General features: G+C 45.3%; 2 protein-coding genes across 4 annotated transcripts in view; one reads left to right on the top strand and one right to left on the bottom strand.

Moving 5' to 3' along the window:
* Positions 1-16,078: 16,078 nt before the first annotated feature.
* LOC117415023 (tumor necrosis factor alpha-induced protein 2-like) lies at positions 16,079-51,292 on the bottom strand. 3 transcript variants are annotated; one of them, XM_059026733.1, is made up of 13 exons: positions 51,154-51,292; positions 33,750-34,205; positions 32,478-32,719; positions 29,070-29,718; positions 28,229-28,343; positions 27,721-27,831; positions 25,140-25,240; positions 24,287-24,397; positions 24,018-24,153; positions 23,613-23,735; positions 22,930-23,085; positions 20,997-21,118; positions 16,079-19,179 (listed from the first exon to the last, which is right to left on the bottom strand). In XM_059026733.1, the coding sequence occupies exons 2-13, from the start codon at positions 34,175-34,177 to the stop codon at positions 18,738-18,740; spliced, it is 2,736 nt and encodes a 911-aa protein (XP_058882716.1). In that variant the 5' UTR covers positions 34,178-34,205; positions 51,154-51,292; the 3' UTR covers positions 16,079-18,737. The 3 variants fall into 3 exon arrangements, with proteins under 3 accessions (XP_058882716.1, XP_058882715.1, XP_058882717.1); XM_059026732.1 differs by lacking the exon at positions 51,154-51,292 and adding an exon at positions 43,701-44,280; XM_059026734.1 differs by lacking the exon at positions 51,154-51,292 and adding an exon at positions 43,701-44,280 and having other exon boundaries at positions 27,721-27,828.
* Positions 51,293-68,635: 17,343 nt separating this feature from the next.
* LOC117969223 (NACHT, LRR and PYD domains-containing protein 12-like) overlaps positions 68,636-72,089 on the top strand; it is a 243,786-nt gene continuing 240,332 nt past the window's right edge. Inside the window, exon 1 of the mRNA XM_059026730.1 lies at positions 68,636-68,812. The gene's annotated coding sequence lies outside the window, so the exon portion shown is untranslated. The remainder of the gene's footprint in view (positions 68,813-72,089) is intronic.

Below are 72,089 nucleotides of genomic sequence, written 5' to 3'. Positions count from 1 at the left end.
GCTCTGTTACTGAAGCACAAACCCCATTCACACTGGCAGGGACCGCTGGTAGTCTAGTGGAGTGAGTGTCGGGAGCAGGGCTCTGTTACTGAAGCACAAACCCCATTCACACTGGCAGGGACCGCTGGTAGTCTAGTGGAGTGAGTGTCAGGAGCAGGGCTCTGTTACTGAAGCACAAACCCCATTCACACTGGCAGGGACCGCTGGTAGTCTAGTGGAGTGAGTGTCGGGAGCAGGGCTCTGTTACTGGAGAACTGAGAGAGACACACAGTGTGAGAATTCACAGAAATGCAGGGGGAAGCACAGGCAAGCATTGTAGAGCACAGTGAGGTGTGATAAAGCATATTCAAAAACAAACCATGGTAAACTAACCCTTAGAAAAGTATCTCATATGAAAAGCACAGCAAAGTGTAATAAAGCACAGTGAAAGAATGGTAAAGCACAGGGAAGCATTGTAAGCATAGAGAGATATTGTAAAGCACATTAAAAAACAGACCATGGTAAACTAACCCTTATTAGTTTCCCGCAGTAAAAGCACAGCACAGTGTAATAAAGCACAGCGAAAGCATGGTAAACTGTGGTAAATGCACAGTATAACCATGGGAAAAACGTGTGTGAAAGCTGCAAACATTCAGTGCAAATTTACTGTGGTGAACTTCTCTGTGGGAACGTATGTCTAGTTTGCTGTTTTGTTCCCATATGTCAATCACTTTTGTAACTCTGTTTCGAACAGGACTCCTTGGCTGAAGCCCCAGACATAACAGGAGCTGATAAACTCCCCTGTAAGATAAACAGAGCCTGCTATCAGCAAGGAGACCTGCTGAGGTACCCTGTCCGGAGCAGCGAGCCAGCCAGCTATCCCCTCCCAGTGCAGCCATCCGCCCAGTGCAGCCCCCTCCCAGTACAGCTACCCCCTCCAAGTGAAGCCACCCCCCTCCCAGTGCAGCCCCCCTCCCAGTACAGCTACCCCCTCCAAGTGAAGCTACCCCACCTCCCAGTGCAGCCCCCTCCCAGTACAGCTACCCCTCTCCCAGTCCAGGCAGCCAGCCCCACTGCCTGCTCCCTGAATCACTGTGTTTTTTTTTCTCACTATTATTTCAATGTCAAAACAGTTTACAGAAAGGAAGACAGATATCAATCTTGCTGCTGGATGTTTACAGCCTGGTGACAGGGTGACATTCCCAGTGTTTATATGAGAATATATACAACCTGATGACATCCCCCCTGGCCGACACCCACAGTGTTTCTATTAATATTTACAGCCCAGTCCAGCTACCCCAGCAGCACTGACCCTGCTGCTGCTGTTGGAGGAGACGCCATATCGGGAAACCTGTGGAGGTCACCACTGCACCCTGCGTGTGTGTGTGCGTGTGTGTGTGCGCGTGTGTGTGTGTCAGTACCTGTGTGTGTGTGTGTGCGCGTGTGTGTGAGTGTGTGTGTGTGTGTGCGTGCGTGTGTGCGTGTGTGTGTGTGTGTGTGTGTGTGTGTGTGTGCGTGTGTGCGTGTGTGTGCGTGTGTGTGAGTGTGTGTGTGTGTGTGTGTGTGTGCTCGTGTGCGTGTGCGTGTGTGTGTGTGTGTGTGCGTGTGTCTCTCTTATTAGCTTTATTAACATTATCACTGGCCCCTCCCTTTAAAGGAGTGCTGATCATCTTTTAAAATCCATTCTCTTACCCCTTATTTGGAGTGTGCTGTTTAACTTTGCTGCTCTTTAACTATGGGATACTGAAGCAGGTGACGTTTAGATTGTTTCTTCACTCATTTAAATAAAGCAGGCCAGGTTTGTGCTGCTCTAGCCACAGATAGGTGGTTGATTCAGGCTACGTGGACTCGACAGTGCTGTAAAATGCTCTAAAAGTATCCCATGGTGAAAGCACAGCAAAGTTAATGAATGGAGTTAAATGCTGATCGAATCAGACCTTAGGGTCAATTCCAATTCCAATTCCAATTCCAATTCCAATTCCAATTCCAATTCCAACTCCAATTCCAATTCCAATTCCAATTCCAACTCCAATTCTAATTCCAATTCCAATTCCAATTCCAATTCCAATTCCAATTCCAATTCCAATTCCAATTCCAATTCCAATTCCAATTCCAATTCCAATTTCAATTTCAATTCCAACTCCAATTCCAATTCCAATTCCAATTCCAATTCCAATTCCAACTCCAATTCCAATTCCAATTCCAATTCCAACTCCAATTCCAATTCCAATTCCAATTCCAACTCCAATTCCAACTCCAATTCCAATTCTAATTCCAATTCCAACTCCAATTCCAGTTGCAGCAGCATTGTCTGCTGAAATCCAAATTCCAATTCCAATGCTATTGTTCAGTTACAATTCCAGTTGCAATTATGCAGCAGTAATTACATTTATAATTACAATTATACTAAAAAGTAACATAAACAACTACCCATATTACAATGTGATTCAATCTAGTCTAAATAACCAGCAATAATCACAGGTACAAATACAGTAACGTATTATAGAACTTTTTTTCAAACAGAGTCACCAAAAGTGCTTGAAAGTACAAGAATTACACTTGCTCAGTGTGAAACTCAACATGGAACTGCTTGTGATTAAACTGGTAAAGGTGTGTCATTAAACTGTAATTGATCAATTACTGTATATGTTAGAATTAGAATTATGCAGGTGTGCCAAGGTTCAACTGTAATTACAATTATAATTACATTGTAATTGCAATTAATTATGAATTACACAATTACAACTGTAATTGACCCCATGCGTGGATCACATCAACCCCTGAATGAAGCAGATGAAAATAAGATACAATCTGCATTTGGTATGATATTCCACACCATGTATCTACTCTCTCTTCAGCATGAGGCCACAGATTTTCATCCACATCACATCTGAGGTCCTCATTAGCCAGGCACAGTGGAGAATATCTCTTGGAGTGCCTTATCCACCCCGGCACTGCTGTGCTGTGATGTCACCACACGCCTCATCCATGGCCTGGACGAGGGGGGCTTGCTCATAAGGGTGGCAGTCATACACCTTTCATCTCTGGGCTGAAAATGATCCTCTATAGGGTTGAGAAATGGGGAATATGGTGGCAGGAACATCATGCTGAAGTCAGCATGCACTGCAAACCACACTCGTACTATCAAGGCATGATGGAAATTGATGTTATCCCAGACTACGACAAGTGTAACTCCAGCAATTGGATGTACAAGGCGATTATGCAGAACGTCCAAAAAATTGAGCAGATGTGTTGAATTTTATGGCCCAAGCACAGGATTTTGTGATATGGCCGCGCACATTATTATATTCCTGCCCCGCTGCCCCAGCACATGGACTGTGGCACACAGACCTACAGACTTAAAGACAACCAGGCATACAGACAGACCCCATATTCCTCACATGTGGATAAGCTGTTCTCTAGATATACAGATAGACTGTCTGACAGACCTGGTTATAATACATGCATAGCTAAAGGTCTTCAGCTAGATTAATAACAATCTGAATGGTGGAATAGTGGAAACTTTCAAGACTATCGGACAAGAGGTTCTGTTGAAGGATATCAGTGGTACTCAATAAATAGGCAAGCTAAGTCACATGACTCACACAACTTTCTGATTCAGTCACTACAGTGCTCTTGATGCAATGAAAAGAGTATTAGGAACTTTCTATTAGAAACTACTTTAAGAAGGCTAAGAATGCTGATGAAGACGACAGCAACAGTGCATGGACTACGACTGCGGCTCAGTGTACAAATAAAATTTGAATTTGTATATAATTCTTCTTTAAGAAGATCAGTATTTCTGTGGCATTCTGGTTCCTTCACATTTCATGCTACACCTCTGAAGGATAAATGAGAAGCAGCATGAGACTGAGTACCAGGCCTCTCCAGAACGTCACTTTGTTTATTTCTCGTTCAGTGATTTTACTGGGCTTGTTTTTCAAGTGGAGTTCCTCGGATTCTCAGAAGAGCTTTCCGCCACTTTCGTGAAATAAGAAAACACAAAACAACAAAACAAAAGTCTTTGATATGAAAACACAAACAAGCCAGTGCTGTTGTAACCCCAGGGAGGCCGGTTGGGGATTCCATCAACACAAACCAGACCGCGACACTGCTAATCAACTGCTACCAAAAGAGACCCCAGCACACAGAGGAAACAGAGAGCTCTCAGCACTGTGATCAACCACTTCCAAAAGAGACCACAGCACACAGAGGAAACAGAGAGCTCTCAGCACTGTGATCAACCACTTCCAAAAGAGACCCCAACACACAGAGGAAACAGAGAGCTCTCAGCACTGTGATCAACCACTTCCAAAAGAGACCCCAGCACACAGAGGAAACAGAGAGCTCTCAGCACTGTGATCAACCACTTCCAAAAGAGACCCCAGCACACAGAGGAAACAGAGAGCTCTCAGCACTGTGATCAACCACTTCCAAAAGAGACCCCAGCACACAGAGGAAACAGAGAGCCTCAGCACTGTGATCAACCACTTCCAAAAGAGACCCCAGCACACAGAGGAAACAGAGAGCCTCAGCACTGTGATCAACCACTTCCAAAAGAGACCACAGCACACAGAGGAAACAGAGAGCTCTCAGCACTGTGATCAACCACTTCCAAAAGAGACCCCAGCACACAGAGGAAACAGAGAGCCTCAGCACTGTGATCAACCACTTCCAAAAGAGACCACAGCACACAGAGGAAACAGAGAGCTCTCAGCTCTGTGATCAACCACTTCCAAAAGAGACCCCAGCACACAGAGGAAACAGAGAGCTCTCAGCACTGTGATCAACCACTTCCAAAAGAGACCCCAGCACACAGAGGAAACAGAGAGCCTCAGCACTGTGATCAACCACTTCCAAAAGAGACCCCAGCACACAGAGGAAACAGAGAGCCTCAGCACTGTGATCAACCACTTCCAAAAGAGACCCCAGCACACAGAGGAAACAGAGAGCTCTCAGCACTGTGATCAACCACTTCCAAAAGAGACCCCAGCACACAGAGGAAACAGAGAGCTCTCAGCACTGTGATCAACCACTTCCAAAAGAGACCCCAGCACACAGAGGAAACAGAGAGCTCTCAGCACTGTGATCAACCACTTCCAAAAGAGACCCCAGCACACAGAGGAAACAGAGAGCTCTCAGCACTGTGATCAACCACTTCCAAAAGAGACCCCAGCACACAGAGGAAACAGAGAGCCTCAGCACTGTGATCAACCACTTCCAAAAGAGACCCCAGCACACAGAGGAAACAGAGAGCCTCAGCACTGTGATCAACCACTTCCAAAAGAGACCCCAGCACACAGAGGAAACAGAGAGCCTCAGCACTGTGATCAACCACTTCCAAAAGAGACCACAGCACACAGAGGAAACAGAGAGCTCTCAGCTCTGTGATCAACCACTTCCAAAAGAGACCCCAGCACACAGAGGAAACAGAGAGCTCTCAGCACTGTGATCAACCACTTCCAAAAGAGACCACAGCACACAGAGGAAACAGAGAGCTCTCAGCTCTGTGATCAACCACTTCCAAAAGAGACCCCAGCACACAGAGGAAACAGAGAGCTCTCAGCTCTGTGATCAACCACTTCCAAAAGAGACCCCAGCACACAGAGGAAACAAAGGGCCTCAGCACTGTGATCAACCACTTCCAAAAGAGACCCCAGCACACAGAGGAAACAGAGAGCCTCAGCACTGTGATCAACCACTTCCAAAAGAGACCCCAGCACACAGAGGAAACAGAGAGCTCTCAGCACTGTGATCAACCACTTCCAAAAGAGACCCCAGCACACAGAGGAAACAGAGAGCTCTCAGCACTGTGATCAACCACTTCCAAAAGAGACCCCAGCACACAGAGGAAACAGAGAGCTCTCAGCACTGTGATCAACCACTTCCAAAAGAGACCACAGCACACAGAGGAAACAGAGAGCTCTCAGCACTGTGATCAACCACTTCCAAAAGAGACCACAGCACACAGAGGAAACAGAGAGCTCTCAGCACTGTGATCAACCACTTCCAAAAGAGACCCCAGCAGACAGAGGGAACAGAGAGCTCTCAGCTCTGTGATCAACCACTTCCAAAAGAGACCCCAGCACACAGAGGAAACAAAGGGCCTCAGCACTGTGATCAACCACTTCCAAAAGAGACCCCAGCACACAGAGGAAACAGAGAGCCTCAGCACTGTGATCAACCACTTCCAAAAGAGACCCCAGCACACAGAGGAAACAGAGAGTCTCAGCACTGTGATCAACCACTTCCAAAAGAGACCCCAGCACACAGAGGAAACAGAGAGCTCTCAGCACTGTGATCAACCACTTCCAAAAGAGACCACAGCACACAGAGGAAACAGAGAGCTCTCAGCACTGTGATCAACCACTTCCAAAAGAGACCCCAGCACACAGAGGAAACAGAGAGCTCTCAGCTCTGTGATCAACCACTTCCAAAAGAGACCCCAGCAGACAGAGGGAACAGAGAACCTCAGCACTGTGATCAACCACTTCCAAAAGAGACCACAGCACACAGAGGAAACAGAGAGCTCTCAGCACTGTGATCAACCACTTCCAAAAGAGACCCCAGCACACAGAGGAAACAAAGGGCCTCAGCACTGTGATCAACCACTTCCAAAAGAGACCCCAACACACAGAGGAAACAGAGAGCTCTCAGCACTGTGATCAACCACTTCCAAAAGAGACCCCAGCACACAGAGGAAACAGAGAGCCTCAGCACTGTGATCAACCACTTCCAAAAGAGACCCCAGCACACAGAGGAAACAGAGAGCTCTCAGCACTGTGATCAACCACTTCCAAAAGAGACCACAGCACACAGAGGAAACAGAGAGCTCTCAGCACTGTGATCAACCACTTCCAAAAGAGACCACAGCACACAGAGGAAACAGAGAGCTCTCAGCACTGTGATCAACCACTTCCAAAAGAGACCACAGCACACAGAGGAAACAGAGAGCTCTCAGCACTGTGATCAACCACTTCCAAAAGAGACCCCAGCACACAGAGGAAACAAAGGGCCTCAGCACTGTGATCAACCACTTCCAAAAGAGACCCCAGCACACAGAGGAAACAGAGAGCCTCAGCACTGTGATCAACCACTTCCAAAAGAGACCACAGCACACAGAGGAAACAGAGAGCTCTCAGCTCTGTGATCAACCACTTCCAAAAGAGACCCCAGCACACAGAGGAAACAGAGAGCTCTCAGCACTGTGATCAACCACTTCCAAAAGAGACCACAGCACACAGAGGAAACAGAGAGCTCTCAGCACTGTGATCAACCACTTCCAAAAGAGACCACAGCACACAGAGGAAATAGAGAGCTCTCAGCACTGTGATCAACCACTTCCAAAAGAGACCCCAGCACACAGAGGAAACAGAGAGCTCTCAGCACTGTGATCAACCACTTCCAAAAGAGCCACAGCACACAGAGGAAACAGAGAGCTCTCAGCACTGTGATCAACCACTTCCAAAAGAGACCCCAGCACACAGAGGAAACAGAGAGCTCTCAGCACTGTGATCAACCACTTCCAAAAGAGACCCCAGCACACAGAGGAAACAGAGAGCTCTCAGCACTGTGATCAACCACTTCCAAAAGAGACCCCAGCACACAGAGGAAACAGAGAGCTCTCAGCACTGTGATCAACCACTTCCAAAAGAGACCCCAACACACAGAGGAAACAGAGAGCTCTCAGCACTGTGATCAACCACTTCCAAAAGAGACCCCAGCACACAGAGGAAACAGAGAGCCTCAGCACTGTGATCAACCACTTCCAAAAGAGACCCCAGCACACAGAGGAAACAGAGAGCTTTCAGCACTGTGATCAACCACTTCCAAAAGAGACCCCAGCACACAGAGGAAACAGAGAGCCTCAGCACTGTGATCAACCACTTCCAAAAGAAGTGTGGAGTGCACACTGTGGGAAATTCTGTGGCCACAGCTGGCACGTGGAAGGAAGACATGTACATTTTGTGAAAATATCTTGAGAAATATATTTGAAATATATTGCAATATTAAAAAATGCCCGCCACAATATATTGAAATATATTTTTAAAAATGTATTTGAACATAATTCAGACACATATTCTAATATTTTAAAATAAATGAGAGATATGTTTTGAAATATATTGTAATTTATATTACGCTGATGAAGGCACTAGAACCCAAAAGCTGGTCTGTTTGACTCAGTTTAGTTTCAATAACACTGATGAAGGCACTAGAGCCCCAACGCTGGTCTGCTTGACTCAGTTTAGTTTCAATAACACTGATGAAGGCACTAGAACCCAAAAGCTGGTCTGCTTGACTCAGTGTAGTTTCAATAACACTGATGAAGGCACTAGAGCCCAAACGCTGGTCTGCTTGACTCAGTTTAGTTTCAATAACACTGATGAAGGCACCAGAGCCCCAACGCTGGTCTGCTTGACTCAGTCTCTTCTAGTTTCAATAACACTGATGAAGGCACTGGAGCCCAAACGCTGGTCTTCTTGACTCAGTGTAGTTTCAATAACACTGATGAAGGCACTGGAGCCCAAACGCTGGTCTGCTTGACTCAGTGTTGTTTCAATAACACTGATGAAGGCACCAGAGCCCCAACGCTGGTCTGCTTGACTCAGTCTCTTCTAGTTTCAATAACACTGATGAAGGCACTAGAGCCCCAACGCTGGTCTGCTTGACTCAGTGTAGTTTCAATAACACTGATGAAGGCACCAGAGCCCAAACGCTGGTCTGCTTGACTCAGTGTAGTTTCAATAACACTGATGAAGGCACCAGAGCCCAAACGCTGGTCTGCTTGACTCAGTGTAGTTTCAATAACACACGTTTCTATGGTTTCTGTTGAGTGTTTGAATCCGCTGGCATACAGACTGGATAATTTTAGCAAGCGGCGAGGGGCAGACAGACTGACAGACAGACAGAGAGAGAGACACACAGACAGACTAACAGACACACAGACAGACTAACAGACACACAGACAGACAAACAGACAGGCAGGCAGACATGCAGGCAGACAGACCAACATGCAGACAGAGACATGCAGGCAGGCAGACAGTGCTGTTTGTTGCACCAGTGGTAATTTGCGTCAACATATTTTCCATAGAGAAGAACGGAAACCAGGAAGCCATGCTGCAGAGGAGTGGAGGTGCATGCGGGATTAATCAGCCTGGCAGAGGGGGGGGAGGGGGAGTGACTCACACACCACTCACTGGCAGGACTACACAGGGGTAAGGACTGCACCCTGTCCTGTCTTAGTCACATACACATCTCCTTTCTAAAAATGAGCCCTGGAAAACATGCCAAGTGCATCACAGTGCTGCTTCCCAGTGATGTGTCCTAGTTAGCTTTACCCTCCATCCACTCAGAGCCAGGCTCACAATGGAAGGAAATCCACTTAGAGCATTGGAGAGATATGCCATGTATGTGCTTTGGCAACACAATTCTTTTTATTGTCATGCCAATAAAGCCAATTTGAATATGAATTTGAGTATTGTATGCTATAATAGTATTTTCTACAAGGTGCAAGAAATTTCAATATGATAATGCAGAACCTAATTCTAGAAAAGTCTAGAAAATGTAGGTGAACATTCTTAGAGTATAAAGGGTTAGGCATGGGATGATTGCTTTCCTAATTAACTAATAAGTTAATATGGGAAAAAGTAAAGAGCTATCTGAAGACCTTAGGCAGAAAATGATTTATCATCATAAAGCTGGAGAAGGATTTCCAAGTACAAGAATTGTGAGGAAGGTTAATAAGAATCAGAGATTGACTGCCAAAGATATTCAAAGTGAACTGGCTGCAAGTGGGACTGGGGTTTCCATTGCAACCATAGGTTGAGTATTCCATGATGAAGGTCTCAATGGCCAAGGAAGAAGCCACTCTTGTGAAAATGTCACAAGGACAATCGCTTAAAGTTTGCAAAACAACATTTGAATGATGGATATGAGTTCTGCCAAATCACTTCACGTGCAGACTGTGCCTGGGCCCGACTAATGATTAACAAGCAATGGAGCCCAGGCACAGCTGCAGAAAAGAGGTCAAAATCTCTCCTTCGTGTTCGGGTGGTTCAGAGGAGGAACGACAGGGCGAGACAGTAAGATTCATAAAAACAGAAACAGTTGCTGCCCGTGCCGGTTTTACACCAGCACGTTACTTGTTTAATTATAAATAAAGTTTGTTTGGCCACCATGCTGTTTTGTTTTGGGTTCAGAGTTTTGTTTCTGTTTGTTCAAACCTTTTATTTTTCAATAAATACGGGCAGCAGTGCCATGTACTTCAGAGTACTTGTTGCCTGCATTTCCTGGTCTGATGTCACCCCCAAGCCATCCGGGTGACATAAGCCATTTGAGTTTTTAATGAATTGACTTTACCTTCTTTCTCAGTGTCTGGCCGCGGTTTTCCTATAGCTAACATGTTTTCAACCCTTAGAAAAGGTGACCGTGGTATTTCTGCACAGTATTTTTACAGTTCTGCCCCCATGCTTTTTCCATGAATTTACCAGAGGTTACAATGGTCTGCCATGTTTTCAAAGAAGTTTAAATTATTTGACGTTTTATAAATTCAGGAATCCAGTGTGTGTAGCCAGCCAATGAAAGGATACAATAAATAACTTACTGATAAGAATTCATAAGTGAGCAGGGGTTCAGCAGCAGCATTTTAACAGGTTGATCTCAACAGCAGCCTTGCCAAATAAACACATTAAAATCGTTATTTGGTGGATTTTTTTAAAACAAAAGTGAACAGTGGTGCTGCGTGAACCGATTATTCAATTATCAGGATGAAGGGCTCCGCAGAAACCAGGTGTGACAGTCAGGGGAGGGTCTCTGAACTGATTATTCAATTATCAGGATGAAGGGCTCCACAGAAACCAGGTGTGACAGTCAGGGGAGGGTCTCTGAACTGATTATTCAATTATCAGGATGAAGCACTCTGCAGAAACCAGGTGTGACAGTCAGGGGAGGGTCTCTGAACTGATTATTCAATTATCAGGATGAAAGGCTCCACAGAAACCAAGTGTGACAGTCAGGGGAGGGTCTCTGAACTGATTATTCAATTATCAGGATGGAACGCTCCACAGAAACCAGGTGTGACAGTCAGGGGAGGGTCTCTGAACTGATTATTCAATTATCAGGATGGAACGCTCCACAGAAACCAGGTGTGACAGTCAGGGTAGGGTCTCTGAACTGATTATTCAATTATCAGGACGGAACGCTCCACAGAAACCAGGTGTGACAGTCAGGGGAGGGTCTCTGGTGTCGATCGGGCTGATTTATCATTCAGAGTGAAACAAGTGAAGAAACAGCTGCTTGGGTTTGTGTGGATCGCTGTTCTCTACGGGGGCCGGTTGTACTAACAAGATCAAAAAACAGGATCGGATCCGGGCTCAATGGCGCTGGATCTTGAGAAGGCGTTGTACTAAACAGATCGTGAGCAGGCTCCACTGATCCGACTTTTTGATCCGATTCTGGCGTAAAGATTCTGAATGTCAGAATATCAAGTAGGGGAGACCGGGGCTGGTTGTCACATGGGTTGGTTGTCACAGTGCTCATAACTGTGACACTAGAAGGTGCAGGCAGGTGATACTGAAATGTGTGTTCTATTGTCTAGAACTCAACCATCTTGTAATTTGAGGTCAATTCCATCTAACATAAAGGTGTACATATTTTATTTTTTTTCATACCCAAAGTAAAAAATGTATATCTTGTTATTTATGTTATAACTCTTGGTAGTATTGGAGTTTGTTTGAACTGATGGCCATGTTAATAGAACCAGATACTGGCTATCTTTTGGTGTAAAGACAAAACCAGTAGGTTCTCCCAGTAGTACTGAGAGAATTGGGGCAGGTTGTCACATAGTTTTTGGGGTTGGTTGTCACATGTAAATCCTATAGGAAGAAGTCTTATATTTTTCCTTTCTAATTTATTTACACCAACATGTGGGATATATCACCATATAATGCTTATTTAAGTTATTTACTGTTTGTCCTCCGGTTCTGTGGAGGCTGTGGTATTATTTTGTAGCATGGGTCAACATTTCAAATATATAGAGGTCTATATTTTTTATGTTCACATAAAAAGTAAAAATACAACTTTTTCTGTCATTGTACACAGTAGAGACTTTATGTTATTTAATAAAACAAAAAATGTTGCATTATTGTCTACTGTAAAATCAAGAACATACTTTGTGACAACCAACCCCCTGTGACAACCAACCCCAGTATGGGGCAGGATATCACAGGTGACGGCGCATTTTCAACCGTCTGAATATCATATTTGGAATAAAGTTACTCTGAAATAAAAAAAAAACATCAATTTGTACTTGAAGAGTTATTCTTCAATATAACGAGAACCTCGCAGAATGTCACCAGATGGAGGAAAATAATAAAGAGTAAAAAGTGTGACAACCAACCCCGGTCTCCTCTATTATTATTATTATTATTATTTGTTTATTTAGCAGACGCCTTTATCCAAGGTGACTTACAGAGACTAGGGTGTGTGAACTATGCATCAGCTACAGAGTCACTTATAACTACGTCTCACCCGAAAGACGGAGCACAAGGAGGTGAAGTGACTTGCTCAGGGTCACACAATGAGTCAGTGGCTGAGGTGGGATTTGAGCCGAGGACCTCCTGGTTACAAGCTTGGTTCTTTAACCACTGGACCAGACAGCCTCCCCTACATAAATTCATAAATCAAATTTTATAAACAGATTGAGTACGTTAATATCTGGTGGTGGTTTTTTTAACTTCTAAAAAGTTTATAATAAATGTTACCGTTCACGGTCGTGTGTATTTTCTGACGGATACACTCACAATGCTGTATTCTTTACAGCGGTAAGTTAGTCACCAAACACACAAACAGCTAGCTGCAGCATCGGTTCAGAGCAAATTATCAACACATTCTGAGCAAATTGAATGAAGGGCCAATGATAGCTGCCACTACAAAAATGTCACGGACACGGGAGATCGAGGCTGTCGGAGAAGGTAAACTCATTAAGAAAAAAAGGGAATTGACCAAACATTTAAAAAAAACCTGACAGAGTGTTCAATCTGATTAAACTAATGATTTAATTGTAATCGATAAAATGATAACGGTAGTATGACTTTGCCAACACAAAAAACGTGTGTAATAATACTGAGCCTTCGTCACTCACTCAGGTCTACTGTTAGGCCATGATATATTATAGACCTGACTTGGTGTTTTCTATACAGCGATAGTTTCTTAATATAATTTATGGCTACCTTTAAATGCACCATTACTTAGATAACGTTAATGTTTTCTATTACGTTAAAGTATCTCCATTTTCATATAATAATCTGAGAGAAATATTTTTGTGAAATCCTACAAACATTTGAAAAGTTTATTAAGTTACCGTTATGTCGATCAATTATCTTAATACAGTGTGCTTATTTAAAGATTACTTTAGCAATTGTAAAAAGAGTTTCCTTTATGTATTATGATGGTGTCTGTCAAACATCTCCGTTTAATATATAGTACAGTTTTAAATGGAGGAATTACATGTAATTTCTCCATTTATAAAACGTTCAATGAAGCTCTGATCCCACTCTGAAGCAAGATCGAAATAGGATCAGATTTTGAGCTGAAACTGAGTTCAAGATCAGATCTGATCCTTTTAGTTCAACCACATCATAGGATCAAGATCAGAGCCTGCATCCAGGATCCGTTTAGTACAACCGCCCCCTGAGTCTAAGAAAAGCAGCGATCATCACAAACGCGAGCAGCTGTTTTTCTTCTCTCGTTTCACTCTGACTGCGACACCAGCGACCCTCGCCTGTGGAGAGCTCCATCCCAGTAATGGAACACTGGGTTTGTGCAGCTCTAGGTTTGAATGGTAAAACGTCCTGTACTCTATTGCACGTTGAATTCACACTGTCAGTTTATCCAGGGGGAAGTGGTTTGGAAGGAAAGGTGCACAGCAATTGGGTATCCTTCTCCACTCCCAAACACACCCAATCTGCATGTGTTGTACTAAACTGAACTGCCAGCAAACCTAACCCTAACCCTAACCCTAACCCTTCACTGAACTCCCAGCAACTCCTGTTATTCTTCCACACTTCAGGTAAGTAGGGATGTGCCAAGTAATTTCCTTTAAGAAATGTGGGACTGAGAGGTATTAATGAAATGCAATGAAACGCATTGATCCTCAACACAGCAATGCGCTCCCTCAGTTTCCCTGGTTTGCACAACAGTCTGACAGTGTTATTTAATATAGAACCTGCTGTCATGATGAAACTCACTAAAACTCATTTCTATTTTAACCAATCATTGGTTTTCCCTCTTTCTTCAAAAGGTGTTAGCTCTGCAGTGCATTGTGGGATTGTCGTCCTGGGCAAGGTGTTTTCTCTGATTAAACTCGACAGAGAAATACTATCCCTGTTTCCACAGCGGTAGCTTTCAGGAACGGTCACATCTCCATGATGAATCAGGTGCATTTGCTAGTTTTGAAACATATTTTCATTATCAGTAGTAAGAATGTCAGTGTCACAGATGAGAGGAATGTTATCTGCCAGTTGGCTTTAAAAACACTCAGGGCAGAAGTTAATTGCCATTGATTGGTGCTCAGTTGTAAAGGTGTGGGAAGCAGCTTTTCTTGTGTTGAAATGACACACACACACACTGACACACTCTGACACAAACACACACAGAGCATGCTTCAAACTGTTCAATTACACACAATCTGACTGGAAGATTTCTTTTATTCACAGTATATGCTATTATTATTTACAGATTTTCAAATATATTCAGTATATTCATGCATGGAAACTGCACACTGGCAATAGAGGGTAACACACTGAATTGCAAAGAGAACCCTCAGAAAGGTTTACCACAGGATTTGTGCAGTTTTCCCCCTTTGCTTTTCCTTTGGTTATACTCTGCATTTGCTATAGCTTACCCAGACCTCTCTGTGCTTTACAATGCTTACCCAGGTTTTCCACATTTTTTTAAATGCTTTACCAGACCTCTCTGTGCTTTACAATGATTCCCTATGCTTTACCATTCCTCTCTGTGCTTTACAATGCGTGTCTATGCTTTACCAGACCTCTCTGTGCTTTACAATGCTTCCCTATGCTTTACCAGACCTCTCTGTGCTTTACAATGCTTCCCTATGCTTTACCATTCCTCTCTGTGCTTTACAATGCTCGCCTGTGCTTTACCAGACCTCTCTGTGCTTTACAATACTTCCCTATGCTTTACCAGACCTCTCTGTGCTTTACAATGCTTCCCTATGCTTTCCCATACCTCTGTGCTTTACAATGCTTCCCTATGCTTTACCAGACCTCTCTGTGCTTTACAATGCTTCCCTATGCTTTACCATACCTCTCTGTGCTTTACAATGCTTCCCTATGCTTTACCAGACCTCTGTGCTTTACAATGCTTCCCTATTCTTTACCATACCTCTCTGTGCTTTACAATGCTCCCCTATGCTTTACCAGACCTCTCTCTGCTTTACAATGCTTCCCTATGCTTTACCATACCTCTCTGTGCTTTACAATGCTTCCCTATGCTTTACCAGACCTCTCTGTGCTTTACAATGCTTCCCTATGCTTTACCAGACCTCTCTGTGCTTTACAATGCTTCCCTATGCTTTACCATACCTCTCTGTGCTTTACAATGCTCCCCTATGCTTTACCAGACCTCTCTCTGCTTTACAATGCTTCCCTATGCTTTGCCATACCTCTCTGTGCTTTACAATGCTTCCCTATGCTTTACCAGACCTCTCTGTGCTTTACAATGCTTCCCTGTGCTTTACCAGACCTCTCTGTGCTTTACAATGCTTACCTGTGCTTTACCATACGTCTCTGTGCTTTATAATTAGGGCTTCTGTTTTTCGGGTTTTATTAACTGTATTTTTCGGTGCTTATTTTTAACTATTTTCGAATTTTATGTAAATCGTTTTTTTTCGGGGCTTTCATTTTGTGATATACTGTATGAAATTAGTGTTTTTGGTTACTTTCAAAAATGCTTGAGGTTTTTTTTTTCTGTCAAAACATGTACAGTAGTAACTCGACAGTACTTGCACACTTAAGTTGTACCTTCTTTCCTCTGCTGTCTTCCACAATGAAATGGTCACGGGCACATTCTTCTGGGGTTTTGTGTGTACGCATTTTTGCACATTTGTACAGTCTGTTTGTAACCTTGTTTTAAATCTCGCAAGCGGAGTCTCCAATAGAAATGTAGGAATGTGCTGTCACTCAGTAGTTGGGGCGGGTTTAAAGTATTCAGAACGAATCAATGATAGATACAAGTCAGGAAGGCGGGACATTGCCCAGCAGCACTGGGAAATGTATGTATTATTCTTGTAGTAGGTTTTATTTTTGAATAGAAAAAGGATAAAGTCAGCGTGAATTGATTAACCATTTCCACAGTTTTTCCGGTGTTCATTGGCTATCCACTGATTTCATTTATTTTGTATTGGGGGTGTTTTATCGGCTATTATCAGTTAAAAATGAAAATCAGAAGCCCCATTTATAATGCTTCCACTGTGCTTTATTACACTTTGCTGTGCTTTTACTGTGGTAAACTTTGCTAAGGGTTAGTTTACCATGGTTTGTTTTTGAATATGTTTACCATGCTGTCACTGTGCTCTTGTAAGAGTAGAGAAGGAGGCTCACTCACCCCTTGGCATGCCTGCTTTGGAATGTGTTTTGTGAATTGTGACCAGTGTTGTAGCTGTAACTGTTTAATCTGCTAAACTCAGGGTTAATTAGTAAACCAGATGGAAGCAGATCTTATCATTGCAGTTTTGTTTCCAGACCTAATGGAACGACCGTACCTGCTTCAGGTTCTCATCTGCTTGTGGGTTGCGTGCCTCATTGCTGGTGTTGGTAGCTGCATGCCCACCTTTGCCTAGCCATGTTTTAACATAATCTTCAGGTTTGACAACCTCTTCCTCCTCTCTCTCTGCTTCCTTCTCTCTATCTCCTCTTATTTTTCCCCCAGTATAAACCAGACTCATAATTTAAAAATGAATTACAGGAATGTTTAGAATTATCACTGCTATTTGATTCAGATACTATGACTGAAGAGTTGCCTTGATTTTTTCAATATTAAATAAGTAACCCGTGATCCCCAAACAACCCCTTTAAAATGTATGCAACCCAAGACTGTTGGAGTGGAGCCGTGCTAGCGGAGGCTGTGAAAGAATCTCTTATTATTGCAAGCAACGTTTCTCCTGGGATGGAAACCTTTCACTGCTTCGTCTGAATCATTTTTTATTTAATTGATTTTCCAGCCCTGCCGATCGGAGACTGGTGGAAGGATGCAGCCTGTCTCTTTTATATATTAGTATCTTCCACAGGGCTGTGTCCTGGTTCCCAAGTCCAGTCTGCAGCTCGCTGGGTCCACAGTGCAGCAGTGAGCTTCGTTTCCACCTGTCACTGAGACCGGGTTCAACACAGTCCTGCTCGTTTCCACCTGTCACTGAGACCTGGTTCAACACAGTCCTGCTCGTTTCCACCTGTCACTGAGACCGGGTTCAACACAGTCCTGCTCATTTCCACCTGTCACTGAGACCGGGTTCAACACAGTCCTGCTCATTTCCACCTGTCACTGAGACCGGGTTCAACACAGTCCTGCTCATTTCCACCTGTCACTGAGACCGGGTTCAACACAGTCCTGCTCGTTTCCACCTGTCACTGAGACCGGGTTCAACACAGTCCTGCTCGTTTCCACTGTCACTGAGACCGGGTTCAACACAGTCCTGCTCGTTTCCACTGTCACTGAGACCGGGTTCAACACAGTCCTGCTCGTTTCCACCTGTCACTGAGACCGGGTTCAACACAGTCCTGCTCGTTTCCACTGTCACTGAGACCGGGTTCAACACAGTCCTGCTCGTTTCCACTGTCACTGAGACCGGGTTCAACACAGTCCTGCTCATTTCCACCTGTCACTGAGACCGGGTTCAACACAGTCCTGCTCGTTTCCACTGTCACTGAGACCGGGTTCAACACAGTCCTGCTCGTTTTCACTGTCACTGAGACCGGGTTCAACACAGTCCTGCTCATTTCCACCTGTCACTGAGACCGGGTTCAACACAGTCCTGCTCGTTTCCACGCCAGACCCAGTCCGGTCTGTTTCACTTGAAACCCCAGCATGCACAGTTCCTGTGATAAAGACACATTTTTTTCTCTCTCTCAAAGCTGCTCCTCCTCTCACCTCTCTCCTTTCCATTCCTCTCCACTCTCTTAGAGCTGCTCCTCCTCTCACCTCTCTCCTTTCCATTCCTCTCCACTCTCTTAGAGCTGCTCCTCCTCTCACCTCTCTCCTTTCCATTCCTCTCCACTCTCTTAGAGCTGCTCCTCCTCTCACCTCTCTCCTTTCCATTCCTCTCCACTCTCTTAGAGCTGCTCTCCTCTCACCTCTCTCCTTTCCATTCCTCTCCACTCTCTTAGAGCTGCTCCTCCTCTCACCTCTCTCCTTTCCATTCCTCTCCACTCTCTTAGAGCTGCTCCTCCTCTCACCTCTCTCCTTTCCATTCCTCTCCACTCTCTTAGAGCTGCTCCTCCTCTCACCTCTCTCCTTTCCATTCCTCTCCACTCTCTTAGAGCTGCTCTCCTCTCACCTCTCTCCTTTCCATTCCTCTCCACTCTCTTAGAGCTGCTCTCCTCTCACCTCTCTCCTTTCCATTCCTCTCCACTCTCTTAGAGCTGCTCCTCCTCTCACCTCTCTCCTTTCCATTCCTCTACACTCTCTTAGAGCTGCTCCTCCTCTCTCTCCTCCCTCCCTCTCCCCTCTACCTCTCCTCTCTCTCAGAGCTTCTCCTCCTCCTCTCTCTCCTCCCTCTCCCTCTTACTCTCCCTCTCCCCCCTCCCTCTCCCGACCCGTTCTCTGAGCAGTGTGCGCAGGGAGGATGTGGTGATGGCGACTCGGCTGAGCCCTCCCCTCTCCTCTCTTCTCTCTCCCCTCTCTCCGCTCTCCGCTCTCTCAGAGCTGCTCCTCCTCTCCCCCCTCCCTCTCCCGGCCCGCTCTCTGAGCAGTGTGAGCATGGAGGAGGTGGTGATGGCGACCCGGCTGAGCCCCAGGTTGAGGCAGCGCGCCTCCGAGGTGACGGGGAGCTCAGAGAAGAGCGCCCGATCCCGGGGGAGGGGCTGCAGGCTGGACTCCAAGTCCTTCACGATGTTCAGGATCTCCATCCGCTCCACCTGCCGAAGCATCCCCCGCAGATCCAGTAGGGCGGCGACATGCTTCTTACTGAGAGAAAGTCAATACAGAGAGAGAGTCAATACAGAGAGAAAGTCAATACAGAGAGAGAGAGTCAATACAGAGAGAGAGGCAGATGCACAGACACATACTATACTACACGTAATATAGTAATAATAATAACTTTATGATAGCGCCTTTCACACCTAGGTGTCTCAAGGCACTGTACAAAACAACCAAACACAGATTAGCATTACAAAAAAAAAATAAACAATAACAATTAATCAGTTAAAAATTATATGAAGACATAATTAAATAAAATATAACAAAATACAATAAAATAGGTAAATATAGTGATACAATTGATCATCGTAAAAGTACTGTATATTATAATAAACAGTGCAGACTGCAGTAGAGTCAAAGAGTTTAAAAAATACAGCAGAGAATAAGTGCATCTTAAAGGGTATTTTTAAATTTGACTACTGTTGTGGATTCTCTAATGAAAGTTAGTAGACCATCTCCGATCCAAAGAAAAAGAGCAACACAGCGAAAACTACACCTCCTATCCAAAGAAAAGGAGCAACACAGCGAAAACTACACCCTCCAATCCAAAGAAAAGGAGCATCACAGCGAAAACTACACCTCTGATCCAAAGAAAAGGAGCACCACAGCGAAAACTACACCTCCGATCCAAAGAAAAAGAGCAACACAGCGAAAACTACACCTCTGATCCAAAGAAAAGGAGCATCACAGCGAAAACTACACCTCCGATCCAAAGAAAAAGAGCAACACAGCGAAAACTACACCTCTGATCCAAAGAAAAGGAGCACCACAGCGAAAACTACACCTCTGATCCAAAGAAAAGGAGCACCACAGCGAAAACTACACCTCTGATCCAAAGAAAAGGAGCATCACAGCGAAAACTACACCTCCGATCCAAAGAAAAAGAGCAACACAGCGAAAACTACACCTCTGATCCAAAGAAAAGGAGCACCACAGCGAAAACTACACCTCTGATCCAAAGAAAAGGAGCAACACAGCGAAAACTACACCTCTGATCCAAAGAAAAGGAGCACCACAGCGAAAACTACACCTCCTATCCACAGAAAAGGAGCAACACAGCGAAAACTACACCTGCGATCCAAAGAAAAAGAGCATCACAGCGAAAACTACACCTCCGATCCAAAGAAAAAGAGCAACACAGCGAAAACTACACCTCTGATCCAAAGAAAAGGAGCACCACAGCGAAAACTACACCTCCGATCCAAAGAAAAGGAGCAACACAGCGAAAACTACACCTCTGATCCAAAGAAAAGGAGCAACACAGCGAAAACTACACCTCTGATCCAAAGAAAAGGAGCACCACAGCGAAAACTACACCTCTGATCCAAAGAAAAGGAGCACCACAGCGAAAACTACACCTCTGATCCAAAGAAAAGGAGCACCACAGCGAAAACTACACCTCCGATCCAAAGAAAAGGAGCAACACAGCGAAAACTACACCTCCTATCCACAGAAAAGGAGCAACACAGCGAAAACTACACCTCTGATCCAAAGAAAAGGAGCACCACAGCGAAAACTACACCTCTGATCCAAAGAAAAGGAGCACCACAGCGAAAACTACACCTCCTATCCACAGAAAAGGAGCAACACAGCGAAAACTACACCTGCGATCCAAAGAAAAAGAGCATCACAGCGAAAACTACACCTCCGATCCAAAGAAAAAGAGCACCACAGCTAACCTCCCTGTATGACGCACTCTGACTGCCCTCAGACTTATAGAGAGACAACAAACAGAGAGATGACAGAGAAGGAGGGGAGGTGCTCTACCTAAGTCTCTAAAGATGGAGGGGGTTACAGGTACTCACCGCACATCAGGGTACTCCCTCACCAGCACCCCAACTTCCATCTGAATAGAGGGGGTGTCCTCCAGTACGATGATCTCAGAGATGTGAGGTACAGCACTGTCCAACCAAGAGCTCCCGGAATCCTGAGAGAGAGAGAGAGTGAGACTGGGGTGAGAGTGGAGAGGAGAGAGAGGAGTGGAGAGGAGAGAGGACAGGAGGGAGGGGAGAGGAGAGAGAGAGAGAGGAGTGGAGAGGAGAGAGAGGAGTGGAGAGGAGAGAGGACAGGAGGGAGGGGAGAGAGAAGAGAGAGGACAGGAGGGAGAGGGGAGGAGAGAGAGGAGGAGAAAGGAGGGGAGAGGAGAGGAGATGAGAGAGGAGAGAGGAGTGGAGAGGAGTGAGAGGAGAGGAGAAAGAGGAGGGGAGAGGAGTGGAGAGGAGAGGAGGGAGGGGAGAGGAGAGAAGAGAGAGGAGGAGAGAGGAGGGGAGAGGAGAGTAGGGAGGGGAGAGGAGAGAGAGGAGTGGAGGAGAGAGAGGAGAGAGGAGAGGAGGGAGGGAGAGGAGAGAGGAGAGGAGGGAGGAGAGAAGAGAGAAGAGAGGAGGGAGGGGAGAGGAGAGAGAGGAGGAGAGAGGAGGGGAGAGCTCTCCCAGTGTGTCTGTCTCTCTCTCCCAGTATAGAGCGTGTCTGTTTCCCTCCCCGTATAGTGAGTGTGCCTGTCTCTCTCCCAGTATAGTGAGTGTTTATGTCTCTCTTCCAGGATAGTGAATGTGTCTGTCTCTCTCTCTCCCAGGATAGTGAATGTGTCTGTCTCTCTCTCTCCCAGGATAATGTGTCTGTCTCTCTCTCCCAGTATAGAGTGTCTGTCTCTCTCTCTCTCTCTCTCTCGCAGTGTAGTGAGTGTGTCTGTCTCTCTCTCAATTCAATTCAATGGTGCTTTATTGGCATGACTTACAATAGCAGGTGTTGCCAAAGCAATTATACAATACATACATGTATACATACAATGCATCTTAAATACAGTAAAAAAAAAAAAAAGTGAAAATAGTACTGTTGATGATAAAATAAATAAATAAATAAATCATCAAAGAAAATAATTAAAATAAATAATACATATATTAAATAAATAATACATATATATATATATATATATATATATATATATATATACATACATATATACATATATATATATATATATATATATATATATATATTATATATATATATATATATATATATATATATATATATATATATATATATATATATATATATAAATAATACACTGGCTACAAGTAATACATTTCCTCTCCTCCCAAGTTGTGCTCCTCATGCAGAGTGTCACTGCGTGCCCCTTTGGTTGTGACAGGCGGCTACGTATTGACTCCAGGAGTACAGACAGTTTTTCTGGGTCTGCCATGTTTGGAAAAAGTGGATGGGCATTTACTATTTTATTAAAGAATACTTCTCTTGTTTGGGAGTATTTCTCACAGTGTAGGAGAAAGTGCATCTTTGTGTCGACCTCTCCTGTCTCACAGTGACCACAGAGCCTGTTCTCCCTGGCTAGCCAGGTCTGTCTGTGTCGACCTTTTTCAATGGCCAGGCTGTGGTCACTGAGCCTGTACTTGGTCAGGATCTGTCTCTGCTTTGTATCTCTGACAGTGGAGAGATACTCTGCGAGGGAATAGTTTCTTTTTAGGGCCCGATAACAAACAAGTTTATTTTGGGATTTTGTTTCTGTGTCCCAATGTTTCAGATAGGAGTTTTTGGTTTGTTTTATAATTTGGTTTACTCTGATTGGGGGCTGGTAAGCAGTGTTGAACTGAAGCTGGTTTGTGTTAGCATTAGCGGAGGTCAGTGCAGTCTGTCTGTCTGTCTCTCTCTCTCTCTCTCTCTCTCTCTCTCTCTCTCTCTCTCTCCCCCCCAGTATAGTGAGTGTGTCTGTCTCTCTCTCACCAGTTCTCTGAAGAGCTCTTTGATCTGCTTGCCCTCGTCCCTCAGCCTGCCTGACATCTTCCTCCTCTTCTTGGCGGAGGTGCAGATGATGCGACCACGCATTAGCGCGCGTAGGTACTCCACAAGAACACGCCTGTGCACCTCACACACCAGCGCCTGAGAGGGAGAGAGAGAGGGGGAGAGAGCGGGAGAGGGTGAGAGGGAGTGAGAGAGAACTACACTAGGTTAAAGAAAGTCCATGACTGCTTTACTTCCTGGGTCATTTCACCCCAGCAGTGTCTTCTGGGTCATGTCACTGGCTGAAAGCATGTCAGTCAGTAGGGGGGAGAAGCTGATTGGTTACTGAAAGGATTGAAGCCAGTGAAAGGGTGGGTGGTTTATGCAAACAGATATCTCTTTAACCAAGTGTAGTACCTGACAGCATGTTTAAAAATAAAAACACATACAGATTATTTTGAAAACTGCACAACTGAGCACACAGCTTTTATAAGGGTTTGTTTACCATGGTTTGGTTTTCAATATGCTTTACCAATCCTCTCTGTGATTTATAATGCTTCTCAATGCTTTACCATGCTTTCAATGTGCTTTATTACACTTTACTGTGTTTTTACTGCAAGACGCTTTCATTGGCTGCGTGGCGCTGCTCTCCCTGGTTACCCCGGGCCCCGCCCCCTGATCTCTACCTGGTAGGGGGGCCCCTCCATCCTGCAGAAGGTCTTGAAGTGGCTCCTGATCGTCTCGGTGATCGAGTCGAACGCCTCAGTGTTGTTCAGCCACTTCCTCTTCACCAGCTTCTCAAAGTGGGGCTGAAAAAACACAGAATAAGAATAAGAGGGCAATCAGATTCATGGGAGAGAGGGAGGGAGAGGGAGAGGGGGTAGAGGAGGGGAGAGGGAGGGGTGAGTGAGAGGGGTGAAAGAGGAGGGGACAGAGAGGGAGGGGGAGAGAGAGGGAGGGGTGAGTGAGAGGGGGAGAGAGAGGGAGAGGTGAGTGAGAGGGTGGATAGAGAGAGAGGGGCAGGGGAGAGAGAAGAGAGGAGAAGGAGACTCTATCTAGTGTTACACAGTCTGTAGTCTCCTGTGCCCTACCTTGATCTGCGGGAACAGTTGCTCTACCAGCACCTTCACCCCCAGACTCACGATCTTGTCGAGGGCTGCCATGCCTCTCCTCAGCCCCTCCTCACAGTCCTGAGACTCACACTGAGCACAGCGCTGGAGGAAACTCCTACAGAGAGACACAGAGAGATGGGGTGATTACTGAAATCAGTACAATACATTATTAACATGAAGAAACCCTCAACCCTCCTCACAGTCCAGAGACACACTGAGCCTCTCCCCCCCTCTCCCCCTCTCTATACCTGAAGGGAGGGCAGCAGTTGACCAGGGCGATAGTTCTGGGTGTGAAGCCCTCTGCTGGGTTTCCGCTCTCAGTCTGGTACTGGTGAAACACCTCCACCTTCTTCTGGAAGCTGCAGAGACAAGGAGATGAGGAGATAAAGAGACACAGAGACACAAAGATAGAGACGTAGAGACACAGAGATACAGAGACAAAGGCACACAGACACGGATAGAGATGCAGAGATACAGACACACAGACATACAGAGACACAGACAAACAGAGACACAGACAAAGACACACAGAGAGATACAAACAGAGACACCGAGAGATACAGAGACATAGAGAGGTACAGATTTGTAAAAATCAAACAGTCTGTATCTGAAATATCACAGCTGTCCTAACCAGGGTGTTCTTCTCTTCTAGTTCACATCACTTCGTATCACTTTGTGTTCCAGTCGTCACATCCAGGGGACTTATTAAAAGTGTGGCCTCAGTAGAGCTCTCAAACATGTCTGCTCTCTGAGTACAACTGGCACACCAGAGTGTAACATGAACATGCCCCCTCTGATACACTGTGCCCCCTAAAAGATGCATGAAATACAACACTGAACAAATGTTACACTCTGGTGCACTTAGAAGACATGTTCGAGTGCTCTACTGAGGCTTTAAACTTTATGAAAAAGCAAATGAAAGCAAACAGAACACGTATTTAAGTCAAGGTGTATAACAGCGATGATTGGTTTTTAAGTGCAGTGTGTTGGAATTCGAATTGGAATTAGAGTTCGTTATGTTTACCTCCTCGTGTACTGCACTTAAAAACAAATCAGTGAAATAAGTGAAGCCTCCTGCAGCCAGGCGCGCCGTGTGTGTACCTCTGCAGGAAGTCAGCCAGGCCAGAGAGGCAGCAGTGAGCCACGCGCGCCCCCAGCTCCGCAGTGATGCGGGAGGCCCTGTCGAGGTGAATCTGCAGCTTCTGGAGACAAAGAAACAGAGTGAGGCAGGGAGGAACACACACTACAGAGTGAGACAGGAAGGAACACGCTACAGAGTGAGACAGGAACACACACTAAAGAGTGAGACAGGAACACACACTACAGAGTGAGACATGGAGGAACACACACTACAGAGTGAGACAGGGAGGAACACACACTACAGAGTGAGACAGGGAGGAACACACACTATAGAGTGAGGCACGGAGGAACACACTACAGAGTGAGACAGGGAGCAACACACTACAGAGTGAGACAGGAACACACTACAGAGTGAGACAGGGAGGAACACACACTACAGAGTGAGGCACGGAGGAACACACACTACAGATTGAGACTGGGAGGAACACACACTGCAGAATGAGACAGAAACACACACTACAGAGTGAGGCACGGAGGAACACACACTACAGAGTGAGACAGGGAGGAACACACACTATAGAGTGAGGCACGGAGGAACACACTACAGAGTGAGACAGGGAGCAACACACTACAGAGTGAGACATGAACACACTACAGAGTGAGACAGGGAGGAACACACACTACAGAGTGAGACAGGGAGGAACACACACTACAGAGTGAGACGGAGGAACACACTACAGAGTGAGACAGGAACACACTACAGAGTGAGACAGGGAGGAACACACACTACAGAGTGAGGCACGGAGGAACACACTACAGATTGAGACTGGGAGGAACACACACTGCAGAATGAGACAGGAACACACACTACAGAGTGAGACAGGGAGGAACACACACTACAGAGTGAGACAGGGAGGAACACACACTGCAGAATGAGACAGAAACACACACTACAGAGTGAGACAGGGAGGAACACACACTACAGAGTGAGACAGGGAGGAACACACTACAGAGTGAGACAGGGAGGAACACACTACAGAGTGAGGCAGGGAGGAACACACACTACAGAGTGAGACAGGATCACACACTACAGAGTGAGACAGGGAGGAACACACACTAGAGAGTGAGACAGGGTGAGAACCTCTATTAGTTAGAGTGACGGGTTATTAAAGCAATGGTGTTATTCTAACAGATGATTTAGCAGGAGTGATGGAGTCACTGGATGATACCGGTGATCCCCTCAATGATGCGATCACGTCACAGGAGATTTTAAACTGGGTATTTATTTAGAGGATGTTATGATAATGGGTAATACAAATAGTGTAGAGCAATCACGTGACAGTGTAACAGCACTGACTGCAATACAGGTGATTCAATGCAATGCTGTGACAGACTATCCCTTATAAAAGTTTACAATGGTATTTTTGCAGCCCCCCCATGCTTATACACTATGCATTTACTATAGTTTACTTTGGTTTGTTTTTAAATTTGTTTTACCATACCTCTATGTGCTTTACAATGCCTACCCCTTCTTTATCATGCTTTATTACACTTTGCTGTGCTTTTACTGAAAACTTTTATAAGGGTTAGTTTACCATGGTATGTTTTTTAATATGCTTTACTATATCTATCTGTGCTTTACAATGCTTGCCTATCCTTTACCATGCTTTCACTGCTTTGTTACACTTTGCTATGCTTTTACTGTGGCAACTGTTACAAGGCAGTGTATTAGTTGATTGAATGCAGTGATGTGACAGTGTGGTGCAGTGTATTAGTTGATTGAATGCAGTGATGTGACAGTGTGGTGCAGTGTATTAGTTGATTGAATGCAGTGATGTGACAGTGTGGTGCAGTGTGTTAGTTGATTGAATGCAGTGATGTGACAGTGTGGTGCAGTGTGTTAGTTGATTGAATGCAGTGATGTGACAGTGCGGTGCAGTGTATTAGTTGATTGAATGCAGTGATGTGACAGTGTGGTGCAGTGTATTAGTTGATTGAATGCAGTGATGTGACAGTGTGGTGCAGTGTATTAGTTGATTGAATGCAGTGATGTGACAGTGCGGTGCAGTGTGTTAGTTGATTGAATGCAGTGATGTGACAGTGTGGTGCAGTGTGTTAGTTGATTGAATGCAGTGATGTGACAGTGTGGTGCAGTGTGTTAGTTGATTGAATGCAGTGATGTGACAGTGTGGTGCAGTGTATTAGTTGATTGAATGCAGTGATGTGACAGTGCGGTGCAGTGTATTCATTGATTGAATGCAGTGATGTGACAGTGTGGTGCAGTGTATTAGTTGATTGAATGCAGTGATGTGACAGTGTGGTGCAGTGTGTTAGTTGATTGAATGCAGTGATGTGACAGTGTGGTGCAGTGTGTTAGTTGATTGAATGCAGTGATGTGACAGTGTGGTGCAGTGTATTAGTTGATTGAATGCAGTGTGTTAGTTGATTGAATGCAGTGCAATGCGTTATTTGATTGAATGCAGTGATGTGACAGTGTGGTGCAGTGTGTTAGTTGATTGAATGCAGTGATGTGACAGTGTGGTGCAGTGTGTTAGTTGATTGAATGCAGTGCACATGCAGCTCAGTGGTTCAGGTTCTGTACCGCGATCACGTTGTTGGCCAGACTGCTCTGATACTCCTCGATCTGCAGAGACTCCCCCCAGCGCCTCTCCTCAGCGTCCAGGTCCTCAGACAGCTCCTCCGTCACCATCTCCTGGAACAAACAGACACTCTTAACATCTGGTACTGGCTGCACACTACCACCTGATATCAGAGAGTTCTTTACACACTCTCCCCACTCCAACAAAGGAATACTCAATACTCACTCACACATTTAGATACAATCTACCAGCTACAACCAGCTACCGACTACCAGAGAGAGATTATCACTCACACACACACACCCCCCCAGTCCAACAGAGCAGCTCCTCCTGTGCTGGAACATCACTCTCCAGCATGCAACCCTCTCCCCGCAGGCTCAGGGAGCCAGCTACAGCCCCTGTGTGATTACCAGCACTGACCCTGAGTCAGCTACAGCCCCTGTGTGATTATGAGCACTGACACTGAGTCAGCTACAGCCCCTGTGTGATTACCAGCCCCTGACCCCTCACCTTGACGAAGCTGACGTAGTCTCTCTCCAGCTTGCTCAGGGTGTCGAGGGGCAGCAGTGGAGACAGCTGGGATCCGGAAGTGAGCTCCTTGAAGGCAGAATGATCGAGCACCTCCCTGAAATAGAGAGGACAAGACGGGCAGGTGGTCAGCAATCAGCAAGCAGTGTGTGTGTGTGTGTGTGTGAGAGAGAGTGTGTGTGTGTGTGTGTGTGTGTGTGTGTGAGAGTGTGTGTGTGTGTGAGAGTGTGTGTGTGTGCGTGTGTGTGTGTGTGTGTGAGTGTGTGTGTGTGTGAGAGTGTGTGTGTGTGCGTGTGAGTGTGTGTGTGTGTGTGTGTGAGAGAGTGTGTGTGAGAGTGTGTGTGTGTGCGTGTGAGTGTGTGTGTGTGTGAGAGTGTGTGTTTGTGTGTGTAAGTGTGTGAGAGTGTGTGTGTGTATGTGTGACTGTGTGTGAGAGTGTGAGTTTGTGAGAGTGTGTGTGTGTGTGTGTGTATGTGTGTGTGTGTGAAAGTATGTGTGTGTGTGTGTATGTGTGACTGTGTGTGAGAGTGTGAGTTTGTGAGAGTGTGTGTGTGTGTATGTGTGTGTGTGTGTGTGTGTATGTGTGACTGTGTGTGAGTGTGTGTGTGTGTGTGTGTGTGAGTGTGTGTGAGAGTGAGAGTGTGTGTGTGTGTATGTGTGACTGTGTGTGAGAGTGTGAGTTTGTGAGAGTGTGTGTGTGTGTGTGTGTGTGTGTGTGTGTGTGTGTGTGAGTGGGTGTGTGTGTGGGTGAGTGTGTGTGAGAGTGAGAGTGTGTGAGAGTGTGTGTGTGTGTGTGTGTGAGTGTGTGTGCGAGTTCTCTGACCTGTGGTAGGTGTTGTGCACCCAGTCCAGCAGTGTGTGCAGCTCAGTGATGTGCAGCTCAGCTGCAGCCGCCTCTCTCAGTCTCTGCCCCACGGCCTGATGGTAGCTCTGCAGGTGCACCGTGAAGGCCTCGTACTCAGGGGGGTAGCAGGGCAGTGCGCTCCTCTTCACAGCACACAGATCTTGCACCACGTGCTCGCTCAGAGCTCCCAGGAACCCGGACAGGGCCCCGGCGTCCCCCCTACATGGGAGCCTGCTGCTGGCCGACTCCGCCACACTCTCCTTCCACTTCCTGCGGAGCTGCCGGGGCCGGGAGAGGCCCTCCGGGGCCCCGGCCTCCCTTTCAGCCCACTCCCTGTCGGCCTGCTCCTCCTGCTCGATGACCTGGAGTAGCAGAGGCAGCGCAGGGGGCGGGGCAAGGCTGTCGGGGAGCAAAGACTCGCGCACCACCTCCCCCAGTTCCTTGAGCAGCGCCTCATACAGCAGCTCCACGTCCTTCAACTTACGGCCGCTGTCTCGGCACTGCCCCCCCGTCTCCTCGGCCCCACCCTCAGCTCCGCCCCCTCCCTCGCACTCCCGCTCCAGTTCCAGGATGTGAGTGTCGGCCACGAAGAGGTCCCGCTTCATCACAAGCCGCAGGATCTCCAACACTGAGAGGAGGGGAGGGAGGAGAGAGGGGGAGAACAGAAGATGGGAAGAGATGAAGGAGAGGTGGGAGAAGAGAAGAGATGTCAAACATTTTGAACGTTTTTAAACAGTGTCAGTGTGCAACTTACAGATCAGTGAGTGCACTCTGATTAACACGCTGCCCTGCCTGTCCTGTGCCATCTCTGATTCACGCACACACTGCCTGCTTGCCTGTCCTGTCCTGTCCTGTACTGCCCTGCCTGCCTCTGCGTGCTTTCTTGTGGTTGTTGTTGTTTTAAATGTCACGCATTTACTGTGGCATGGCCTGAGAAAGCACGGTCAGAGCTCTTTTTGGAATGCTGTTTTCTGAATTGCCAAATAGCATTACAGTGCTTTGCAATCATTTCCACTGGTTTTCTTTGTATGGCATACATGCAGTATTGTACTGTGGTGTTTCAGACACACTGACAGTGTTCATTTATAATGCTCTGACATTAATAAAGCAACGACAATGCAGTAGAACGACTCCCTCTGAGATGGGGTATGTCTACATATCCGATGGACCGCTGGAACAAATGCAATCCGATGTGACAGGTTCTAGTGTAGTTGATTTAATTAGATTGGGGATGAGGGGTGATTTGAACCGTGATCCATTAGTACCAGCAAGCGATTTGATAAGAGCAACAAGGTTTTATTACATCCTCTGGTTCTGATAGAAACGCGGAACGGTCCAAAGTATGACAATCATTCCTCCCTCGATACAGCAGACCAGTAAATCATTGAAACAAGACACACAGCACAGCAGGACAAACAGGGCAGAGAAACAGCACAGAGACACACACAGAGAGACACAACACAGAGACACAACACAGAGAGACACAACACAGAGACACAACACGCACAGCAGGACAAACAGGGCAGAGAAACAGCACAGAGACACAACACAGAGACACACACAGAGACATATTATAGACACACAACACAGAGACACAACACACAGAGACATACACACACAGACAACACAGAGACACACACACAGAGACACATCACAGAGACATACACACACACACATAGACACACACACAGACAGCACAGAGACACACACAGAGACACACACACACAGACACAACACAGAGACATACACACACAGACAACACAGAGACACACACACAGAGACACAACACAGAGACATACACACACAGACAGCACAGAGACACACACAGAGACACACACACACAGACACAACACAGAGACATACACACACAGACAGCACAGAGACACACACAGAGACACACACACACACAGACACAACACAGAGACATACACACACACACACACAGCATACACACATACACACACACAGAAAGCGCTTATGCAAGTTGACCATGGTATTTGTGCACTTTTGCCATGGGTTTATCATGGTTATACACTTCTATAAGGGTGAGTTAACACGTTGTTTTGTTTTTTTACTGTGCTTACCACATGTTGCTGTGTTTTTACTATGGGAGACTTCTATACGGGGAAACACAAACACAGTGACTCACTGACGCACACACTGACACACACACACACCCCCCCGGGGAGAAGGAGGAAGTGAGAGGAGCTGGTGTGTCTCCACTGTGTCTCTGTCAACACCTCCTAGCAAGACTCAGGAAGGACATCCGAAAATAAACACACAGAACAAGCAGCCCTGACACTCTTCAGACACTTCAAACGAACCACTGCAGCGTCTAAAAGACAAGCAGACAAGTGCAGCCAGAGCCTTCATCAGTGTTACTGAAACTAAACTGAGACAAGCAGACAAGCACAGCTAGAGCCTTCATCAGTGTTACTGAAACTAAACTGAGACAAGCAGACAAGCACAGCTAGAGCCTTCATCAGTGTTACTGAAACTAAACTGAGACAAGCAGACAAGCACAGCTAGAGCCTTCACCAGTGCTACTGAAACTAAACTGAGTCAAGCGTTTGGGCTCTAGTGCCTTCACCAGTGTAGATACACTTTAATGATTCTCTCTGCCTGAGTGGTATTGAGCAGCTACCAGCAGTGTTTCTCTCCCCTCTGTGTACATCCTGCTTCCAGATGCTGTGTGGCTTATTCCCATTGCAGCCTGAGAGCTCAGAGCTAGTGAAGGCCCAATCCCCCCACTCTCCTGCTGCTCACCCCAGGACCGGAGCTCACAGGCAGCCCCTCATCTCAGCACGCCCAGGGTGTGTAAACAGAGCTCTGGAGCACAGAGATACTGAGCCCTGAGGACTGCAGCCAGCGCTCCACAGGACACAAAACAAGCACGCCACAGTCTGGCAGCGTGCCGTCATCAAGATGGAAGAAACACTCAACACCAAAATGAGTCTTCAGTAAATGTTTCCCGTGAAACACCAGCCCAGCCATTCAGAGAGGCTTCTTTCCAACTCAAAGTCCTGTACTGTCCTGTCACAGATTCAGCTGGGTTCCCCACAGTAACAGCACAGCACGCTCTGTGTATGACAGACCCTCCCTCCTCTCTCTCCCCTCTCCCTTTACCTCAGGATTATATAAATGAATCTGTGGTGTGTTGGGTGTCTCTTATAATCTGTTTATCAGGGTTGGGTGTCTCTCCCTAATCGTGTTGAGAGTGTGTTTCATTCTGTTGCACTCCTTGTATGACTGACCCACCTCCAGGCACAGCAAAGCATTCAAGAGAATGAAACTCTCAATGTGATGAGAGGCAGCCACCTGAACCTTTCCATTACATTTCATACATTATATAGAAGGTCTTCTTCCATATCTGAAGCTCTGTCTCACCTGAAAGTGGCTCTTTGACCTTCTTCTTCTCCTCCTCCTTCTCTCCCTCTCTCTCTTCCTCCGCTCGCTCCCCCTCTCTCTCCAGGGACAGTTTGTCGGCCTGGGACTCGTGCCGGATCTTACCCCCCAGGCCGATTTTCAGGAAGGAGAGTCTCCTCTTGGGGTCCCCCTCTCCCCCCTCCCTCTCTGGGGGGCTCGGTTCGCCATTCGACAGGCTCTCCTTGCGCTTCCCAGGGAGACGGCTGCGCACACCAGAGGGGAGGGGTGGGGTGGGGACAGAGAGTGGAGGGAAAGAGAGGGGAGAGGAAGGCAGGGGAGAGGGAGAGGGAAGGAAAAGAGAGTGGGAGGGACACGTGTGGGGGAAAGGAGAAGGAGGGAGAGAGAGGGGTGTTAGACAGGGTCTGCTGTGTTTAAAATGTTTCAGATTACACTGTCATGTTTCTGACCACTGGAGGTGTGTAGCTGGATATCTTGCCCCTCTGTAGCTCACAGTTATCACAGAAATCACAGGACAGAAATCACAGCTGCACAAGCCACCTCGCGGTGCAGTCAGACCACCTCTGCACTTCCACTGAGATTTAAGGAGTCTTTTCAGAAGCATACTCATTGAAAACAGATATTTGGTAAAAGTGCAATCAGCATTTCCTAATTCAATGGCAGTACAATGGTAATCCAATGGCACTCTAATGGCAATGCAATAGCAATGCAATCGTTCAAGGCAGCTACTCCAATAAAATAAGAAAGTCGTGACACTTTTCACGTTACAGTTTGGATTCCTCTGCCACGCACAGGGCACTGCCTCCTGTCTATTCCACAGTGGAGCTACAGGCAGGCAGCTAGAATACGAACTCCAGTATGAACTCCAGTAAAGCCAAGGTCTTCAGCCTGGAGAAACACTGAATCATGTCAAAATGTGTTTGAAACTGCTCTGTAACTCACAATAAAACAATAAAGCAATAAAGCAATGCAGCTCTCAGCTGATAACAGAGTTATTCCCAGGTATACTGAGCTGCACTGACTTCAGTGATTTGGAGGGCTTTACATAGGGGCTAGAGATAGAGGAACACAGAGAGGCACAGAGAGAGAGAGAGAGAGAGAGAGAGAGAGAGAGAGAGACACACACACACACTCAGTATACTGGGAGAGAGAGACAGACACACTATACTGGGAGAGAGAGAGAGACAGGCACACTCACTATACTGTACTGTACTGTGTTGCACTGTATTGTATTGTTCTGTACTGTGTTGCACTGTACTGTACCACACTCTGTACCTCAGTATGGATATCTGCTCCTCAGAGCTCCTGCGGCTGCTCTTCCTCTTGTCCTTCTCAGAGGACCTGCTGGGGGTCTTCTCCTCCCCAGGGGTCCCCTTTCCCCTGATGGAGCTGCGCAGCCCCTTGCCCAGCTTGCCCAGGGTCTTGAGAGGGGAGACCCCCCGGATCCTGTCCAGGGTCCCCCTCAGGGGGCTGCTGCGCTCCTCTTCCTTCAAGGGATCCGGGGAGGGTCTAGCGGGGCTCACCCCCCCCTCCTCTTCCTCAAAGGGGTTCGCCCCACCCCCCTCCTCCTCCTCCTCGCAGAGGTTTGCCTCCCCGTTCATTGTTCCCAGGATGAGCACTCCGGGGGCTGTCGATGGCGTTCCCAGATTTCTGCTGCGCTTGGAGCCTCTGATCTTCCCTGGCAGGCTCTTCAGGACCGGCATCGTGGCTCCAAGCCCTGGGAGAAACAGTCTGGAGATAGGAGGAGGGGGGGAAGGGGGAGAGAGGGTGAGGGAGAGTGAGAAATCAGAGAAGGAGAGATTAGAGAGGTCCAAACTCCTACCACAAACATTCAATATCTAACCTCAGAAAAGATACCAGGACCCCTCTGGAACCTGAGCTCTCAGCGGCTTGTTTTTGGAAAGAAGCTTTTATCAATTATCTTATTATCCCTCGGTCACATTTTGCACAGGTTTAATAAGCTGCGTGACTGTCAGCTAATTATACACTTATAAGAGGCAGTGTGGTCCAGTGGTTAAAGTCCAGGGCTTGTAAACAGAACGTCACCGGTTCAAATCCCACCTCTGCCACTGACTGACTCACTGTGCTACCCTGAGCAAGTCACTTAACCTCGTGGTGCTCTATCCTGTGGATGAGATGTTAAATCAATGTCCTACTGTAAGTGACTCTGCATATAATGCACAGTTCACAGCCTACCTCTGTAAAGTGCTTTGTGATGGTAGTCCACTATGAAAGGCGCTATATACAAATATTATTATATTAGTCGCTGATCAGTCATGCAATTGCACGTAATAATAATGGCGGCCAGTCATACATTTATAACTAAAACACAGTAGTAATAATAATATATACACAGAGGGCAGGCACCCTGCCACATATGGGAAAGGGGTAAAGTCAGCGTGAATTGAGTAACCATTTGCAGTGTTTTTCTGGTGTTTACTGACTGTACACCAATTTCAATTTTTTTGTATCAAGGGTGCTTTATCAGTTTATAGCCCTAGTTATAGTGTACACACCAGGGTGGATTTGCAGGGGCCAGCTAAAGAATACTCCCCTGGAAAATAAACCAGCACTGCTCCCTGTCACACACAGATATCGAGAGGCTCGCTGGAATAAATCCCTCCCTTTGAAAGTATCAGATTTCTTTATTGACTCATCATGAACCCTGTTGACTGTGCAGCAGGTTGCTGGTGCTGTGCTGATCAGTGCCATCGTTCTCAGTGACTGTGCAGTGGGTTGGTTGCTGGTGCTTTGCTGATCAATGCCATCGTTCTCAGTGACTGTGCAGTGGGTTAGTTGCTGGTGCTGTGCTGATCAGTGCCATCGTTCTCAGTGACTGTGCAGCCGGTTGCTGGTGCTGTGTTGATCAATGCCATCGTTCTCAGTGACTGTGCAGCGGGTTGGTTGCTGGTGCTTTGCTGATCAATGCCATCGTTCTCAGTGACTGTGCAGCGGGTTGGTTGCTGGTGCTTTGCTGATCAATGCCATCGTTCTCAGTGACTGTGCAGCGGGTTGGTTGCTGGTGCTTTGCTGATCAATGCCATCATTCTCAGTGACTGTGCAGTGGGTTGGTTGCTGGTGCTTTGCTGATCAGTGCCATCGTTCTCAGTGACTGTGCAGTGGGTTGGTTGCTGGTGCTTTGCTGATCAATGCCATCGTTCTCAGTGACTGTGCAGCGGGTTGGTTGCTGGTGCTTTGCTGATCAATGCCATCGTTCTCAGTGACTGTGCAGTGGGTTGGTTGCTGGTGCTTTGCTGATCAGTGCCATCGTTCTCAGTGACTGTGCAGCGGGTTGGTTGCTGGTGCTGTGCTGATCAGTGCCATCGTTCTCAGTGACTGTGCAGCGGGTTGGTTGCTGGTGCTGTGCTGATCAGTGCCATCGTTCTCAGTGACTGTGCAGTGGGTTGGTTGCTGGTGCTTTGCTGATCAGTGCCATCGTTCTCAGTGACTGTGCAGCGGGTTGCTGGTGATGTGCTGATCAGTGCCATCGTTCTCAGTGACTGTGCAGCGGGTTGGTTGCTGGTGCTTTGCTGATCAGTGCCATCGTTCTCAGTGACTGTGCAGTGGGTGGGTTGGTTGCTGGTGCTTTGCTGATCAGTGCCATCGTTCTCAGTGACTGTGCAGTGGGTTGGTTGCTGGTGCTTTGCTGATCAGTGCCATCGTTCTCAGTGACTGTGCAGTGGGTTGGTTGCTGGTGCTTTGCTGATCAGTGCCATCGTTCTGAGTTTATTCTCTGCTTCAGAGAAGCAGCTGAGCGAATGCAGCTGGGGAGGAGATATCCAAGCTGAGGAAAATCTAACGGAACGGGCGTCAATCAAACCTGACGCTTTCCTATGGGTCTCTGTGGATGGCTCCACCCTACCCAGTCACAGCTCAGATCAGCTGGTCACAGCTGTTGTGTAATTAACAAGGTGTTTTTCAATGAAGAACCCCAGTCAAAGACATGAATCTAAAAGGAGAGAGACTCATTACGGTATTTAGGGATCCCCTGAAAAATAAACGCTGAAAAGGATCAGGCCCAGTTCTGACTAACGACAGCAGAGCTGCTAGAGATGCATTCAAGATGCTCTCAGAGCCATTCCACAGTGTGTTTGAGTTCCTCTCAGCAGGCTGTGTGAACGGAACAGTTTATTTAACTAAAAGTGATGCGCGGCTCTGCAGGGAGACAGGACAAATAAACAGGACCCGCTGTTTATTGTTATGCCAGATAATGTGTCTCAGTGATGCAAAGCAAACACCAGCCTGTCCAAGCTGCACAGCACGGGTCCCCTTGCTCAGCAGTGAGGAATGAGAGCCTGGGGTTCAAACTCCTAATGAGCCCTCAGGAATAAAAACAAAATAAACACAACACAGAGACAGAGACAGACAGGCAGACAGGCAGAGAGGCAGGCAGGCAGGCAGAGGGAGAGACAGACAGACGGACAGGCAGGCAGGCACACAGGCAGAGAGACAGGCAGGCAGGCAGGCAGGCAGAGAGAGAGACAGACAGACAGAGAGGCAAGCAGGCAGACAGACATACAGAGAGACAGGCAGGCAGGCAGAGAGACAGACAGACAGACATGCATCTCTGTGTGGACTTTATCACTGAAGGATTGCATTAATCATAATCAGACTGACTTTCATAACACAGCGCCCTTTGACTGAGCAGGTATGAAACAGATACCAATAATCATGTGACTGCTTCAAGCCCAGACCCCCTCCCCTGTCTAATCGCTTATATTCTGGATGAACGTGTTTCTGTGAGAATCCCGAAATCACTTCAGATAGAAATGCAAAAAATAAATACAAGCACAGGCAAAGACATCAGAGCCTCTTGAAAACAGATGTGTGCACATTCCTGCAGATAAATAAACCATTCAAACACCCCATCGTGTGATCCAGCTCTCTATAAAGACATGCATCTCACAGCCTCAGAGCCAAAGCACAGCATTATTCCAGATGGGACACAAACTGAACACAAAACATTGCAACATGACAGCTAAGAACAGGCTGAACCGTTTAGCAGATCAGAGATATCCCTTCTCATAGTGTACTGCTTTGGTATCCCCTGGTAAAAGCACAGGTAGAACTCAAAATAAACGAGATTGTTCCAGTTGCCAGAACAGGAAATTCTCCCGGGCCGATTACCTCACCATAATTAAAAACCCAAAACTCAAGCAGATCCTAACTAACTCCAGAATTAGTGACCACAACCTGCGGATTGAAACATGCAGACACACATTACACGGAAGTCCAGAGAGACTCGACTCTGTAGCCAGTGTGACAGTGGAGAGACTGAATCAGACACATTGCATCCTCCTCTGTACAAAATACAGAGAAGTCAGAGACACATATTCAATCAATCTGGAAGAAAGAGAAGGAGGTTTCTTTAAGATTTCCATTACATGAGAGAAGGTGTTAAACTTCATGCTGATATTGGACTCAGCTCTCACCAAGATAAGCACCAACTAAGACATAGCTTCTTTTACTGTAAACTAATGTGATCCAGCTGCGTTTCCTTCCATCTGATGATGTATATCCTTCTGCCTGGTGTTTGCAGCTGAAGTGTAATGCTGGTTCCATTGATCAGCCTATTTTTCCTCCCTGATGCATCAGCACACTCAACGGCTGCAATGCTGGCTCCAGGGATCAACCACAGTGCAGCCTCCTAGCGCATCAGCATGACAACAGTCTGGATTGAGCGGAGTAAAAACTACAAATCTTTTTGGAGACACAGTACAGGCTTTCATACACCTGGTATACATACTCAGTATTTCTATGCGTTTGCTGCATTCACTTTGGCAAGGCTTGTACGGCTTGTCATGCCATTTGGATTTGAGTTTGAGTTTAAATCCCAGTTTCAGGTTTCAGTTGCTGACTCGGTCAATGTTTAACCTTCAATAACCCGGCTGCTTCCAGTAAACAAACAGCTGAAAATTACCAGATCTCAAGAGATTGTGCGTGTGATAGAGACCCTGTGAGAGCTGAGCAATACAGCTAAACATGCCTGTACAGAGAGGAGGGGGAGAGGGAGAGACAGAGGGAGAGGGAGAGGGATGAGGGTGAGGAGAGAGGGAGGGAGAGAGGAGAGAGGATTAGGGAGAGAGGGCGAGAGTCTGGGGAGGAGAAAGAGAGAGAGGGGGGGGAAAAAGGAGGAAAACAGGAAGAGAGGAAGTGAGAGAGAGGCTGAGAGAGGCACTGAGAGGGGGAAGGAGTAAGGGAGAGATTGAGAGAGGGAGAGAGTTTGAGAGAGTGAGAGATGGAGGGGCGTATAAGGGGGGGTCGTATAGGAGGAGTGGGGTTGTATAGGGGAGGGGGGCATATAGGGGGAGAGGGGAGGGGGGTTATCTGTTTGTATTGATGAGTTGTGTTCATGTTTGTTGTTTAAATGCTTTGGCAAAACATAATTTATTTTGTCATGCCAATAAAGCCTGAGAGAGGCAGTGAGAGGTTGAGAGAGAGGGTTGAGATGTTTAGAGGCAGTGAGAGGTTGAGAGAGACCGTGAGAGGTTGAGAGAGAGGGTTGAGATGTTGAGAGGCAGTGAGAGGTTGAGAGAGAGGGTTGAGATGTTGAGAGAGACCGTGAGAGGTTGAGAGAGAGGGTTGAGATGTTGAGAGGCAGTGAGAGGTTGAGAGAGAGGGTTGAGATGTTGAGAGAGACCGTGAGAGGTTGAGAGAGAGGGTTGAGATGTTGAGAGGCAGTGAGAGGTTGAGAGAGAGGGTTGAGATGTTGAGAGGCAGTGAGAGGTTGAGGGAGAGGGTTGAGATGTTTAGAGAGGCAGTGAGAGGTTGAGAGAGAGGATTGAGATGTTCAGAAGAGGCAGTGAGAGGTTTAGAGAAAGGGTTGATATGTTCAGAGAGGCAGTGAGAGGTTGAGGTAGAGGGTTGACATGTTGAGAGAGAGGGTTGAAATGTTGAGAGTGACAATGAGATGTTGAGAGAGAGGGTTGAGATGTTCAGAGAGGCAGTGAGAGGTTGAGGGAGAGGGTTGACATGTTGAGAGAGGCAGTGAGAGGTTGAGAGAAAGGGTTGAGATGTTGAGCGAGACAGTGTGAGGTTGACAGAGAGGGTTGAGATGTTGAGAGAGGCAGTGGGAGGCTGAGAGAGGGTTGGGAAGTTGAGAGAGGCAGTGAGAGGTTGAGAGAGAGGGTTGAGATGTTCAGACAGGCAATGAGAGGTTGAAGGAAGGAGTGAGATTGTCAGAGAGCCATGCTTCTGGGAAACCCCTGATATTATAGGAAATCCTTAGAACAGGAAGTACTGCAACATCCAGTCAGCTGGGAGGTAGAGAGGAGAGGTGATAGGTCAAGAGAGTTTTCTAAAACATATTTAACTAGCCTCTCACAAATCATCTACAATGGCAATGCAGGCAGATTCTCAGATTCCTCTCCTATAAGAGTTTACCACAGTAATCTCAGATTCCTCTCCTATAAGAGTTTATCACAGTAATCTCAGATTCCTCTCCTATAAGAGTTTATCACAGTAATCTCAGATTCCTCTCCTATAAGAGTTCATCACAGTAATCTCAGATTCCTCTCCTATAAGAGTTTATCACAGTAATCTCAGATTCCTCTCCTATAAGAGTTTATCACAGTAATCTCAGATTCCTCTCCTATAAGAGTTTATCACAGTAATCTCAGATTCCTCTCCTATAAGAGTTTATCACAGTAATCTCAGATTCCTCTCCTATAAGAGTTTATCACAGTAATCTCAGATTCCTCTCCTATAAGAGTTTATCACAGTAATCTCAGATTCCTCTCCTATAAGAGTTTATCACAGTAATCTCAGATTCCTCTCATGTTTTTTTTTCAAGTGTTATACTGTGTATTTACCGTAGTCTACCCTGGTTTGCTGTGTTTTTTAAGGTGCTTCACCATATGTCTCTGGGCTTTACTATGCATTTCCTGTGCTTTATTACACTTTGCTATGGATTTCCTGTGCTTTATTACACTTTGCTATGGATTTCCTGTGCTTTATTACACTTTGCTATGGATTTCCTGTGCTTTATTACACTTTGCTATGGATTTACTGTGGGGAACTTTTATAAGGGTGACACATACACACAGTCTCTCTCTCACACACACTGACACGCACACGTGTTTGTTTATAGTGTTTATGAGGACTTTGCATTGACTCTCACTATATTTTTATTTACTATTCCTAACTCCACTCAAACAAAACTCCACACAGGGTGAAAGTCAACAACAAACAAAATATTTGGGCACTTTTAGTTTGTTTTAAAAAACAATAATGACTGTTTAATATCTGTTTAAACACGACAAGGACTTGGTCTGTGTCCTCATAAGGTAGGTTTTGTCAGACTTTCCTTCCTTATGGAGACTTTTTCTGACCCAGCAAGCACTATAACCCTGCCTGCACACACACACACACACACACACACACACACACACACACACACACACACACACACACACACTGAGACTACATGAGCACACACACACACACACACACACACACACTGAGACTACATGAGCACACACACACACACACATACACACACACACACACACACTGAGACTACATGAGCACACACACACACACACACACACACACACACTGAGACTACATGAGCACACACACACACACACACACATACACACACTGAGACTACATGAGCACACACACACACACACACACATACACTGAGACTACATGAGCACACACACACACACACACACATACACACACTGAGACTACATGAGCACACACACATACACACACACACACACACACACACATACACACACACACTGAGACTACATGAGCACACACACACATACACACACTGAGACTACATGAGCACACACACATACACACACACACACACACACACACATACACACACACACTGAGACTACATGAGCACACACACATACACACACACACACACACACACACACTGAGACTACATGAGCACACACACACACACACACATACACACACACACTGAGACTACATGAGCACACACACATACACACACACACACACACACACACACATACACACACACACTGAGACTACATGAGCACACACACATACACACACACACACACACACACAAACACACACATACACACACACTGAGACTACATGAGCACACACACACACACAAACACACACACTGAGACTACATGAGCACACACACACACACACACACTGAGACTACATGAGCACACACACACACACACACACACACTGAGACTACATGAGCACACACACACACACACTGAGACTACATGAGCACACACACACACACACACACTGAGACTACATGAGCACACACACACAAACACACACACTGAGACTACATAAGCACACACACACAAACACACACACACACACTGAGACTACATGAGCTCACACACACACACACTGAGACTACATGAGCACACACACACACACACACACACACTGAGACTACATGAGCACACACACACACACACACTGAGACTACATGAGCACACACACACACACACACACACACACACACACTGAGACTACATGAGCACACACACACACACACACACTGAGACTACATGAGCACACACACACACACTGAGACTACATGAGCACACACACACACACACACACACTGAGACTACATGAGCACACACACACACACTGAGACTACATGAGCACACACACACACACACACACACACACACTAAGACTACATGAGCACACACACACACACACACTGAGACTACATGAGCACACACACACACACACACACACACTGAGACTACATGAGCACACACACACACACTGAGACTACATGAGCACACACACACACACACAGACTACATGAGCACACACACACACACACACACAGAGACTACATGAGCACACACACACAAACACACACACTGAGACTACATGAGCACACACACACACACACAAACACTGAGACTACATGAGCACACACACACACAAACACACACACTGAGACTACATGAGCACACACACACAAACACACACACACACACTGAGACTACATGAGCACACACACACACACACACACTGAGACTACATGAGCACACACACACACACACTGAGACTACATGAGCACACACACACACACACACACAGACTACATGAGCACACACACACACACACACAGAGACTACATGAGCACACACACACAAACACACACACTGAGACTACATGAGCACACACACACACACTCAAACACTGAGACTACATGAGCACACACACATAAACACACACACTGAGACTACATGAGCACACACACACACACACATACATACACACTGAGACTACATGAGCACACACACACACACACACTGAGACTACATGAGCACACACACTGAGACACACACACACACTGACACACACACACACACACAGACATGCACACACACACTGAGACACACACACAATAAGACACACTGACATAAACACACAAACACACACTGACACACGCACAAACTGACACACACAATGAGATACACACACTGACACATACACAAACTGACACACACACACCAAGACACACACACACACACACACACACACATAGTACACACACAGACACACACACACACTGAGGTGAAGCCGTGTTAAATACCTAACACTGTATAACAGGTTAATGTGATTCAAATTGAATTGCATTTCGTACAAGCATGTGATTTACCATTACATTCAAATGAAGTACCGCATCCATACACTTCACCCGCTCGAACACTAACATCCACTAATTCACACGAACAAGCAGGGACAGACAGGGTTTGAACACCTCGCTGTACCCCGATGCCTTCTTTACACAAATTCAACGGGAAGTCATTTTACCGGTACTTACATTTAAACGACTCTGACACTGCCATAACAACCAAACACTGAATCGTACTACGTTTAAAAATAGTGAAATAACCCGAATAGTTTTAATGACAAACGTTTCGAATAGAAGTACTTGCTAAGTATATATTAATACTGAAGATACTTAATAAGTCTTACATTGAAAAAGACTTCTAGTCGAAACTTTTTTCAGTGAACGTATTACCATTATTTCCTCCAAGATGCGCAGCTTGTTTAATGCATAGTTATGGATGAACAGCCTGAGAAAACTTCACCTGTAAACTCCCGGCAGCTATGGGCTGCGTTTTACAAATTCAAATAAACAGCTAACAAAGACAGCAGACTTTTACTTATAACAACTGATAAAAACACTCCGAATTATTAAAAAAAAAAAAATTAAAAATACCCTACCTAGTGCCTCCATGGTTAACTGATTTCCAATGCCCCAGAAACCCGTTTACTTCAGTCCTGAGAGAGACCGTGCTGCGCCCTCCTCCGTGTCCCGCAGTTTGAACCCTGATATAGGCGAACAGCTTTGACTTTCCCCAAGGTCATCCCTCCCCCGCCCGCGCTCACAAAGCGCCCAGGGAGCCGAGAACAAACAAGTGCTGAGAGATCCACTGGACCGGCACGGAAAGCACTGACCCGCGAACCGAGGAACCGCTGCAACGACAGCACTCAGCAGTACCGGTGTCTCAGTGTGTGTGTATGTATGTGAGTGTGTGTGTCTCAGTGCGTGTCTCAGTGTCTGTGTCTCAGTGTGTGTGTTTGTCTGTGTCTGTGTCTGTGTGAGTGTGTCTCAGTGTGTCTCACTCAGTGTTTGTGTCAGACAGTTAACCCTTTGATTTCCAAAGAATGAAAACGCTGAGATCACAAAGACCTGTGTTGTTTGACCTTGAGAACAGGAAATGGAGAAAAGTTTACTTCGAGGTACAGTATTTAATTAATTTAAAAAAATCCAACTTCCCAGCAAGTCCGCTGAGCTGCTCTGAATCGCAGAGAACCAGCAGAGCCTCCTGCACAGTGCTGGAGACGTTGCTCTGCTCAAAGCCCCTCCTCTTTCCAAGGCTGCTATTGTAGGGGCAGTCGACTTCACCCTTATAAAACTTTACCATGGTAAATTTGCATCGTATTTTTGCAGTGGCCTCCATGCTTTTCCCATAGTTTATCCTGGTTTTCCATATTTATTAATATGCTTTACCATACCTCTCTGTGCTTTGCAATGCTTCCCCATGCTTTCACTGGGTCTTTATCACACTTTGCTGTGCTTTTAAGTATTAGTTAATCATGTTTTTATGTTATTATTAATATGCTTTATCATACCTCTCTGTGCTTTACAATGCTTCCCTATGCTTTACCAGACCTCTCTGTGCTTTACAATGCTTCCCTATGCTTTACCAGACCTCTCTGTGCTTTACAATGCTTCCCTATGCTTTCCCAGACCTCTCTGTGCTTTACAATGCTTCCCTATGCTTTACCAGACCTCTCTGTGCTTTACAATGCTTCCCTATGCTTTACCAGACCTCTCTGTGCTTTACAATGCTTCCCTATGCTTTATTAGACCTCTCTGTGCTTTACAACGCTTCCCTATGCTTTACCAGACCTCTCTGTGCTTTACAATGCTTCCCTATGCTTTACCAGACCTCTCTGTGCTTTACAATGTTTCCCTATGCTTTCCCAGACCTCTCTGTGCTTTACAATGCTTCCCTATGCTTTACCAGACCTCTCTGTGCTTTACAATGCTTCCCTATGCTTTACCAGACCTCTCTGTGCTTTACAATGCTTCCCTATGCTTTACCAGACCTCTCTGTGCTTTACAACGCTTCCCTATGCTTTACCAGACCTCTCTGTGCTTTACAATGCTTCCCCATGCTTTACCAGACCTATCTGTGCTTTACAATGCTTCCCTATACTTTACCAGACCTCTCTATGCTTTACAATGCTTCCCTATGCTTTACCAGACCTCTCTGTGCTTTACAATGCTTCCCTATGCTTTACCAGACCTCTCTGTGCTTTACAATGCTTCCCTATGCTTTACCAGACCTCTCTATGCTTTACAATGCTTCCCTATGCTTTACCAGACCTCTCTGTGCTTTACAACGCTTCCCTATGCTTTACCAGACCTCTCTGTGCTTTACAATGCTTCCCTATGCTTTACCAGACCTCTCTGTGCTTTACAATGCTTCCCTATGCTTTACCAGACCTCTCTGTGCTTTACAATGCTTCCCTATGCTTTACCAGACCTCTCTATGCTTTACAATGCTTCCCTATGCTTTACCAGACCTCTCTGTGCTTTACAACGCTTCCCTATGCTTTACCAGACCTCTCTGTGCTTTACAATGCTTCCCTATGCTTTACCAGACCTCTCTGTGCTTTACAATGTTTCCCTATGCTTTCCCAGACCTCTCTGTGCTTTACAATGCTTCCCTATGCTTTACCAGACCTCTCTGTGCTTTACAATGCTTCCCTATGCTTTACCAGACCTCTCTGTGCTTTACAATGCTTCCCTATGCTTTACCAGACCTCTCTGTGCTTTACAACGCTTCCCTATGCTTTACCAGACCTCTCTGTGCTTTACAATGCTTCCCCATGCTTTACCAGACCTATATGTGCTTTACAATGCTTCCCTATACTTTACCAGACCTCTCTATGCTTTACAATGCTTCCCTATGCTTTACCAGACCTCTCTGTGCTTTACAATGCTTCCCTATGCTTTACCAGACCTCTCTGTGCTTTACAATGCTTCCCTATGCTTTACCAGACCTCTCTATGCTTTACAATGCTTCCCTATGCTTTACCAGACCTCTCTGTGCTTTACAATGCTTCCCTATGCTTTACCAGACCTCTCTATGCTTTACAATGCTTCCCTATGCTTTACCAGACCTCTCTGTGCTTTACAATGCTTCCCTATGCTTTACCAGACCTCTCTGTGCTTTACAATGCTTCCCTATGCTTTACCAGACCTCTCTGTGCTTTACAATGCTTCCCTATGCTTTACCAGACCTCTCTATGCTTTACAATGCTTCCCTATGCTTTTACTGTGGGAAATGAATAGAATTCCCTTTATGAAGGTTTCCCACAGTAAAAGCACAGCAAAGTGTAATAAAGCACAGTGAAACACAGGGAGGCACTGTAAAGCACAGAAGAACTGAGTCAAGCAGACAAGCATTTGTACTCTAGTGCCTTCATCAGTGTTACTGAAACTAGCAGAAACTGAGTCAAGCAGACCAGCGTTTGGGCTCTTGTGCCTTCATCGGTGTTACAGAAACTAAACCGAGTCAAGCAGACCAGCATTTGGGCTCTCGTGCCTTCATCAGTGTTACAGAAACTAAACTGAGTCAAGCAGACCAGCGTTTGGGCTCTAGTGCCTTCATCAGTGTTACAGAAACTAAAACGAGTCAAGCAGACCAGCGTTTGGGCTCTTGTGCCTTCATCAGTTTTACAGAAACTAAACCGAGTCAAGCAGACCAGCATTTGGGCTCTCGTGCCTTCATCAGTGTTACAGAAACTAAACTGAGTCAAGCAGACCAGCGTTTGGGCTCTTGTGCCTTTATCAGTGTTATTGGAAAAAGAAGAAAGTCAAGCAGGCAAACGTGCACAGTGTCATTTTCCCCTATCCTATGTACAGGGGCCATGTTTACATTACACAGACTGAATGTTTGGAGTAATAACAGGAGCTTGTTTTTCCAGTATGTGCTGCAGTTTGATGAGTAAAGGAGAGGCTCAATCATACAGGTACTGACTCTCCAGCTGGCTAAACACCAGTAAGCATGCTGGCTCTTCTGCACAGGTACAGCATTGACCCAAACAAACACACACCGAGCCAAATAAACACACACCGACTCAAACAAACACACACCGACTCAAACAAACACACACAGACCCAAACAAACACACACCGACCCAAACAAACACACACCGACCCAAACAAACACACACAGACTCAAACAAACACACACCGACCCAAACAAACACACACCGACTCAAACAAACACACACCGACTCAAACAAACACACACCGACCCAAACAAACACACACCGACTCAAACAAACACACACCGACCCAAACAAACACACACAGACCCAAACAAACACACACCGACCAAAAAACACACCGACCCAAACAAACACACACCGACCCAAACAAACACACACCAACCCAAACAAACACACACCGACCCAAACAAACACACACAGACCCAAACAAACACACCGACCCAAACAAACACACACCGACCCAAACAAACACACACAGACCCAAACACACACACACAGACTCAAACAAACACACACAGACCCAAACAAACACACACGACTCAAACAAACACACACCGACCCAAACAAACACACACCGACCCAAACAAACACACACCGACTCAAACAAACACACACCGACCCAAACAAACACACACAGACCCAAACAAACACACACCAACCAAAACAAACACACACAGACCCAAACAAACACACACAGACCCAAACAAACACACACCGACCCAAACAAACACACACCAACCCAAACAAACACACACACAGACCCAAACAAACACCGACCCAAACAAACACACACCAACCCAAACAAACACACACCGACCCAAACAAACACACACCGACTCAAACAAACACACACCGACCCAAACAAACACACACCGACCCAAACAAACACACACCGACCCAAACAAACACACACCGACTCAAACAAACACACACCGACTCAAACACACACCGACCCAAACAAACACACACCGACCCAAACAAACACACACAGACCCAAACAAACACACACCGACTCAAACAAACACACACCGACCCAAACAAACACACACCGACCCAAACAAACACACACCGACCCAAACAAACACACACCGACCCAAACAAACACACACTGACCCAAACAAACACACACCGACTCAAACAAACACACACCGACCCAAACAAACACACACCGACCCAAACACACACCGACCCAAACAAACACACACCGACTCAAACACACACACACCGACCCAAACAAACACACACCGACCCAAACAAACACACACCGACCCAAACAAACACACACAGACCCAAACAAACACACACAGACCCAAACTAACACACACCGACCCAAACAAACACACACCGACTCAAACAAACACACACCGACCCAAACAAACACACACCGACCCAAACACACACCGACCCAAACAAACACACACCGACTCAAACACACACACACCGACCCAAACAAACACACACCGACCCAAACAAACACACATCGACCCAAACAAACACACACAGACCCAAACAAACACACACCGACCCAAACAAACACACACCGACCCAAACAAACACACACCGACTCAAACAAACACACACCGACTCAAACACACACCGACCCAAACAAACACACACCGACCCAAACAAACACACACCGACCCAAACAAACACACACAGACTCAAACAAACACACACCAACCCAAACAAACACACACCGACCCAAACACACACCGACCCAAACAAACACACACCGACCCAAACAAACACACACCGACCCAAACAAACACACACAGACCCAAACAAACACACACCGACCCAAACAAACACACACCGACTCAAACAAACACACACCGACCCAAACAAACACACACCGAGCCAAATAAACACACACCGACTCAAACAAACACACACCGACTCAAACAAACACACACAGACCCAAACAAACACACACAGACTCAAACAAACACACACCGACCCAAACAAACACACACAGACTCAAACAAACACACACCGACCCAAACAAACACACACCGACCCAAACAAACACACACCGACTCAAACAAACACACACCGACTCAAACAAACACACACCGACTCAAACAAACACACACCGACCCAAACAAACACACACCGACCCAAACAAACACACACCGACTCAAACAAACACACACCGACTCAAACAAACACACACCGACCCAAACAAACACACACCGACCCAAACAAACACACACCGACCCAAACAAACACACACCGACCCAAACAAACACACACAGACCCAAACAAACACACACCGACCCAAACAAACACACACCGACCCAAACAAACACACACCGACTCAAACAAACACACACCGACTCAAACACACACCGACCCAAACAAACACACACCGACCCAAACAAACACACACCGACCCAAACAAACACACACACGACCCAAACAAACACACACCGACTCAAACAAACACACACCGACCCAAACACACACCGACCCAAACAAACACACACGACTCAAACACACACACACCGACCCAAACAAACACACACCGACCCAAACAAACACACACCGACCCAAACAAACACACACCGACCCAAACAAACGCACACCGACTCAAACACACACCGACCCAAACAAACACACACCGACCCAAACAAACACACACCGACCCAAACAAACACACACCGACTCAAACACACACACACCGACCCAAACAAACACACACCGACCCAAACAAACACACACCGACCCAAACAAACACACACAGACCCAAACAAACACACACAGACCCAAACAAACACACACCGACCCAAACAAATACACACCGACCCAAACAAACACACACAGACCCAAACACACACACACAGACTCAAACAAACACACACAGACCCAAACAAACACACACAGACCCAAACAAACACACACCAACCCAAACAAACACACACCGACCCAAACACACACCGACCCAAACAAACACACACAGACCCAAACAAACACACACACAGACCCAAACAAACACCGACCCAAACAAACACACACACCGACCCAAACAAACACACACAGACCCAAACACACACCGACCCAAACAAACACACACCGACCCAAACACACACACACTGTTATAAGTCTTCCTCGTATAAAACCATGGTCTGACATCATAGGCTGAGAGAGACAGGCAGGCAGGTAGACAGACAGACAGACAGCTAGGCAGACAGGCAGACAGACAGACAGACAGACAGACAGGCAAGTAGATATTCGGAGCACACTGATGTTTCCTTTGCTTTGTTGAAACACTGAATCCAAAGCAGCATGACCTGCAGTCGGCAGAGAGGTCAGTACAAGGACTCCCACTGGACTTTAACACAGGGGGTGTAGAGCAGAGAGCAACAGCCTCCGTGTCGTTAACAGCACAAAGCCCAGAAACCATCCCAGTCTCTCTCCCATTACACCCCCAACACAGCAAACCATCCCAGCCTCTCTCTCATTACACCCCCCAACACAGCAACCCATCCCAGTCTCTCTCCCAGTACACCCCCCCAACACAGCAAACCATCCCAGCCTTTCTCTCATTACACCCCCCAACACAGCAACCCATCGCAGTCTCTCTCCCAGTACACACCCCCAACACAGCAAACCATCCCAGCCTTTCTCTCATTACACCCCCCCAACACAGCAACCCATCCCAGTCTCTCTCCCAGTACACCCCCCCAACACAGCAAACCATCCCAGCCTTTCTCTCATTACACCCCCCAACACAGCAACCCATCCCAGTCTCTCTCCCAGTACACCCCCCCCCAACACAGCAAACCATCCCAGTCTCTCTCATTACACCCCCCAACACAGCAACCCATCCCGGTCTCTCTCCCAGTACACCCCCCCAACACAGCAAACCATCCCAGTCTCTCTCCCATTATCCCCAAACAGAGCAAACCATCCCAGTCTGTCTTCCACTACACCCCCCAACACAGCAAACCATCCCAGTCTCTCTTCCACTACACCCCCCAACACAGCAAACCATCACAGTCTCTCTCCTGCTCCCCCCCCAAACAGAGTCCAAACCATCCCAGTCTCTCTCACTACCCCCTAACCCTCCCTCTCTCATCAGTCTTACCTGTGTTGTCTTGAAGGTAGACGGCCGGTCAGAACAGTCCTGCTTCCTCCTTCCTTTTTCAGTCTCTCTCTCTCTATTTCTTTATCTGTACCCGTCCCAGTCTCTCTGTCTCAGTCTCAGTCTCAGTCTCTGTCTCTGTCTCAGTTTGCTCACACTCTCCTCCTCTCCTCTCTGGACTATGTGCATGCTCTGCTTCCTGCCTCCTTTTTCCTCATTGCCCCAGGAAGTGACCGTCCCCTTTCCTCCATGCCTGCCCCTGCTGGAGAGCTCCAATTATACTACTTACTACACACTGACCTCCTTCTTCCTCTTCTTAACATAGCTGAGGTCACCAGCTCTCTTCTCTTCTCCTCTCATCTCTTTTCTCTCTTCTCTCTCCTCTTTTCTTCTCTTTCCTTTTCTCTTCTCTCTTCCTCTCCTCTTCTCTTCTCTTCTTTTCCTCTCCTTCTTTCTTCTCTTCCTCTCCTCCTCTCTCCTCTCTTCTCTCCTCTCTTTTCTTTCCTCTTCTCTTCATCTCCTCTCCTCTCCTCTTCTCTCCTCTCCTCTTCTTTTCTCTTCTCTCCTCTTCTCTCTTCTCTTTTTCCTCTCTTCTTCTCTCTTTCCTCTTCTCTTCCTCTCATCTCCTCTCCTCTTCTTTCTTCCTCTCTTCTCCTCTCTTCTCTCCTCTTCTCTTCTATTTTCTCCTCTTCTCTCTTTCCTCTTCTCTTCCTCTCCTCTCCTCTTGTTTCCTCTTCCCTTCTCTTCCTCTCTTCTCTCCTCTTCTCTCTTCTCTTCTCTTCTCTTCTCTCCTCTTCTCTTCTCTTCTCTTCCTCTCTCTTCTCTCCTCCTCTCTTCTCTCTTCTCTTCCTCTCCTCTCTTCTCTCTTATCTTCTCTCTTCTCTTCCTCTCCTCTCCTCTCTTATCTTCTCTCCTCTCTTCTCTTATCTTCACTCTTTTCTTCCTCTTCTCTTCCTCTTCTCTTCCTCTCCTCTTCTCTTCTCTCCTCTCCTCTTCTCTTATCTTCCTCTCTTCTCTCCTCTCCTCTCTCCTCTTCCTCTCTTCTCTCCTCTCTTTCTCCTCTTTTCTTTCTACTCTCTTCTCCTCTCTTCTCTTCCTCTCCTCTTCTCTTCTCTCCTCCTTTCCTCTCTCCTCTCTTTCTCCTCTTCTCTCCTCTTCTCTCTTCTCTTCCTCTTCTCTCTTCTCTTCTTTTCTCTTCTCTTCTCTTCTCTTCCTCTCTTCTCTTCCTCTCCTCTTCTCTTCTTTTCTCCTATCCGCTCTTTTCTCTCCTCTTCTCTTCCTCTCCTCTCCCCTTCTCTCTTCTCTTCCTTTCCTCTCTTCTCTCTTCTCTCTTCTCTCCTCTCCTCTCCTCTTCTCTTCCTCTCCTCTCTTCTCTCTTCTCTCTTCTCTCTTATCTCCTCTCTTCTCTTCTCTCCTCTCTTCTCTCCTCTTCCCTTCTCTCTTCCTCTCTTCTCTCTTCTCTTTCTCCTCTTTTCTTTCTCCTCTCCTCTTCTCTCTTCTCTTCCTCTCCTATCTTCTCTGCTCTTCTCTCCTCTCTTCTCTCCTCTTCTCCTTTCCTCTCTCTTCTCTACTGCACATCTCAGAGAGCTTCTTTCCTTCTTGTTTTGTTTTGCTGTAGTGTTTGTTCACACTATACACAGTATACACAATACAATATACACAATAGTATACAGAATGGCTCCCTCGTATTATTACACAGTATCCATTTCTGTGCATTTTAAATCTATCTATCAGTGTGATGACCAAGCTGATGACCATGACGTAGATCAGCTCTACATGAAAATCCATGGTATTTCAAAACTCTCTCCCTCCACTCACTCTCTTCTTCCCCCACCCCCTTCCCCCACCCCTTCATCTGTACCCCTCTCCCTCTCTCCCTCTCCCTCACCCTCTCCCCTCTCACTCTTTGATCTTTCTCAGTTTGCAGTGTAAAGCCTGAAGCATTCTCTCACAGGGGGGTCAATTCGTTTGATCTGCATGCTGCCCTTGTTTAAATCAGCAAGAGAAAGTGGAAACCAGCATCTTCAGCTCTGGCAGTAAAATGCCAGGTTTGGTGGCTGAGCTGGTGCTTTACCTCCCTCTGCTGGCCATTATGTGAACTGCAGGTATTGCACGCCTCCCCACTCCCTCAGCACAGCAGCAGCACAGCCTTGTGGTGTTTGTCTTCATTCTCAAACTCAGCTGATCAGATTTGGAACTCTTGTGTGGGGATTGTACTTAATGTTATTTGGATTCTTAAAGAATAATATTAAAACATGTAACATGTTGTTTTTTTTGTATAATGTAGCAGTAACATATCATGAGCTATAGTAATGAAACCCTTTTCATTCACGTTGTGTAACAGTAGTGTTTTGATATTGTGATTATAATGAGGTTATCCTGGGCTGTCAAAACACTTACTGATGCACAAACGCATCCTCATGGCCAAATTACTGAGATTGTGTGTACTGGTTTCTGCTTGTCTGTTATAATGTACAGTTGTTTCTGCTGGTCTGTTATAATGTATAGTTGTTTCTGCTGGTCTTTGTTATAATGTACAGTTGTTTCTGCTGGTCTCTTATAATAAGAACATAAGAAAGTTTACAAACGAGAGGGGGCCATTCAGCCCATCTTGCTCGTTTGGTTGTTAGTAGCTTATTAATCCCAGAATCTCACCAAGCAGCTTCTTGAAGGATCCCAGCGTGTCAGCTTCAACAACATTACTGGGGAGTTGGTTCCAGACCCTCACAATTCTCTGTGTAAAAAAGTGCCTCCTATTTTCTGTTCTGAATGCCCCTTTATCTAATCTCCATTTGTGACCCCAGGTCCTTGTTTCTTTTTTCAGGTCAAAAAAGTCCCCTGGGTTGACATTGTCTATACCTTTTAGGATTTTGAATGTTTGAATCAGATCACTGCGTAGTCTTCTTTGTTCAAGACTGAATAGATTCAATTCTTTTAGCCTGTCTGCATACGACATGCCTTTTAAACCCGGGATAATTCTGGTTGCTCTTCTTTGCACTCTTTCTAGAGCAGCAATATCCTTTTTGTAACGAGGTGACCAGAACTGAACACAATATTCTAGGTGAGATCTTACTAATGCATTGTAAAGTTTTAACATTACTTTCCTTGATTTAAATTCAACACTCCTCACAATATATCTTGTTGGCCTTTTTTATAGCTTCCCCACATTGTCTAGATGAAGACATTTCTGAGTCAACATAAACTCCTAGGTCTTTTTCATAGTTCCCTTCTTCAATTTCACTATCTCCCATATGATATTTATAATGCACATTTTTATTGCCTGCATGCAATACTTTACACTTTTCTCTATTAAATGTCATTTGCCATGTGTCTGCCCAGTTCTGAATGCTGTCATTTTGAATGACCTTTGCTGCTGCAACAGTGTTTGCCACTCCTCCTATTTTTGTGTCGTCTGCAAATTTAACGAGTTTGCTTACTATACCAGAATCTAATTCATTAATGTAGATTAGGAATAGCAGAGGACCTAATACTGATCCCTGTGGTACTCCACATAATGTACAGTTGTTTCTGCTGGTCTGTTATAATGTACAGTTGTTTCTGCTGGTCTGTTATAATGTACAGTTCTTTCTGCTAGTCCTTGTTATAATGTACAGTTGTTTCTGCTAGTCCTTGTTATAATGTACAGTTGTTTCTGCTAGTCCTTGTTATAATGTACAGTTGTTTCTGCTGGTCTGTTATAATGTACAGTTCTTTCTGCTAGTCCTTGTTATAATGTACAGTTGTTTCTGCTGGTCTGTTATAATGTACAGTTGTTTCTGCTGGTCTGTTATAATGTACAGTTCTTTCTGCTGGTCGGTTATAATGTACAGTTCTTTCTGCTAGTCCTTGTTATAATGTACAGTTGTTTCTGATGGTCTTTGTTATAATGTACAGTTGTTTCTGCTGGTCTGTTATAATGTACAGTTGTTTCTGATGATCTTTGTTATAATGTACAGTTGTTTCTGATGGTCTTTGTTATAATGTACAGTTGTTTCTGATGATCTTTGTTATAATGTACAGTTGTTTCTGCTTCTGAGGGTTAGGCGAAAACAATCAGGCGAAAGTGCAGGAAGTCAGGCAGCCATTGAAACTGTGATGCTACTGAGCACTTTCATGAACACAATAAACCCTTGATACGTGACACAGTGTCTCGTTTAACTAAGAAAATAAGTGGAATATTGATTTGAAAATAAGCTTTTTTTTGTGGTGGTGGTGTTATTTTGCTTCAGAAAGCGCTGTTATATCTAATGTCAGGGAGTACACGCAGAGCCGTGCGTTGTGCTGCACAGACGTACGGCTGTAGTTGGGTTGGAGGCACGACTTATTGTAATTTTCTTTTTTTAAAACAAACACTTATTTGTTGTAAACATTAAACTGGAGTTTTTCAACATTCATTTTTATTTATTCCAGTGATAAGCAAGGCATCATTGAAGTCAGGTGATTCACTCCCATTGGTTTAGAGCAGGGCTTCTCAAACTCGGTCCTGGGGACACCCTTACCCTGAATATCAAAGCTTTTCCGACCGTCGGGGAGCGCTTTTGTGGCAAGGTTTTAACTTTCTGACTGTTTCAAAGAGTGGAGATGGGAACCAATTTCAAACAGGCTCTGTCTAAAATAAACCACCTGTTTAGACCTAACAGAAGAGAAAGTGCTCCGAAGATATCGAATGCAGAAGCTATGATATTGTATGTATGTGTTGAAGTTAAAGAGTCAAGCACCCTGAGGGGTCATGCTTTGCCGGTATCACTCACAGCCGTGTCATGTTTGCCACTGTTGTTTGTATGATATCCTATTATACACTCACATGTTATTTATTTTCATATGTGCAACCGGGTATGGAGGATATTTTATGAAAAAAAACTATCATTGAATTAATACAGAACATACATTCAGAATAAGGCTACATTACCTTTTTCTCAGTCTTGACATACTTTATTGTTATGGTTTATTAAATGTATCTTCTCTTGTTTCTTCATATCTCCTGAAACACACATCTGCTTTGTTTTTCTCTGCCTTCACTACCTTTCAATCCCACCTGTCCATTGATCAAATCTTGAAATGACGTAAGATTACGTTGAGATCTCCGTGGAGATTACGTTCTCTTTTGCATCGAACCCGCGAATGCGAGTGATGCGACCTCGCAAGGTATATTGGTCATCTTCTCTTTAAGGGAAGTGGGCTTACACCCATAACCATTCCCTTTCAATTCAAAGACGACCAGCAGCAATACTTTTGAGAAAGTATATCAGAGCCTTCATGAGGAAGCGTGAGCGTCTTGCTACCACCAAACTAATCTTAGTGTGGCGAGCGTGCAACCTCAAAGACCCTTGTGCCTAATGAAGGTATAGAGGGATCTACCACATTGAGTCGGCAGAACCTGGTGAATGTATGCGGAGTAGCCCAGCTAGCCACAGTACAGATATAAGTCAATGAGGCACCTCTAAAGAGGGCCCATGACGTAGCCACTCCTCTGGTAGAGTGTGCGGCCACCCTCCCAGGTGGGGGTAGGCCGGCATTAGTATATGCAGTCGAAACTGTGTCCACAATCCAGTGAGACAGCCGCTGTTTCGAGAGGGCTTGACCTCGGGTCCTTTCACCATGACAGACGAAGAGCTGGTCAGACTGACACAGAGCTCTCATCCTATCCACATAACATCTCAATGCCCGCACTAGGCAGGGGAAATTCAATCTCCGATCCTCCTCCGAAGAAAAAGGAGGGGGGTGGGAAGCCTCTAGTTCCAGTGATTGATTCAAGTGGAAAGTCGTAACCACCTTAGGGAGGAAAGCGGGATTTGTGTGTAACAACACCCTGTTTCCATCATGCCAAACATGCATACAGGAGCTGTGCACTGACTGTAGCTCACTAACCCGCTTAGCGGAGGTGATGGCTAACAAAAAGGCTGTCTTCATAGAGAAATACTTCAGCTCTATGGAATGTATGGGCTCAAACAGGGAAACTGTAAAATAGTTGCTATAGGGCAATAGATGGGATCATGACCTCTAGTCAAAAACCATTTTTGAAAATACCTCCACTTGTAGGCATACAGTGCCCTTGCGGAGGAGGCCCTAACATTCTGCAGTGTACTGACGACCGTGTCTGAGAGTCCTAAGGCGGACAGACGATCCCATTCAGGGGCCACAGTTGGAGTCTGCCCGGTTCTGGGTGCCAGAGAGATTCCTCTCCCCTGACTGAGGAGATCCATGCGCAACGGGATTTCCCAGGCCTGACCTTGCAGCAGCTGCCAAAGATTTGCAAACCAGATTGTCCTGGGCCTCTTCTCCGAACTTTATTGGTATTGGCGGGAATGTGTATAAAAGTATTCTGGGCCACTCGTACGCCAGGACGTCAATGCCTAGTGGACCGTCGCAGTGGTGGAGGGGGAACCATAGGGGGCAATGAGTCTCTACCATGGCAAAGAGATCGACTCCGACCCTCTCGAACCATTCCCAAATGCACTCTACCAACTGAGGGTGGAGTCGCCATTCTGACAGGTGAGGACCTTCCCTGGAGAGGAGGTCCTACGCCCAATTCACCACTCCCGGGAGATGAACAGCCCGGATGGATAGCAAGTGCCTGTTTGCCCAGGTCAACAGTCAAAAGGTGCGACCCCCCGGGGACTGAAGTCCTCCTTGGTGGTCCGCCAGTGGTTGGAGTGAGAGGACAAAATAGGCAAGCACGGCTGAGGAAGACAGCCAGCCTAGAGAAAGAAAATAATACATAAAATAAATTGTTATGTATCCGAGGGAACGTGTGTGAGTAGAAGGGGAACCTTGGCCACCCCAGTGTAGGACGGAGACCCGAGCTGATCGGCTTAGCGGCAGTGGGGGCACTGCATAAGCAGCACCTTTATTTTGTAGTTTTATTATTGTGTTTTATTTTCCCTTTTCTTTCACCTTTTGTTATTATTTCAGAGCATCTGTGAGTGCGCCAGTATTAACTGTTTACAAGTATTGGTATTACTGTGGTCCTGTTTACCGTTGCCGGTATTCAGGCCACAGACAACAGCGCCCTCTGCAGGATAAAAGAAATCACAGAAAATAATAAAACTGGGCACCAGTGCGATGTTTTCAGTTAAACTTTCTGTCTCCCGTGTGTGTCAATGAATTGCCCACCACCCTTCCACAGAGACCAATTTCAGAATGTCAGGTTTTATTTTCGACGTTGCCAGGCGCATAACTGCTTCAAGATTATTTTCCGTAATCCGATTGCGTTGCTTTGATTTGTTGAGACTCAGTGGAGAAAAGGCATGCTCCCAAATGAACGTACTGCCAAAAAGACAAGCAAACGTCATGGCTCTCTGTGGCAGGTTCAGAATCAAGGCAATGGTAGAAATTGAGCAGATTTCCTTTGCGGTATTTACTGCGAAGTGAGTCAGAGCATTGATAAATTCAAGTTTAATACTTGATTCCACTGCTAGGAAAGTGAGAGAAATCACCTCGCTGCAGTTGCGCACAGAACCGTTTCAGTTTCGTCTGAAAAGACGTGATTTGGCTGGCGAGGTCACACACTGAAGCTGAACATTGAGATCATTAAGATGGGCAGTAAGGTCAGCAAGGAAAGCAAGATCACAAAGCTACTTAGCATCCTCCAGTATGGTCACAGGTCTTTCTTTCTCTATCAAAAAAGATTGAATCTCTGGCAGCAGTGCCACAAACCTTTTCAAAACTTTACCCCTGCTGAGCCACCTGACTTCTGTATGATAAAGTACATCACTGTACTCAGCATCAATTTCTTCTAAATACGTTTGAAATTGACAGTGGTTGAGTCCACGAGATTTTATGAAGTTGACCGTGGAGACAACATTCATCACATGTTGGAAACCCAAATCTTTCCCTCACAGATTTTGCTGATGTATAATGCAGTGATACTGGATGGGCTGCTCCTCTCTATCACCCAGGTGCTGCTTGAGACGTGCGATCATTCGATTACGCTCCCCTGTCATTGACAGTGCACCATCTGTTGAAATGCCAACTAGCGTTTGCCATTCAAAACCTACAGACTCCATTTTTTCGTGGAGACTGTTAAACAGGTCAATGCCAGTTGTTCGCCATGAAGTGATGTCAGTCCTGCTAGTTCTTCGTAAACCTCAAACTCATTGGTCACACCACGCACAAAAATTGCCATCTGAGCTGTGTCTGAGCAGTCAGTAGTTTCTTCTGCTGCCAGGGAGAAAAGTACACAAACTTTTTTGCCACATCTTTTAGCTGACACACGGCGCTGCACGGTCACACGATTCAAGATTTTTTTAAAGTTCAGAGCTTCAGTAGGACATAGTTTTTCACATGCTATTAATAAGCAGTCTTTCACAAAATCTCCATCGGTGAAAGGCCTATATGTCTTTGCAATGAAGCAATTTCATAGCTTACCTCCATTACAGTTTTTGATTCTTTCTGCACCTTCTGGAAGACGTTTTGCTGGGCAGATAACTGTCATTTAAGATCTGCATGTTTGTGTGCGTAGTTCTCCTGTGTGGTTCTCCTGTGTATTCATTAAAACTGGAATGTTTAGTGTTGTAGTGCCTCTTCAAGTAGAATTCCTTTGGCACTGCAACTTTCCCATTACAAATTAAACATATATTCAATCCTCCGTCTTCAATAAAGCAGTATATTTCCGTCAATGCTCAATATCAATTTTTCGTTTATTTATTTTAGCCATAACTGAATGCAACTACACTGTGAAGTATATCGCCGGCACCAACCTAGTAGTATAAGGAAAATCCCCGCTCTGATTGGTTGTCATAATCTTTTGAGCACAGTTGAGGTTCTGGAGCACCGAGGGTGTCGAAACACCGAGGCTCTCAGGTGCCGATGCACCGATGGCACTGATGCAGGGGAGCGTCCAAGCACCGAGGGCACTGAAGAACCGAGTGTTGAGCACCGAGGGCACCGAGAGAGGGCATCGAAGCACTGAGGTGTCGAGGTTCCAAGGTGCCTATGCACCGATGGCACTGATGCAGGGAGCGTCCAAGCATCAAGTGTATCGAAGCATTGAGGTGTCGAGGCTCCAAGGTGCCTATGCACCAACAGCACTGATGCAGGGAGCGTCCAAGCACCAAGTGTATCGAAGCATTGAGGTGTCGAGGCTCCAAGATGCCTATGCACCGACAGCACTGATGCAGGGAGCGTCCAAGCACCGAGGGTATTGAAGCACCGAGTGTTGAGCACCGAGGGTGCCGGAGCGTCGAGCACTGAAGGCACCGAGCACCAGGGGCGTAAGCACCGAGGTTACCAGGCCGGGTGTCTAGTCTGGACCGCGTGCAGTCACACAACCAGAGCAGCACGCAGCTTGCAGCGGTGTGGAGCACTGCCGACAGACAGTATCAGTCTGGATCACGTGCAGTCACACAACCAGAGCAGCACGCAGCTTGCAGCGGTGTGGAGCACTGCCTACAGACAGTATCAGTCTGGACCGCGTGCAGTCACACAACCAGAGCAGCACGCAGCTTGCAGCGGTGTGGAGCACTGCCTACAGACAGTATCAGTCTGGACCACGTGCAGTCACACAACCAGAGCAGCACGCAGCTTGCAGCGGTGTGGAGCACTGCCTACAGACAGTATCAGTCTGGACCGCGTGCAGTCACACAACCAGAGCAGCGTGCAGCTTGCAGCGGTGTGGAGCACTGCCTACAGACAGTATCAGTCTGGATCACATGCAGTCACACAACCAGAGCAGCACGCAGCTTGCAGCGGTGTGGAGCACTGCCTACAGACAGTATCAGTCTGGACCGTGTGCAGTCACACAACCAGAGCAGCACGCAGCTTGGAGCGGTGTGGAGCACTGCCTACAGACAGTATCAGTCTGGACCGCGTGCAGTCACACAACCAGAGCAGCGCACAGCTTGCAGCGGTGTGGAGCACTGCCTACAGACAGTATCAGTCTGGACCGCGTGCAGTCACACAACCAGAGCAGCACGCAGCTTGCAGCGGTGTGGAGCACTGCCTACAGACAGTATCAGTCTGGATCACGTGCAGTCACACAACCAGAGCAGCACGCAGCTTGCAGCGGTGTGGAGCACTGCCTACAGACAGTATCAGTCTGGACCGTGTGCAGTCACACAACCAGAGCAGCACGCAGCTTGCAGCGGTGTGGAGCACTGCCTACAGACAGTATCAGTCTGGACCGCGTGCAGTCACACAACCAGAGCAGCACGCAGCTTGCAGCGGTGTGGAGCACTGCCTACAGACAGTATCAGTCTGGATCACATGCAGTCACACAACCAGAGCAGCACGCAGCTTGCAGCGGTGTGGAGCACTGCCTACAGACAGTATCAGTCTGGACCGTGTGCAGTCATATCCCCAAAGCATTGTTGTTTCAGATTTCAAGTTAGCTGTAACACCTTATAAGTAACTTGAACTCTGCTACTGTTTAAGATATGAAAACAAGTAAAAAGGTCTAATTAAGCAAATTATCCGTTTAATTAAGGGTCTCGTTAAGTAACTGAGAGCTCAGTTGGCATGAAAACCAGCAGACACAGGGGGTCCCCAGAACCAGGGTGGAGAAACACTGATTTGAGTGACATAAGGGGATTTAGCATGGATGAAAGAAGAAACTGCCAGCATCAAGGTTTTTTTTTTTTTGTTAAAGTCATTTTTAAAACTCAAGACAGGGCACATAGGATTACCGGGCACCGCACACATACATCCATGGTGGCTTTCTTTATTTATTTCAGAAAAAGCTTTGTGATTTTTTGTTTCTTCATTGTAGTTTAAGGGTACAAATTCTAGTCCATTTTCATCTGTAATAGTGACAACAAAGCTGTCAGGTTTAAACAGGCGCTGCACTTCACAGACTTTATGGCACTGAATATCAAGTGTGTCTTCCAACAGTCTGAAACTCACTGGCTCTGTCTGTTTTAATCCGACTCTTATCCTGAACGTTGTTTCCGTCAATCCGGTAAAGGCGCTCTGCGTGGAGTGCAGGATGCGCCTGGACGTCGCCGGTTCGAGTCCAGGCTATTCCACAGCCGACCGAGGACGGGAGCTTCCAGAGGGCGGTGCTCAATTGGCCGAAACTATTCAGTACTTAAATGAGAATCCTATATGTTAATGAGGCAAATGACAGTTTTTACATCATTTCAGGGTCTCAATCAATGGACAGGTGGGATTGAATGGTAGTAAAGGCAGAGAACAACAAAACAAACGCATTTCAGGATACGGAGAAAGAAGAGAAGACATTTAATAGAACACAATAGTAAAGCAAGTACACAGGAGGCTGTGTGCTCCAGTGGTTAAAGAAAAGAGCTTGTAACCAGGAGGTCCCTGGTTCAAATCCCACCTCAACCACTGACTTATTGTGTGACCTTGAGCAAGTCACTTCACCTCCTTGTGCTCTGTCTTTCAGGTGAGATGTAATTATAAGTGACTCTGCAGCTGATGCATAGTTCACACACCCTAGTCTCTGTAAGTCGCCTTGGATAAAGACGTCTGCTAAGTAAACAAATAATCAAGACAAAGAGGGAAATCAAGTAAAGTTAGACATTTCCTATTTTAATGTAAATGTATGTTCTGTATTAATTCAATTACAGTTTCATTTACCCGGTTATGTAAAAATAAATAAAACCAATAAATGAATATATAGACATTTGTTTATTTATTCATTTTGGCATAAACTATGCTATCCTGTTGCACTTTATGAAAATGAATAAGCAACCAAAAAATGGTTCTTGAGGGTTCGAAGTCGCACCTCCAGGGTTCTATGGGGTTCTTCTGGGTTCTGTATTAAACCATATGCTTTGCTGGGGTTCTTCTGTGTTCTTTCTGAATCATTTGACTATAAATTGGTTTTTCAGAGGTTCTTCCGATTAGAATATGGTTCTTCAATGGTTCTTCAATATGGTTCTTCAATGGTTCTTATCTAGCGTTTTCCACAGATTCGCTGTTAGCATGATTTTTTATGAAGGTAAACGTCCACATATTATTATTATTATTATTATTATTTATTTCTTAGCAGACGCCCTTATCCAGGGCGACTTACAATCGTAAGCAAATACATTTCAAGTGTTACAGTACAAGTAATAATACAATAAGAGCAAGATAAATACAATTACTTTGGTTCAAGCAAGTACAAGTGTGACAAAATACAATTCAATAATACAGCAGATAACAGTGACAGTGATAGTTACATCAGGATATGATTAAATACAAAATACAGATTAAACACTTGGCAGATTACAGTACTCTGAAGTACAGGATTAAATGCAGTAAAATAGGGGGCAGATAAGAACAAATAAAGCGCATTTAAGGAAGGGTGATAGTGTCCTAGGGGAAAAACAGAGGAGTTCTACAGGTGCTGTCTAAAGAGGTGAGTCTTAAGGAGGCGCCGGAATGTGGTCAGGGACTGGGCAGTCCTGACATCTGTAGGAAGGTCATTCCACCACTGCGGAGCGAGGGTGGAGAAGGAGCGGGCTCTGGAGGCAGGGGAGCGTAGAGGAGGTAGAGCCAGTCTTCTAGTGCAGGCAGAGCAGAGAGGTCGAGTGGGGGTGTAGGGAGAGATGAGGGTCTGGAGGTAGCTGGGTGCAGTCTGGTCAAGGCATCTGTAGGCTAGTACAAGAGTCTTGAACTGGATGCGAGTGGTGATCGGGAGCCAGTGGAGTGAGCGGAGTAGTGGAGTTGCATGGGAGAAGCGAGGCAGAGAGAACACCAGGCGAGCAGCGGAGTTCTGGATGAGCTGGAGCGGACGGGTGGCGGACGCAGGAAGGCCAGCCAGGAGGGAGTTGCAGTAGTCTAGGCGGGAGAGTACCAAGGCCTGGACCAGGGGCTGGGTGGCGTAGTTGGTGAGGAAGGGTCTGATTCTTCGGATGTTGCTCAGGAAGAATCGGCAAAGTGCGTGCCAGAGTGGCGATGTGCTGGGAATAAGAGAGGCAGGGGTCCAGGGTGTCTCCGAGGTTCTTAGCGGAGGAAGAGGGAGAGAGTGTGGTAGATTCCAGAGGAACAGAGATAGAGAGATCAGAGGAGGGGGAGGAGGAGGGAAAGGAGGTCAGATTTAGAGAGGTTGAGTTTGAGGTGATGCGAGTGCATCCAGGAGGAAATAGCAGACAGACAGGTAGAGATACGGAAGGAGATGGTGGAGTCAGAGGTGGGGAAGGAGAGGAAAATCTGAGCATCATCAGCATAGAAATGGTATGAGAAACCATAGGATGCGATGAGGGGGCCCAGGGAGCGGGTGTAGAGAGAGAATAGGAGAGGACCCAAGACTGACCCTTGGGGGACTCCTGTTAAGAGAGATTGAGGTGTGGAGGTTGCTCCACGCCAGGTTACCTGGTAAGTGCGGTTGGAGGAGAACCAGGCCAGAGCAGTGCCAGAGATCCCCAGGTCAGCGAGAGATGATAGTAGAATAGAGTGATCAACAGTGCGAAAGGCAGCAGAGAGGTTGAGGTGAATTAGGACAGAGGAGAGAGAGGCAGCTCGGGCAGACTTAAGTGAGTTGGTGACAGACAGGAGGGCGATTTCACTGGAGTGAGCAGAGCGGAAGCCAGATTGGAGAGGGTCGAGCAGAGAGTGGTTGGACAGGAAAGCAGAGAGCTGGCAGTGTACAGTCAGCTTGAGGGTTTTGGAGAGGAAGGGTAGGAGGGAGACAGGACGGTAGCTCTGGAGGGAGGTGGGGTCGAGGGTAGGTTTTTTGAGGAGGGGAGTGATAGAGGCTTTTTTGAAGGCAGAGGGAAAGAGACCAGAAAGTAGAGAGGTGTTGAGAAGGGAGGAGATGAAGGGAAGTAGAGCATGAGCAGCAGCTTGAAAGAGGTGAGTGGGGAGGGGGTCCGGGCACACGTGGTGGGTTTGTGACCCTGGAGCAGGGAGTAGAGGTCAGAGTCTGAGAGGGGCGAGAAGGTGGAGAAGGAGGGTGAGTTAGTAGGGGATGAGCCGTATAAGTAATGGAAAATGACTGACTCATACAGAGTATCAATAAAATAAACACTGCGCACTGTGACTTATTACATTTTAAGTTTCAATTGTATTGTATTCCTTTTAGAAAAAGTCTTGATCATACCGAATTTGTGGAAAACGCTTTGAGTATAGAGGCCACCATCTCCAATTTCATAACATACCGAGAGAGAGAATTTAAATTGATAATGTAAATAAACAAAATACTTCCAGAATGTTTTGACTTTAATGTCCCATTTTAACCAATGATGTCTACACAAAAGTGTTTCAATACACCACTTATGCATTCAAAAAGACCAGTACACCAGTGAGGACTCGGAACCTGAGTTACTAACACTTTGTTTTAAAACAATATGTTAGTGTGTCATTGTACTCATTCACACTATATGAAAAAAAAAAAAACCTGTGTCCTGCTTTAAGGTTTAACGGTTTTTAAGCCCCTTTAATCATATTGAATAATATAACATGATTTTTTATTGATTGCAGTCATGTAACGGCTTGGATAACGACATTATCTTTAGCTAATTAAAAAAATAATATAACAAATGAATATGTAACATTTACATATAACACACTACATAACATTTGTCATACATCGCTGAGGAGAATCTGTTTGAGACTTTCAAGCTATAGATACGTTACTAAAGCAGAAACAGTCCACAGAGGTCAACGTACAGTGAGCTTTCCCCTTGGAGATGCCCCAGCAACAGAGAGTGCCTCCTCAACCAATCGCTGCCAAGGAACCCACACCGCTCGAGCCCGGTGTTTTCTTCACAGCGACCAGTGTTGAGGTGGGTAAGATCTGTTAATAATCCTAATGATGTTCATTTGTATTATACTTGATTTTTAAAATGGTTAATCGATGATTAACTTTTAAAAAAGATAACTGTAGAACATTCATGAGTAAACAAAAAAAGGTTTTGCTTTTGTTAATTATGTGGGCCAATTTTATATTTTTGAGGTAATTTTACCAATGAGTGAAAACGATAATCAAATAGTCAGAACTGAAGGAAAAAAAAAAGACACTTCTGGAAGTTTCTTTTTTTTTTGAAGGCGCAGCTCCGAAAGCCGATAAAATGCAGTCGGGTCATAATTGTTATTATTACTTTTGTTCGTATGTAATATGTTTTATTGATTAACGCCGAATTCTAGATGATGTAACAATTACATCTGAGATACATTTAGTAACTTTAATGGCTTCACTGTAAGTAGACTACGATTAAAGATTCAACCTCTGTTCAACCATACAATCTGAAACAATTTTTGAAACGATAGCTTCCCATTATTTTTATTTACTTTGTAATATTTTAAAAATAATAACGTTAAAATACTGTACTGTAGAGTGTGGCTTAATTTGTGGTAGTGATGTATAGATTCTTACACTATGTATGTAATGTATATATAAGACATTCATTTGTTAGGACTAGCCCGTTTCTTTAAAAAACAATTCTTTATCATTTTTAGCCAATAGAAAATATATATATATATATATCGAATGACGTTAAAAGATGTTATTGTAAAGCCATTTGTAAATTTACCTCAGACGTAACCGTTTCAGCGCTAGAAAGTGTTCCTTCTTTTTCAGTGTTGTTCGGGTGCGTTCATAAACTCAATCTCAGTGTCCGAGTGCAATCTAGCCGTTCCTAAAATAAACGGCGCGCTCTGTGGTATCGTTCCTAAACGCAGAGGCGATGAATTTCGGGGCGCTCGAGCACACTGTGGCCGCTCGAGTTTCAGAGCTGGATTCTCAGAGCGTTCACTTTCAAAAAGGCTAACGGCTCGCTGTGGTGGATGCGGGTATATTCTAAATCTATTTTAATTATTTATTTCATATTTGCCATTTTAATGTTTTTGAGAAACAAAAAAAATTCCACATATTTTAAGTCCGGGTTTTACATTTTGAAGCGACTGAAGGGGAGTTGTCGTCTGTAGGCTAGCCTTGTTCAACACCAATTAGCAATGAGCAGGTTTTTTTTTTTTTTTAAACAGTACCGAAGCACAATATATATATAAGAAAAAAGAAAAAAAGAAAAGGCTTGTAGTCCGAAACGTCCTGATAATTGATTTGTAATCAATTATTCTACCTTTTTAAGTACCTGAAATCCTGAAATATCCTTTTCTTTTTTTCTTCTTTCTTATAGATCGTTTTGGTACACAGCAGTTTTCCTTTTTCTCAAACAACATTTACAGGTGCAAAATTGATACAAATGTACTTATTGTAGTGTCATAAAGTACACAGTTAAAAAATATTTGTCTCATTTAGCGCTTGCTCACCAACACATTTCTCATTTCACTATGAGGATGTAGTGTGGAAAACTGCAGAAAACAGTTTGGAACCGTCAATTCTTTGAGAAAGCATTATTATAAACATCACACAAATTACATCAGAGCACAGCAGTCAACATCCTTGGATTGTAACAATGATTATGCAGATCCAGAAAGTAATAGACTGTTTTTCGTGTTCCGAGCAAAAAACAAAAATGTCCAGGAAGGATGCGAAGTCGCAAGACCCCAATTCCGACAGTGTGAGGAATGTCATGCAAATGAAGTGGGTCCTAATTAACATAACCTCGTGCAAAAATCGAAAGGGTTACTGTGGTCGGATTGAGTCTTTTCCGTCTAAAGGTGTTCCGCCTGTCCATACGAGTCCTAATAGAGATGGGAACCTATTTCAAACAGGCTCCGTCTAAAAAAGGCTCTGATGTGGGTGCAGTGACTCTGACTGCTGTGGCGATGGAGCCCAGTGTGCTGCGATTTCAGAGGATGAAAGGAATAATGTATCTGCTATGCTAAAATGAAAAATAAATACAGAAACGAATACATAAATGAATAAATAAACACATATAGAAATAAAGAATACATACAGTATTTATCTATTTTAGACATGTATTTATTAATTTCTATATTTATTTATGTATTAATTAATTTATTTTTCATTTTGGCATAAAATATCCTCCAGAACCGAAACTATAATTTAATACAGTATACATTCAAAGACGAGACTACATTAAAATATGAGCTGTCTGATGTATTGTGTTCTATTAAATGTATCTTCTCTTCTTTTTCCGTATCTCACACACTCCACCTTTATAACTTAATCCCACCTGCCCATTGAAATGCTGAAATGACATACAAACTGTCATTTGCATCATTAACATACAGGTTTCTCATTTAAATACTGCATCGTTATTCCGAGACTTCTGTAAATTGCACCCATTCCACCTGTCGGAAAACAGCAGAAAAGTGATGGAAACGACGTTCAGGATAAGAGTTGAGTTAAACAGACGGGGAGAGCGAGTTTCGGACTGTCAGAAGACACTTCCGTTCCAAAACGGGACGTCTGGTCACTTAAACTTCATACAGGTGCGCACTCAGGGCTCATGGTCCGGTTTGTGTTTCATACCCAGCATTTCAGATACTGCACACGGGTAGGCTGATTCTCACACTCCATGATATGAGTTAGAAAATACATCAGGAAACTCAGTAAAAACATTATTTTTTTCGTAATTGTTTTGGATGCTTGATTGATATAAGGTTCATAAAATCCAAGGAGCCCAAATGCAAAATAGAAAGGCGAGGGATCGCTCAGCCGGTCAGGTCAGGTCCAGTCCACTATCCTCCCGTTTCAGTAATCAGCTAGTGCGTCCGTCTTTGTCAGCGTTTTGTGCAGTGAAAAAGACTAACAGGAAATGCGTGGAACCTTTTCAGAAACCTAAACTGAAACTGAAACTAACTGAACCTCTTTCAGGACGCTTCCATTTTATGATTCTGAACCCTGCTCAAGGTAATTACTTTTGTGTCATATATTGTAACTGTGCTTAGAGTAACGCTGTGGTCATTATTATTATTATTATTATTATTATTATTATTATTATTATTATTATTATTATTATTATTATTATTAATCAGTGCATAGCACGACAGGCAACATGTAGGTTTTGTGTAAGCTTTAGTTCCGAGCGTGGAGAGGTCTGATACAGCAAAGCTGTGGCAGTGCCTCAACGCACAAGCCTTTAGTACTCCATAGGTGGAGGAAACGATTATTCTAGTTTTACACCAGGCCACTTTATTAGTTTAATGGCTTGATGTTTTTAAAGAGTCGATTCGAGTTTTTTTAGAGGTACTTTTAAATAGTATTTGCGTAGACGGCCCATTAAAACGCTTCAACATATAATCCAAGTACAGTACTGACGAGTTTAACAAACGAAAAACAATCTTCTCCCGCGTCGGCATGCAGCACAAAGGAATATACCCTAGAAAGTGTGCTGAGGGCATCAGGTGTTTCTTAAAGGTTAGGTTTAGGGTTAGGTATTGAGTTTGAGGTTAGATTTTAAGCTGGGGTTGGGGCTGGGGTTGGGTCAGAGTGGGTTGATTTCATAGAGTATTACATTAGTGGTTGTTACAGTCACAGTTATGATGAAGTCTTCATAATCAGCTACATGTAGATCTACAACAATCCCTGCAGCGAGGATGTTGAATCCCGCTTGCAGTTGTTTAGAATGTATTCAATATTCTGACTGCAGAGATTGTGGTTAATAAATAAAAAACAACACATTAAACACGCCTTCTGTGCCAGTTGTCACGTGATAGGGGTGTGACGTCGACAGTGATGACGTATTTTAAAGCTGAGCGCGAAAGGCCTGCCACAGAGACGCCGCCGGCCTGCAGGGGAGAGACTGTTAGCATCAGAAACGATAACACACTGCTAATTTGACAGGAGTTGCGTTAGGTAAGATAGACATGAATGTGAACACTTAGTCCTTACTTATATTTACAACTAGTAGTTTAGGCAGCTGTAAGCTTTAGATTTCTAAACGTAGAGGCAACTGTTTACACGAGAACCTTAGTTTCTTCAAAATTCAATTCAAAACACAGTAAAGGTTAGCCTACAGAACAATATTAAAACAGAACAGTGGAGCAAAATATATAGCCTACCATATCGTTTTAATGCTCAACTTTTTGAAATAACAAAAAATATTTAGAAAGTGTGAGTGTTTGCAACTAAAAAATGGTGTGGAGTTGTTTTATTTAATCCTTATATGACCGGCTTAGCAAAACACTTACCAGACACACGCCGGCAGCACCAAGAGATTCCAAGGAGTGAGTCTCTGAAGGGCCGGGAAAGTGCGCAGGCCGGAATCATTGGAAATGCCATTTAAAAAAAAACAAAACAAAACAAAAAAGCGGAATAAAAATAACAAATCGAAACATATTTACAAAAATATAGTAAAACAAAATACAGCTGTCAAGGAGTGATTACAACCACACACAAATACAAATTATAACCAAAAAAAAGAATTATTATTTATATATATATATATATAGATATATATATATATATATATAGATATATATATATATATATATATATATATATATATATATATATATATATAGACGTGCTCAAATTTGTTGGTACCCCTCCACAAAAAACGAATGCACAATTTTCTCTGAAATAACTTGAAACTGACAAAAGTAATTGGCATCCACCATTGTTTATTCCATATTTAATAGAAATCAGACTTTGCTTTTGATTTTTTATTCAACATAATATTGTAAATAATAAAACAAATGAAAATGGCATGGACAAAAATGATGGGACCGGTAACCTAATATTTTGTTGCACAACCTTTAGAGGCAATCACTGCAGTCAAACGTTTTCTGTAGCTCTCAATGAGACTTCTGCACCTGTTAACAGGTAGTTTGGCCCACTCTTCCTGAGCAAACTGCTCCAGCTGTCTCAGGTTTGATGGGTGCCTTCTCCAGACTGCACGTTTCAGCTCTTTCCATAGATGTTCGATAGGATTCAGATCATGACTCATAGAAGGCCACTTCAGAATAGTCCAATGTTTTGTTCTTATCCATTCTTGGGTGCTTTTAGCTGTGTGTTTTGGGTCATTATCCTGTTGGAGGACCCATGACCTGCGACTGAGACAGAGCTTTCTGACACTGGGCAGTACGTTTCGCTCCAGAATGCCTTGATAGTCTTGAGATTTCATTGTGCCCTGCACAGATTCAAGGCACCCTGTGCCAGGCGCAGCAAAGCAGCCCCAAAACATAACCGAGCCTCCTCTATGTTTCACTGTAGGTATGGTGTTCTTTTCTTTGAAAGCTTCATTTTTTCGTCTGTGAACATAGAGCTGATGTGACTTGCCAAAAAGCTCCAGTTTTGACTCCTCTGTCCAAAGGACATTCTCCCAGAAGGATTGTGGCTTGTCAATATGCATTTTAGCAAATTCCAGTCTGGCTTTTTTATGTTTTTCTTTCAAAAGTGGAGTCATCCTGGGTCTTCTTCCATGGAGCCCACTTTCGCTCAAAAAGCGACGGATGGTGCGATCAGAAACCGACGTACCTTCACCTTGGAGTTCAGCTTGTATCTCTTTGGCAGTTATCCTTGGTTCTTTTTCTACCATTCGCACTATCCTTCTGTTCACTCTGGGGTCGATTTTCCTCTTGCGGCCACGCCCAGGGAGGTTGGCTACAGTTCCATGGACCTTAAACTTCTTAATAAATTTGTTGGTACCCTTACAGCTCATTGAAATAATGCTCATTGAAATAATGCTTCATTCCTCCTGAAAAGTGATGAAATTAAAAGCTATTTTATCATGTATACTTGCATGCCTTTGGTATGTCATAGAATAAAGCAAAGAAGCTGTGAAAAGAGATGAATTATTGCTTATTCTACAAAGATATTCTAAAATGGCCTGGACACATTTGTTGGTACCCCTTAGAAAAGATAATAAATAATTGGATTATAGTGATATTTCAAACTTATTGGTTTCTTTAATTAGTATCACACATGTCTCCAATCTTGTAATCAGTCATTCAGCCTATTTAAATGGAGAAAAGTAGTCACTGTGCTGTTTGGTATCATTGTGTGCACCACACTGAACATGGACCAGAGAAAGCAAAGGAGAGAGTTGTCTGAGATCAGAAAGAAAATAATAGACCAGCATGGTAAAGGTAAAGGCTACAAGACCATCTCCAAGCAGCTTGATGTTCCTGTGACAACAGTTGCAAATATTATTAAGAAGTTTAAGGTCCATGGAACTGTAGCCAAC

Source organism: Acipenser ruthenus, chromosome 7, assembly GCF_902713425.1.
Source record: "Acipenser ruthenus chromosome 7, fAciRut3.2 maternal haplotype, whole genome shotgun sequence".
NCBI classification, from domain to species: Eukaryota; Metazoa; Chordata; class Actinopteri; order Acipenseriformes; family Acipenseridae; genus Acipenser; species Acipenser ruthenus.
Note: the sequence above shows the minus strand (reverse complement) of the source record. Positions and strands in the feature narration are given on the sequence as shown.

Bases quoted from the DNA above. Each gene is read 5' to 3' on its own strand.
- LOC117415023 (XM_059026733.1), bottom strand. From the start codon at position 34,177: ATGCCGGTCCTGAAGAGCCTGCCAGGGAAGATCAGAGGCTCCAAGCGC. The intron at 28,344-29,069 runs GTCAGAGAACTC...TCTCTATTTCAG, and splicing joins GTGCACAACACCTACCACAG to GGAGGTGCTCGATCATTCTG. The intron at 27,832-28,228 runs GTGAGGGGTCAG...TGTTTGTTCCAG, and splicing joins ACTACGTCAGCTTCGTCAAG to GAGATGGTGACGGAGGAGCT.